We start from the raw sequence: 60948 nt of genomic DNA on the forward strand, positions 1-60948 counted from the left end.
TGGAATGGGAGATTTAGGATCCCAGAACAACGGCTTCCTTCCCGACCTGCCAGAAATGATCATCTATTCATCCACAAATGGCAAGCATGACCAGTAAAGATGTGTGGTTGGAAAAATGTCCACTTCAAAGGGATGCGTAATTTTGTATATTTTGAATCACCAAAAATGGAAAAGTATTTGCACAAACTAAATGAACTCACAGTTATTTTAACTTTTCACTGTGTCAGGGTCAGTATTGTTGGGCTTCTCTAACATGTAGGTTTGCAATTTTTTTCTCTTTACTGAGGCATATGCAGGGGTCGTACAAGTTCTCTTTTGATATTCTTCAGTTCTTCTTTGTTTAAGAAGTATTCGCATTGTTGCCCCCTGTTGGAACATATGAAACTGCAACACACACTTGGATCATGTTGAGGTTCGTTAGGATAGGTGTACTCTATACTTAGGTGGTTAGGATATGTACTCTATACTTCTGACTTAAAATATATGCTTGGTGTATAAAGTTAGGACTGTTAGGGTTTTTTGGTGAGTTTTTGTTAGATTTGCATTTGATTCTATTCACTAAGCATAAAACAACATATTTGTTTTTACAGGCCAGTGGTCTCACAGGAAATGATATCACAACAATAAAGCTCCTAAATGAAACCAGGGACATGCTTGATAGGTAAGTAGTAATAATAATAATAATAATAATAATAATATGAAGAAGGAAGATTATTATTTTTATTATTATTATTATTAAATATTAGTTATATTATTATGATGATGATGATGATGATGATGATGATAATAATGAATAATAATAATAATAGTGTTTGTAGATAAAGTAGCACACAAAGTCACAGCACTGCATTAGTATCTCGGTGACTGTGAGGTCACTCTGAGTACTGCGTTAGTGTTACAGTGACTGTGTTGTTCATTGCTAATGTCTGCTCTTCCAGCCCAGATTTCAATACTGTACTCAACACTTGCCTGAGCCGAGGTTTCAGCCGTTTCCTTGACAACATAGCAGAATTCTTCCAACCCTCCCAGGGAGACTCCACCCATTGCAGCTCACCTGATGGGTTGGTATATTTATGAATTTATATTTTTCCTCAGTAAGGTCACCTGTGGTGGTGTAATTTAATTTTTTCCTTTCGCTGTCTTGTAGTCTCTCACATGTAAGTCTACCACTTGCCAAAATAATTCCTATCGCCAACGGACAGATTCACTCAATATGCAGTGAAATACCAAGTCACTTTGTTCAGGTAAGCTGGAAGTCTCACTGATTTCATAATTTCCCTCTTTTGTTTTCACGTTTTCTTGTATGAAAGTGGGTAACTTTTGGATTTTCAGTCCGTTGGTCAAGTTTCAAGTTAAAGGTTAAAACTTGTCTAAACTACAGATCTTTTTCTGCTACACTAAGTTCAGTCATTTTGCTGGGGCACAGGCCTTTAACATGAAACCTCATCTGTAATGACTGCTATCGCTTCTGTCTTTCAGGATCTTCTGATGATAGACCAAGTGAAGGAGTTTGCCGCCAACGTTTATGAGACATTTAGCAGCCATTGCGATCTGCACAAGTAAACCTACTACTGAGTTTACTGTGGACTCCCAAGGAATCGTAAAAAGAGCGACACAGCACAACATTCCCTTCTTCACATATCATAAACCGGGGACATCTGCGTGGTAGAATGCTGGCTCATGACCGACTCCGAGCTGTTTGAAGTGAAAGTGCGCAGCTGCATGGTTTGGGGTTTACTCAACTGCAGCTGACAATGTAGACTTGTACCAGTTCTTGTCATTTTAATGCCAGATGTCTTTATAGTTATATCAGAGAATGACCTTCTGAGATGTGTTCTTGAGGACTTTAAGTATACGACACTTGTTCTCTTCCATACTCCAGCTATCCCACATGATGAGTATTCCTTGCCCTTAACTCATCTGTCTGAATCAGTGGACTGGATTAAATTAGGATTAGTACTCAGTTTAATTATTCTGGTGATGTTCTGTCATAGATGCTATACTAGCGTCTTTTTTCTTAGATGGCAGATGCAATGTACATAGTAGTACACATGTAAAACTTAATTTAGCATGTAAAATGTTTTTTAAACTAAACCTGACCTGATCAAATAAAATAATATAAATTTGTTAATATATCATTTAATTTGTTTTTGAACAAATAAAAGAAAATGAACCAAAGTCTCAGAGCCTCCTTAAGGGAAACAGAATTGAATTTGAAGGATCCCGTGTGATATTAGAGATTTATTGGTGAAATGCACCCCTATCAGAGCCAAGTCCATTAGCCACCTATGAAGGTCATGTATCATGCCTTCATAGAAAAATAAAATTAACAAAATATGTATTGTAGATCGTATAAATCACTATGTTTGGATACATGGAAAAGAGATGGTTTGTGTGTCTAATAAAAGTTGTCCTGGTAGATTCTGCTCTGTCCTGATGTGAGTGTTTGTGCATGTGTGAGACTGCGGGCCCAGTGATGGCTGGTGCTCTGTCCTGGGTGTTGTCCCCTCAACCCCCCTAGGCGGTTGAGGTTTCTGTTTGAGAGTACACTGCACAATTGGCTGCCATTTCTTACCAGTGTGTAACGATGTAAAAGCTGTGTGTGTGTGTTAACTGTAAGGCAACCTTGGGTTCCTTGAGAGGTGCTATATAAATATAAAAATTATATATACAGCTCTGGAAAAAAAGAGGCCACTCCAATTTTTTCTTAAATCAGCATCTCCACATGTGCAGCAGCCATTCCATTCAAGTGTTTGTTGAATTCCTTCACAGACACACCTCATTCTACTTAAAGGGATGCTGAATAGGTGATCACCTCAACAAAATCCTATTCTAACGAGCAACTGTATAAAACCTCTGCTGCTGTCATCACTATTCTCTTGTTATAGAACCAGCTGGATGGGAAAAGCAGTGCTAGGACTAATAAAGTAAGTGTAGTCAAACTACAGCTACAGGCCATGCCAAAAGAGTTGAAAAGAAAGGCTCTTAATGAGGAAAAGAAGGGTTCAATCGTAGCTTTACTGGCAGAGGGATACAGTGAGCGTCAGGTTGCTTCTATCTTGAAAATTTCAAAAACTACGGTTCATAAGAACAAATTCAAGCTACAAACACATAGAACAACAACAGCTACAGACTGCCAGAGGTCAGAAATGATTCTCTACTGACTGTGACGATCACCACCTCATTAAAATGTCACTTAACAACTGTAAGATGATGTCAAGTGACCTACAAACAGATTGGCATGCAGCAACTGGGGTGAATTGCGCAGCGAGGATGGTTCGAAATAGGCTTTTGGGGGCAGGGCTAAAGTCATGCAAAGCTAGAAAAAAGTCTTTCATCAATGAGAAGCAAAGAAGAGCCACACTGAAGTTTGCAAAACACCATAATGATTGGACCATAGAGGACTGGAGTAAGGTCATCTTCTCTGATGGGTGCAATTTTCAGCTTTGTCCAACCCCTGGTCATGTAATGATTAGATGGAGACCTGGAGAGGCCTACAAGCTGGAGTGTCTCGCACCCACTGTGAAATTTGGTGCAGGATCGGTGATGATCTGCGGTTGCTTCAGCAAAGCTGGAATCGGGCAGATTTGTCTTTGTGAAGGACACATGAATCAAGCCACTTACAAAACTGTGTTGGAAGAAAACTTGCTTCCTTCTGCTCTGACAATGTTCCCCAACTCTGATGATTGTTTTTTTCAACAGGACAATACTCCATGTCACACAGCCAGGTCAATCAAAGTGTGGATGAGGGACCACAAGATCAAGACACTATCATGGCCAGCTCAATATCCAGAACTGAACCCCACTGAAAACCTCTGGAATGTGATCAAGGGGAAGATAGATGGTCACAAGCCATCAAACAAAGCCGAGCTCCTGGAATTTCTGTGCTAGGAGTGGCGTAAAGCTACCCATCAGCAATGTGAAAGACTGGTGGAAAGCATGCCAAGACACATGAAAGCTGTCATTAAAAATCATGGTTATTCCGCCAAATATTGATTTCTTGACTCATCCTAAATTGAAATTAGTACTGTGTTGTTTCAAAATGAATATGAGCTTTTTTTTTCTTTGCAATATTTGTGGCATGAGATTTCTATAATTGTTTTGTTATTTTGACCATTAGTCAAAAGAGCAGAGTCATCAGAACAGAGAACTGTTGGGTCTGGACCTTAAGTCTAATGAGCATCTGTGATAACCCTGTTGAAGACTCCTAGTCTTAAATACCATTTAGAAATATACATAACTTATATAAGGGAGAATTGGGCTCATTAAATTAACATGTAAAAGTCTAGCAATACTACCTTTAAGAACTTTTAAAGGTTAGCTTTCTCTTGCTAGTTTGCTTTTGCTGGATGGATTTGCTCTGAATTGAATGCAGGTGCATAGTTCTCATAAGAGCTACCATATGTAGCATTATCAGTTTACATACACATACTGCCATAGCATTATATGTATAAGATAAGAGCATCTGTGAAATTTTGAAAAATGTAAATAGCACCAAACAAAAATGAATGTATTCCTGAAACCTCAGATAATCCAATACTGAACTCTAGCCCACGTGAACCTAGAGCAGTATAGCGAAAACTGCAGAGGCTGGAATCCTTTACCCTACTTCAGAAGACTGAATTAAACTCACTGATCTCCTCTTTACTAAGTCTAAAATCTACACATTAACACAAAGAGGTGCTAATCAGTTTTTGTTGTCACCCAACTGTATCAACCAAATCAGAAGGCAAACAGGCTCCATGAGACTGAATAGTGTGTAAAGGACTGAAGACAAAATGATGAAGAACTTTCTCTTAGTGAAATTGGAAGTGGTCAGTGCTCAATTTGAGGCAAAGCAAATCTACCTGCTAAGAAACTCACCAAGTGTCACCTCATCCATGTGAACTGCAGCTTGCCTGAAAAAAATGGAAGATGACATGTCTCACACACAAATTAAACATCTACAGTACCTAAAATCACCATGTGGAAGTGCTAAAATAGGCCTGAATGGAGCACAGGATGTGAGTTTCTCCTGATCTAATTTGAGGAGTATTAGAATGATTTGCCTGCGGTCTGAACATAGCCTTTGACTTTCCAAACTGAATAAGGAAGCCTGTCAAGTCAAATACTATGTTCAGACTATAGGCAAATCAGATTTGCTTCTCAAATCAGAACTTTTGAAATGATTATCCACACTGTGTTCTTTTCAAGTGATCAGATTGGGTTTGTACCCTGATGTAGGTTAATTTAGATTTTTTTTACTTTGGCACTGCATGCACGACCTCTGGAAACACATTTTCATACTGTGACATATTTCATGGTAAATGGCGCATAATGCTTTTGCATGAATTTTGATGCTCTTCTCGAATCCCATTTTCTGCTCACCAGGGAGACATGTACCAGAAGAAAGGGAGGCTCCTCCTGAATCAGCTGTGGTGTCCAGTGGGGGAGTTGTCTTTATAGAAATGGCTTGAAGCTCAGCAACTGGGCTTCAATCCTGATGAAATAAAAATCATATTCATATGCAAGGCTTTTGGTGCATCAATCCCAAATTCAAGTGCACTTGTGAGCCTTCAGAGCACAGCAACATGCTTGTAGACTGCTTTTTGCTAAATGGGTAGACAGACTTCTGAAATGGATACTGCTTTTTTTTTTTTTAATATAAATAGGTTGGCAGGGCCTTCATTTAACATGCTGCAGTAGTCTAATTTGAATGCTAAGAATAATACTGGTGTATGGCTAGACTTTGATATTGTACATGGCATCTCCCTGAAAAAGCTGTATCTGGTCCCTAATCTTCCTATTTCAGCTGTACAAACACAATGTGTATAAGCACCACAAGGGAGAGCTGCAACATCCAGCTCAATTCTTAAGCCCAGTTTGTTCTCCTATTTACTAAATGTAGTGCACAAGGGAATAAAATGGCCTTTAATCCTTCAATAAAAGGGCAAGTGACAGTCCTTGTAATGAAATGCCGATTTTAATTATGCCTAGTTTGAGGTAAATTGTAGACATGAGTTTTAACTCTGAGGGTTATTGAGCATGTTTGACAACTCTACACTCTCCTTTTTTGTCAAAATGGAATCATGTTCTAATAGGGCAAATGTGAATTGCAACATAATCTCCCCAGACTGAACTATGGTTACAAAGTACTTTATTACAACCCCCCCTGACCCTTGCTAAAGCCTGATCACAAAGGCTCAAATATGATTAGCTGGATGTAAAAGCAGTTTATGGATAGCATCACCAAGCTCCACCCTACTTGGCTACTACAGAGAAGCCAATGTTCTATTAGGAAACTGCATACAGCTATGGGTGCTAAGAGACTACAGGAACAAAGCTCCACTCAAGAGGAATGAGCTATGCTCTGTTACTAATAGACATAACGGTGTCTGCTTCATTACCTCGTACACTCAACACTTGCTATGCTCAATTTGAGGCAAAGCATATCTACCTGCTAAGAGACTTACCAAGTGTCACCTCATCCATGTGAACTGCAGCTTGCCTGAAAAAAATGGAAGATGACATGTCTCACACACTAATTTAACATCTACAGTACCTAAAATCACCATGTGGAAGTGCTAAAATAGGCCTGAATGGAGCACAGGATGTGAGTTTCTCCTGATCTAATTTGAGGAGTATTAGAATGATTTGCCTGCGGTCTGAACATAGCCTTTGACTTTCCAAACTGAATAAGGAAGCCTGTCAAGTCAAATACTATGTTCAGACTATAGGCAAATCAGATTTGCTTCTCAAATCAGAACTTTTGAAATGATTATCCACACTGTTCTTTTCAAGTGATCAGATTGGATTTGTACCCTGATGTAGGTTAATTTAGATTTTTTTTTACTTTGGCACTGCATGCACGACCTCTGGAAACACATTTTCATACTGTGACATATTTCATGGTAAATGGTGCATAATGCTTTTGCATGAATTTTGATGCTCTTCTCGAATCCCAGCACTTTCATCACTCTGGAAATGACATCAGTAGTGTTTGAAATATTGTAAGTGATGCAGCTTTGAAGTCTAATGTGAGTGGGCAGTGCTGGCTCAGTGGTTAAAGTACTTGACTTGTAATCAAAAGGATGCCAGTTCAAGCACCACCACTGCCAGGTTGCCACTGTTGGGCCCCTGAGCAACACCCTTAACTCACAGTTGCTCAAGATGTATTCAGCCATAATTGTAAGTTGCTTTGGATAAAAGCATCAGGTAAATGCCCTCAACATCTGAAACATTAACTTATGGTAGTATATTCCTCTCTGTTCTACCTACCTTCCCTCTCCTTGGAAGGCTCTTGGAGTCCTGTTGATGTTATACAGCCTCTGGCATTCCAGGATCCATGTATGAGGCATTGGATCATAGGCATTCTTGTAGTCAATCCAGGTAGTGCATGGGTTTTTCTACCTGGTCTTATAGTCTCAAGGGACTATTTAATCCATCATCTGTTTTCATGCTGTTACCTTGCCACCAAAAGTACACTTTGGATGCAGGATACTGTATCTTGTTTATGTTCAAGTATCACCATTGCTGTGGTGTACATTAGCGGGTTGGTGTCAGTGATGGAAACAGTAGTAATTATCCATAGTGCTACATTCACATCTTTCAGAAACCTTTCAGGTAATTCACCCAGTCTTGGTAATTTGCTATGATTGGTGGCCAGCTAAGCAAGGATCTTCAATCTCGGGTCAGCAGCTTTGATGTTGGGCTTGGTGTATTGGGTCTTCCCCCTACAATCTTGGCTAGACTGTGGCACTGTATACGAAAGGCCAGAGCTGTCTTTTCTTCCTAAAACAAACATGTATAATAAGATGATATGTTTTTATTAGTTGAATGTGCCCAGTGTCCTCTGCTATGCAGTGGTCTGCTGAGGCAGCTAAACATCTGTATAAGCTGATTGGGAAACCCAGCTCTATCAGAGGACTGACGTGGACAGTAACAGAGTGGAGGTTGGTGGACTGATTCCATCAAGGTGCTCTAGGAAGCATTACTGGAGCTCTTTTCTGCCAGCTGCTATTTGGCTCCACAACACCTCCCCCCAACACAATACTCCAAGCCTCACAGAATGAACAATACGCAGCAAACAGGCCATAAAGCATATAAACAATAAAAATCTTTAATACACACAGCACTGTTGTACCCTTGAAAAGGGAACATAATAAATGAGTAGTTTCCCATCGACATCTATATTGTGATTTATAAGAATTTCTCCTACTGGCCATTGACCCTTATAAGCAACTGAATGCACATATTTTCAACCATATCAAGGAGTACATGACATAATTTTTCAGTAAAAATGGATAAGTCTACTGAAATAAATTATACCCAATATGAATTGCAATTTATTTACCTGACAAAAATAAAAGGAGAAAAGTTGTAGGGGGAAAAGGTGCAGAGCAGGGGTAGGCTTGTTTGAAACATTAGAAACTGGGTCTCCATCTGTAGAATATCTCTTGATGCAATGCCAACCCTTTCATCAACTAGATTTAAGAAAATTTTATCTAGATATAATTGACCGTGATTATATAACTCTCTCCAATGATACTACCAACACATTACATTTCCAAAGTTAGAGGAACATGTACATGAAAAAACAACCCTCCATTCGGTATTGCTTTTATCACCTCCAGGATGGACTACTGAAATAAACCAGTTTCCAGTGCTGAGGTCCTTGATAAACAAAGGCACATGCCAGACTTTTTGAGATTCCAAACTGAATTAAGAGAACAGTCCAAACAAAGTTACTACTAATGTGTGAATGCAACAAACATGATGACACATGGCTGGAACCTAATTGATGGCTTAGCAAGTAAGAAGAGGGATTGTTCAGTGGTGGCATTTTTCCAGACAAAAAACAACTTAAAACTCTTTCATAGCTTTGGAGATAAAGAAGGCTTTTTAGAAACTCTTACAAAACTGGCATTCTTAGAGCTATAAATATTATATGTAAAGCTGAGTGTAAATCACTGAGATTAATCGGTTTTGAATAGAAGTGTGAACATGGAACGCAGTTCATGATTGCACACAGCTGGTACATTATTAACAGATAATAAAGTAGAAGGAGGGCTGTTCAGAATCAGGAGAAAAGGCACAATTAAAAAAGGTCACTGTGGAGAAAAAAAGGTTACTTGCAGGTTTCTGCAATTTTGATACCATGGCAAGAGTCTGGGTCACTATTGCACTTGTGGGGCTTTGTGTTTTCTTAACATGTTGGTGTAGTGAAGCTGCATCCACAGGGAGTTTACAAGGGTCTAAACAACTACTCCTGAATTCTCAGTTACTGCAGCTACATGTTCCTCAGGTTTATGGCCAACAGCAACAGTTGACCACAAATGGGCCTTCTCAGAAATGTAATGTAGCTGGGTCTGTCAAGATTGCTTGTGGTGAACCTGGTTTAAATGCTACCCATTGTGAAGCTATAAACTGCTGTTTTGATGGGCAGTACTGCTATTATGGAAGAACAGGTAAGGCTTTGCTTCAACTGCACCTTGCTACTTTTGAAACTGTGAACTAAGCTTGTCTGGTTTTCTCCTTGATGCCAGTGACTGTCCAGTGCACAAGGGATGGCCAGTTTGTGTTGGTGGTGGCCAAGGATGCAACACTACCCAGACTGAGCCTGGATTCAGTCAGCCTGTTGGGAGAAAATGGACCCTGTGGTCCAGTTGACTCAAATGCAGCGTTTGCCATTTACCAGTTTCCTGTAACTGCCTGTGGGACCCATGTGATGGTTGGTTGGTGCTTGAGGCTTCTATTTTGGGTTGGATATGTAATTAATGTAACATGTTAATGCTGCTTCACTACCCCCCCCCCCCCCCTCCTTCCAGGAGCTGGGTGCACATCTGGTTTATGAGAACAAGATGACCTCTTCCTATGAGGTTGGGATGGGGCCCCTTGGAGCCATCACAAGAGACAGCTACTATGAGTGAGTTGACCATGACTTACTTGCATGGCACAGGTTCATGTGGGGTTTGTGCTGATCACCTTGTATTTCTCTTGCAAGGCTCTACTTCCAGTGTAGATATTATGCCATGAGCATTGGGGCGCTGACCATTCGGCATTATGCCAACGATCCTCCTCTACCTGTAGTTGCTCCTGGACCCCTCAGGGTAGAACTAAGAATAGGAAATGGTCAGTGTGCCACAAAGGGGTGTGTGGAAGGTGAGGTATCTTGATTCTGGATACTACATTATTTTAGCTTTTGAAGGCCTTCTAAACAACTGTGCTTGTTTACCAACAGTACAGGCAGCCTACACTTCCTACTACAAGGACACAGATTACCCTGTAGTTAAGGTGCTGAGGGAGCCGGTCTATGTGGAAGTGCGCATCCTGGAGAGGTCTGACCCAAATATTGTCCTGACTCTGGGACACTGCTGGGCAACCTCTTCCCCTAACCCCTTCAGCGTTCCCCAGTGGGACCTTCTAGTGAATGGGTAGGTTCTAATATTGTCTACCGTGTGTAATCCAGTATTCCAGTACAGGCTGAGGCTGACCTGCTGTATTCCAAAGGTGCCCCTACAAGGATGACCGCTACCTGACTACTCTGGTTCCAGTTGAGAGGTCTCCTGCGGTTCCGTTCCCTACCCATTACAAGCGCTTTGTCCTCAAGATGTTCGCCTTTGTGGATACTACCTCTATGGCTCCTTTGCACAACCAGGTAATGGCTTGATGCTTCCATTTCTACAAGCCAATGATTGGCCCTTGCTTAGCTTTTACTTTGTTCCTAGGTCTACATCCACTGCAGTACAGCTGTGTGCCATCCAAGTGCAACAGAGACCTGTGAACCAAGCTGCAGCAGACAAAGTAAGTAGAATCCTCAGTGCAGGTCCCTTGTCTCCTCCTTGACATGGACTGAATGGGTTTCCTTTCTCCTTTTCTGCTCACCAGGGAGACATGTACCAGAAGAAAGGGAGGCTCCTCCTGAATCAGCTGTGGTGTCCAGTGGGGGAGTTGTCTTTATAGAAATGGCTTGAAGCTCAGCAACTGGGCTTCAATCCTGATGAAATAAAAATCATATTCATATGCAAGGCTTTTGGTGCATCAATCCCAAATTCAAGTGCACTTGTGAGCCTTCAGAGCACAGCAACATGCTTGTAGACTGCTTTTTGCTAAATGGGTAGACAGACTTCTGAAATGGATACTGCTTTTTTTTTTTTTTAAATATAAATAGGTTGGCAGGGCCTTCATTTAACATGCTGTAGTAGTCTAATTTGAATGCTAAGAATAATACTGGTGTATGGCTAGACTTTGATATTGTACATGGCATCTCCCTGAAAAAGCTGTATCTGGTCCCTAATCTTCCTATTTCAGCTGTACAAACACAATGTGTATAAGCACCACAAGGGAGAGCTGCAACATCCAGCTCAATTCTTAAGCCCAGTTTGTTCTCCTATTTACTAAATGTAGTGCACAAGGGAATAAAATGGCCTTTAATCCTTCAATAAAAGGGCAAGTGACAGTCCTTGTAATGAAATGCCGATTTTAATTATGCCTAGTTTGAGGTAAATTGTAGACATGAGTTTTAACTCTGAGGGTTATTGAGCATGTTTGACAACTCTACACTCTCCTTTTTTGTCAAAATGGAATCATGTTCTAATAGGGCAAATGTGAATTGCAACATAATCTCCCCAGACTGAACTATGGTTACAAAGTACTTTATTACAACCCCCCCTGACCCTTGCTAAAGCCTGATCACAAAGGCTCAAATATGATTAGCTGGATGTAAAAGCAGTTTATGAATAGCATCACCAAGCTCCACCCTACTTGGCTACTACAGAGAAGCCAATGTTCTATTAGGAAACTGCATACAGCTATGGGTGCTAAGAGACTACAGGAACAAAGCTCCACTCAAGAGGAATGAGCTATGCTCTGTTACTAATAGACATAACGGTGTCTGCTTCATTACCTCGTACACTCAACACTTGCTATGCTCAATTTGAGGCAAAGCATATCTACCTGCTAAGAGACTTACCAAGTGTCACCTCATCCATGTGAACTGCAGCTTGCCTGAAAAAAATGGAAGATGACATGTCTCACACACTAATTTAACATCTACAGTACCTAAAATCACCATGTGGAAGTGCTAAAATAGGCCTGAATGGAGCACAGGATGTGAGTTTCTCCTGATCTAATTTGAGGAGTATTAGAATGATTTGCCTGCGGTCTGAACATAGCCTTTGACTTTCCAAACTGAATAAGGAAGCCTGTCAAGTCAAATACTATGTTCAGACTATAGGCAAATCAGATTTGCTTCTCAAATCAGAACTTTTGAAATGATTATCCACACTGTTCTTTTCAAGTGATCAGATTGGATTTGTACCCTGATGTAGGTTAATTTAGATTTTTTTTTTACTTTGGCACTGCATGCACGACCTCTGGAAACACATTTTCATACTGTGACATATTTCATGGTAAATGGTGCATAATGCTTTTGCATGAATTTTGATGCTCTTCTCGAATCCCAGCACTTTCATCACTCTGGAAATGACATCAGTAGTGTTTGAAATATTGTAAGTGATGCAGCTTTGAAGTCTAATGTGAGTGGGCAGTGCTGGCTCAGTGGTTAAAGTACTTGACTTGTAATCAAAAGGATGCCAGTTCAAGCACCACCACTGCCAGGTTGCCACTGTTGGGCCCCTGAGCAACACCCTTAACTCACAGTTGCTCAAGATGTATTCAGCCATAATTGTAAGTTGCTTTGGATAAAAGCATCAGGTAAATGCCCTCAACATCTGAAACATTAACTTATGGTAGTATATTCCTCTCTGTTCTACCTACCTTCCCTCTCCTTGGAAGGCTCTTGGAGTCCTGTTGATGTTATACAGCCTCTGGCATTCCAGGATCCATGTATGAGGCATTGGATCATAGGCATTCTTGTAGTCAATCCAGGTAGTGCATGGGTTTTTCTACCTGGTCTTATAGTCTCAAGGGACTATTTAATCCATCATCTGTTTTCATGCTGTTACCTTGCCACCAAAAGTACACTTTGGATGCAGGATACTGTATCTTGTTTATGTTCAAGTATCACCATTGCTGTGGTGTACATTAGCGGGTTGGTGTCAGTGATGGAAACAGTAGTAATTATCCATAGTGCTACATTCACATCTTTCAGAAACCTTTCAGGTAATTCACCCAGTCTTGGTAATTTGCTATGATTGGTGGCCAGCTAAGCAAGGATCTTCAATCTCGGGTCAGCAGCTTTGATGTTGGGCTTGGTGTATTGGGTCTTCCCCCTACAATCTTGGCTAGACTGTGGCACTGTATACGAAAGGCCAGAGCTGTCTTTTCTTCCTAAAACAAACATGTATAATAAGATGATATGTTTTTATTAGTTGAATGTGCCCAGTGTCCTCTGCTATGCAGTGGTCTGCTGAGGCAGCTAAACATCTGTATAAGCTGATTGGGAAACCCAGCTCTATCAGAGGACTGACGTGGACAGTAACAGAGTGGAGATTGGTGGACTGATTCCATCAAGGTGCTCTAGGAAGCATTACTGGAGCTCTTTTCTGCCAGCTGCTATTTGGCTCCACAACACCTCCCCCCAACACAATACTCCCAGCCTCACAGAATGAACAATACGCAGCAAACAGGCCATAAAGCATATAAACAATAAAAATCTTTAATACACACAGCACTGTTGTACCCTTGAAAAGGGAACATAATAAATGAGTAGTTTCCCATCGACATCTATATTGTGATTTATAAGAATTTCTCCTACTGGCCATTGACCCTTATAAGCAACTGAATGCACATATTTTCAACCATATCAAGGAGTACATGACATAATTTTTCAGTAAAAATGGATAAGTCTACTGAAATAAATTATACCCAATATGAATTGCAATTTATTTACCTGACAAAAATAAAAGGAGAAAAGTTGTAGGGGGAAAAGGTGCAGAGCAGGGGTAGGCTTGTTTGAAACATTAGAAACTGGGTCTCCATCTGTAGAATATCTCTTGATGCAATGCCAACCCTTTCATCAACTAGATTTAAGAAAATTTTATCTAGATATAATTGACCGTGATTATATAACTCTCTCCAATGATACTACCAACACATTACATTTCCAAAGTTAGAGGAACATGTACATGAAAAAACAACCCTCCATTCGGTATTGCTTTTATCACCTCCAGGATGGACTACTGAAATAAACCAGTTTCCAGTGCTGAGGTCCTTGATAAACAAAGGCACATGCCAGACTTTTTGAGATTCCAAACTGAATTAAGAGAACAGTCCAAACAAAGTTACTACTAATGTGTGAATGCAACAAACATGATGACACATGGCTGGAACCTAATTGATGGCTTAGCAAGTAAGAAGAGGGATTGTTCAGTGGTGGCATTTTTCCAGACAAAAAACAACTTAAAACTCTTTCATAGCTTTGGAGATAAAGAAGGCTTTTTAGAAACTCTTACAAAACTGGCATTCTTAGAGCTATAAATATTATATGTAAAGCTGAGTGTAAATCACTGAGATTAATCGGTTTTGAATAGAAGTGTGAACATGGAACGCAGTTCATGATTGCACACAGCTGGTACATTATTAACAGATAATAAAGTAGAAGGAGGGCTGTTCAGAATCAGGAGAAAAGGCACAATTAAAAAAGGTCACTGTGGAGAAAAAAAAGGTTACTTGCAGGTTTCTGCAATTTTGATACCATGGCAAGAGTCTGGGTCACTATTGCACTTGTGGGGCTTTGTGTTTTCTTAACATGTTGGTGTAGTGAAGCTGCATCCACAGGGAGTTTACAAGGTTCTAAACAACTACTCCTGAATTCTCAGTTACTGCAGCTACATGTTCCTCAGGTTTATGGCCAACAGCAACAGTTGACCACAAATGGGCCTTCTCAGAAATGTAATGTAGCTGGGTCTGTCAAGATTGCTTGTGGTGAACCTGGTTTAAATGCTACCCATTGTGAAGCTATAAACTGCTGTTTTGATGGGCAGTACTGCTATTATGGAAGAACAGGTAAGGCTTTGCTTCAACTGCACCTTGCTACTTTTGAAACTGTGAACTAAGCTTGTCTGGTTTTCTCCTTGATGCCAGTGACTGTCCAGTGCACAAGGGATGGCCAGTTTGTGTTGGTGGTGGCCAAGGATGCAACACTACCCAGACTGAGCCTGGATTCAGTCAGCATGTTGGGAGAAAATGGACCCTGTGGTCCAGTTGACTCAAATGCAGCGTTTGCCATTTACCAGTTTCCTGTAACTGCCTGTGGGACCCATGTGATGGTTGGTTGGTGCTTGAGGCTTCTATTTTGGGTTGGATATGTAATTAATGTAACATGTTAATGCTGCTTCACTACCCCCCCCCCCCCTCCTTCCAGGAGCTGGGTGCACATCTGGTTTATGAGAACAAGATGACCTCTTCCTATGAGGTTGGGATGGGGCCCCTTGGAGCCATCACAAGAGACAGCTACTATGAGTGAGTTGACCATGACTTACTTGCATGGCACAGGTTCATGTGGGGTTTGTGCTGATCACCTTGTATTTCTCTTGCAAGGCTCTACTTCCAGTGTAGATATTATGCCATGAGCATTGGGGCGCTGACCATTCGGCATTATGCCAACGATCCTCCTCTACCTGTAGTTGCTCCTGGACCCCTCAGGGTAGAACTAAGAATAGGAAATGGTCAGTGTGCCACAAAGGGGTGTGTGGAAGGTGAGGTATCTTGATTCTGGATACTACATTATTTTAGCTTTTGAAGGCCTTCTAAACAACTGTGCTTGTTTACCAACAGTACAGGCAGCCTACACTTCCTACTACAAGGACACAGATTACCCTGTAGTTAAGGTGCTGAGGGAGCCGGTCTATGTGGAAGTGCGCATCCTGGAGAGGTCTGACCCAAATATTGTCCTGACTCTGGGACACTGCTGGGCAACCTCTTCCCCTAACCCCTTCAGCGTTCCCCAGTGGGACCTTCTAGTGAATGGGTAGGTTCTAATATTGTCTACCGTGTGTAATCCAGTATTCCAGTACAGGCTGAGGCTGACCTGCTGTATTCCAAAGGTGCCCCTACAAGGATGACCGCTACCTGACTACTCTGGTTCCAGTTGAGAGGTCTCCTGCGGTTCCGTTCCCTACCCATTACAAGCGCTTTGTCCTCAAGATGTTCGCCTTTGTGGATACTACCTCTATGGCTCCTTTGCACAACCAGGTAATGGCTTGATGCTTCCATTTCTACAAGCCAATGATTGGCCCTTGCTTAGCTTTTACTTTGTTCCTAGGTCTACATCCACTGCAGTACAGCTGTGTGCCATCCAAGTGCAACAGAGACCTGTGAACCAAGCTGCAGCAGACAAAGTAAGTAGAATCCTCAGTGCAGGTCCCTTGTCTCCTCCTTGACATGGACTGAATGGGTTTCCTTTCTCCTTTTCTGCTCACCAGGGAGACATGTACCAGAAGAAAGGGAGGCTCCTCCTGAATCAGCTGTGGTGTCCAGTGGGGGAGTTGTCTTTATAGAAATGGCTTGAAGCTCAGCAACTGGGCTTCAATCCTGATGAAATAAAAATCATATTCATATGCAAGGCTTTTGGTGCATCAATCCCAAATTCAAGTGCACTTGTGAGCCTTCAGAGCACAGCAACATGCTTGTAGACTGCTTTTTGCTAAATGGGTAGACAGACTTCTGAAATGGATACTGCTTTTTTTTTTTTTAAATATAAATAGGTTGGCAGGGCCTTCATTTAACATGCTGTAGTAGTCTAATTTGAATGCTAAGAATAATACTGGTGTATGGCTAGACTTTGATATTGTACATGGCATCTCCCTGAAAAAGCTGTATCTGGTCCCTAATCTTCCTATTTCAGCTGTACAAACACAATGTGTATAAGCACCACAAGGGAGAGCTACAACATCCAGCTCAATTCTTAAGCCCAGTTTGTTCTCCTATTTACTAAATGTAGTGCACAAGGGAATAAAATGGCCTTTAATCCTTCAATAAAAGGGCAAGTGACAGTCCTTGTAATGAAATGCCGATTTTAATTATGCCTAGTTTGAGGTAAATTGTAGACATGAGTTTTAACTCTGAGGGTTATTGAGCATGTTTGACAACTCTACACTCTCCTTTTTTGTCAAAATGGAATCATGTTCTAATAGGGCAAATGTGAATTGCAACATAATCTCCCCAGACTGAACTATGGTTACAAAGTACTTTATTACAACCCCCCCTGACCCTTGCTAAAGCCTGATCACAAAGGCTCAAATATGATTAGCTGGATGTAAAAGCAGTTTATGGATAGCATCACCAAGCTCCACCCTACTTGGCTACTACAGAGAAGCCAATGTTCTATTAGGAAACTGCATACAGCTATGGGTGCTAAGAGACTACAGGAACAAAGCTCCACTCAAGAGGAATGAGCTATGCTCTGTTACTAATAGACATAACGGTGTCTGCTTCATTACCTCGTACACTCAACACTTGCTATGCTCAATTTGAGGCAAAGCATATCTACCTGCTAAGAGACTTACCAAGTGTCACCTCATCCATGTGAACTGCAGCTTGCCTGAAAAAAATGGAAGATGACATGTCTCACACACTAATTTAACATCTACAGTACCTAAAATCACCATGTGGAAGTGCTAAAATAGGCCTGAATGGAGCACAGGATGTAAGTTTCTCCTGATCTAATTTGAGGAGTATTAGAATGATTTGCCTGCGGTCTGAACATAGCCTTTGACTTTCCAAACTGAATAAGGAAGCCTGTCAAGTCAAATACTATGTTCAGACTATAGGCAAATCAGATTTGCTTCTCAAATCAGAACTTTTGAAATGATTATCCACACTGTTCTTTTCAAGTGATCAGATTGGATTTGTACCCTGATGTAGGTTAATTTAGATTTTTTTTTTACTTTGGCACTGCATGCACGACCTCTGGAAACACATTTTCATACTGTGACATATTTCATGGTAAATGGTGCATAATGCTTTTGCATGAATTTTGATGCTCTTCTCGAATCCCAGCACTTTCATCACTCTGGAAATGACATCAGTAGTGTTTGAAATATTGTAAGTGATGCAGCTTTGAAGTCTAATGTGAGTGGGCAGTGCTGGCTCAGTGGTTAAAGTACTTGACTTGTAATCAAAAGGATGCCAGTTCAAGCACCACCACTGCCAGGTTGCCACTGTTGGGCCCCTGAGCAACACCCTTAACTCACAGTTGCTCAAGATGTATTCAGCCATAATTGTAAGTTGCTTTGGATAAAAGCATCAGGTAAATGCCCTCAACATCTGAAACATTAACTTATGGTAGTATATTCCTCTCTGTTCTACCTACCTTCCCTCTCCTTGGAAGGCTCTTGGAGTCCTGTTGATGTTATACAGCCTCTGGCATTCCAGGATCCATGTATGAGGCATTGGATCATAGGCATTCTTGTAGTCAATCCAGGTAGTGCATGGGTTTTTCTACCTGGTCTTATAGTCTCAAGGGACTATTTAATCCATCATCTGTTTTCATGCTGTTACCTTGCCACCAAAAGTACACTTTGGATGCAGGATACTGTATCTTGTTTATGTTCAAGTATCACCATTGCTGTGGTGTACATTAGCGGGTTGGTGTCAGTGATGGAAACAGTAGTAATTATCCATAGTGCTACATTCACATCTTTCAGAAACCTTTCAGGTAATTCACCCAGTCTTGGTAATTTGCTATGATTGGTGGCCAGCTAAGCAAGGATCTTCAATCTCGGGTCAGCAGCTTTGATGTTGGGCTTGGTGTATTGGGTCTTCCCCCTACAATCTTGGCTAGACTGTGGCACTGTATACGAAAGGCCAGAGCTGTCTTTTCTTCCTAAAACAAACATGTATAATAAGATGATATGTTTTTATTAGTTGAATGTGCCCAGTGTCCTCTGCTATGCAGTGGTCTGCTGAGGCAGCTAAACATCTGTATAAGCTGATTGGGAAACCCAGCTCTATCAGAGGACTGACGTGGACAGTAACAGAGTGGAGGTTGGTGGACTGATTCCATCAAGGTGCTCTAGGAAGCATTACTGGAGCTCTTTTCTGCCAGCTGCTATTTGGCTCCACAACACCTCCCCCCAACACAATACTCCCAGCCTCACAGAATGAACAATACGCAGCAAACAGGCCATAAAGCATATAAACAATAAAAATCTTTAATACACACAGCACTGTTGTACCCTTGAAAAGGGAACATAATAAATGAGTAGTTTCCCATCGACATCTATATTGTGATTTATAAGAATTTCTCCTACTGGCCATTGACCCTTATAAGCAACTGAATGCACATATTTTCAACCATATCAAGGAGTACATGACATAATTTTTCAGTAAAAATGGATAAGTCTACTGAAATAAATTATACCCAATATGAATTGCAATTTATTTACCTGACAAAAATAAAAGGAGAAAAGTTGTAGGGGGAAAAGGTGCAGAGCAGGGGTAGGCTTGTTTGAAACATTAGAAACTGGGTCTCCATCTGTAGAATATCTCTTGATGCAATGCCAACCCTTTCATCAACTAGATTTAAGAAAATTTTATCTAGATATAATTGACCGTGATTATATAACTCTCTCCAATGATACTACCAACACATTACATTTCCAAAGTTAGAGGAACATGTACATGAAAAAACAACCCTCCATTCGGTATTGCTTTTATCACCTCCAGGATGGACTACTGAAATAAACCAGTTTCCAGTGCTGAGGTCCTTGATAAACAAAGGCACATGCCAGACTTTTTGAGATTCCAAACTGAATTAAGAGAACAGTCCAAACAAAGTTACTACTAATGTGTGAATGCAACAAACATGATGACACATGGCTGGAACCTAATTGATGGCTTAGCAAGTAAGAAGAGGGATTGTTCAGTGGTGGCATTTTTCCAGACAAAAAACAACTTAAAACTCTTTCATAGCTTTGGAGATAAAGAAGGCTTTTTAGAAACTCTTACAAAACTGGCATTCTTAGAGCTATAAATATTATATGTAAAGCTGAGTGTAAATCACTGAGATTAATCGGTTTTGAATAGAAGTGTGAACATGGAACGCAGTTCATGATTGCACACAGCTGGTACATTATTAACAGATAATAAAGTAGAAGGAGGGCTGTTCAGAATCAGGAGAAAAGGCACAATTAAAAAAGGTCACTGTGGAGAAAAAAAAGGTTACTTGCAGGTTTCTGCAATTTTGATACCATGGCAAGAGTCTGGGTCACTATTGCACTTGTGGGGCTTTGTGTTTTCTTAACATGTTGGTGTAGTGAAGCTGCATCCACAGGGAGTTTACAAGGGTCTAAACAACTACTCCTGAATTCTCAGTTACTGCAGCTACATGTTCCTCAGGTTTATGGCCAACAGCAACAGTTGACCACAAATGGGCCTTCTCAGAAATGTAATGTAGATGGGTCTGTCAAGATTGCTTGTGGTGAACCTGGCTTAAATGCTACCCATTGTGAAGCTATAAACTGCTGTTTTGATGGGCAGTACTGCTATTATGGAAGAACAGGTAAGGCTTTGCTTCAACTGCACCTTGCTACTTTTGAAACTGTGAACTAAGCTTGTCTGGTTTTCTCCTTGATGCCAGTGACTGTCCAGTGCACAAGGGATGGCCAGTTTGTGTTGGTGGTGGCCAAGGATGCAACACTACCCAGACTGAGCCTGGATTCAGTCAGCCTGTTGGGAGAAAATGGACCCTGTGGTCCAGTTGACTCAAATGCAGCGTTTGCCATTTACCAGTTTCCTGTAACTGCCTGTGGGACCCATGTGATGGTTGGTTGGTGCTTGAGGCTTCTATTTTGGGTTGGATATGTAATTAATGTAACATGTTAATGCTGCTTCACTACCCCCCCCCCCCCTCCTTCCAGGAGCTGGGTGCACATCTGGTTTATGAGAACAAGATGACCTCTTCCTATGAGGTTGGGATGGGGCCCCTTGGAGCCATCACAAGAGACAGCTACTATGAGTGAGTTGACCATGACTTACTTGCATGGCACAGGTTCATGTGGGGTTTGTGCTGATCACCTTGTATTTCTCTTGCAAGGCTCTACTTCCAGTGTGGATATTATGCCATGAGCATTGGGGCGCTGACCATTCGGCATTATGCCAACGATCCTCCTCTACCTGTAGTTGCTCCTGGACCCCTCAGGGTAGAACTAAGAATAGGAAATGGTCAGTGTGCCACAAAGGGGTGTGTGGAAGGTGAGGTATCTTGATTCTGGATACTACATTATTTTAGCTTTTGAAGGCCTTCTAAACAACTGTGCTTGTTTACCAACAGTACAGGCAGCCTACACTTCCTACTACAAGGACACAGATTACCCTGTAGTTAAGGTGCTGAGGGAGCCGGTCTATGTGGAAGTGCGCATCCTGGAGAGGTCTGACCCAAATATTGTCCTGACTCTGGGACACTGCTGGGCAACCTCTTCCCCTAACCCCTTCAGCGTTCCCCAGTGGGACCTTCTAGTGAATGGGTAGGTTCTAATATTGTCTACCGTGTGTAATCCAGTATTCCAGTACAGGCTGAGGCTGACCTGCTGTATTCCAAAGGTGCCCCTACAAGGATGACCGCTACCTGACTACTCTGGTTCCAGTTGAGAGGTCTCCTGCGGTTCCGTTCCCTACCCATTACAAGCGCTTTGTCCTCAAGATGTTCGCCTTTGTGGATACTACCTCTATGGCTCCTTTGCACAACCAGGTAATGGCTTGATGCTTCCATTTCTACAAGCCAATGATTGGCCCTTGCTTAGCTTTTACTTTGTTCCTAGGTCTACATCCACTGCAGTACAGCTGTGTGCCATCCAAGTGCAACAGAGACCTGTGAACCAAGCTGCAGCAGACAAAGTAAGTAGAATCCTCAGTGCAGGTCCCTTGTCTCCTCCTTGACATGGACTGAATGGGTTTCCTTTCTCCTTTTCTGCTCACCAGGGAGACATGTACCAGAAGAAAGGGAGGCTCCTCCTGAATCAGCTGTGGTGTCCAGTGGGGGAGTTGTCTTTATAGAAATGGCTTGAAGCTCAGCAACTGGGCTTCAATCCTGATGAAATAAAAATCATATTCATATGCAAGGCTTTTGGTGCATCAATCCCAAATTCAAGTGCACTTGTGAGCCTTCAGAGCACAGCAACATGCTTGTAGACTGCTTTTTGCTAAATGGGTAGACAGACTTCTGAAATGGATACTGCTTTTTTTTTTTTTTAATATAAATAGGTTGGCAGGGCCTTCATTTAACATGCTGCAGTAGTCTAATTTGAATGCTAAGAATAATACTGGTGTATGGCTAGACTTTGATATTGTACATGGCATCTCCCTGAAAAAGCTGTATCTGGTCCCTAATCTTCCTATTTCAGCTGTACAAACACAATGTGTATAAGCACCACAAGGGAGAGCTGCAACATCCAGCTCAATTCTTAAGCCCAGTTTGTTCTCCTATTTACTAAATGTAGTGCACAAGGGAATAAAATGGCCTTTAATCCTTCAATAAAAGGGCAAGTGACAGTCCTTGTAATGAAATGCCGATTTTAATTATGCCTAGTTTGAGGTAAATTGTAGACATGAGTTTTAACTCTGAGGGTTATTGAGCATGTTTGACAACTCTACACTCTCCTTTTTTGTCAAAATGGAATCATGTTCTAATAGGGCAAATGTGAATTGCAACATAATCTCCCCAGACTGAACTATGGTTACAAAGTACTTTATTACAACCCCCCCTGACCCTTGCTAAAGCCTGATCACAAAGGCTCAAATATGATTAGCTGGATGTAAAAGCAGTTTATGGATAGCATCACCAAGCTCCACCCTACTTGGCTACTACAGAGAAGCCAATGTTCTATTAGGAAACTGCATACAGCTATGGGTGCTAAGAGACTACAGGAACAAAGCTCCACTCAAGAGGAATGAGCTATGCTCTGTTACTAATAGACATAACGGTGTCTGCTTCATTACCTCGTACACTCAACACTTGCTATGCTCAATTTGAGGCAAAGCATATCTACCTGCTAAGAGACTTACCAAGTGTCACCTCATCCATGTGAACTGCAGCTTGCCTGAAAAAAATGGAAGATGACATGTCTCACACACTAATTTAACATCTACAGTACCTAAAATCACCATGTGGAAGTGCTAAAATAGGCCTGAATGGAGCACAGGATGTGAGTTTCTCCTGATCTAATTTGAGGAGTATTAGAATGATTTGCCTGCGGTCTGAACATAGCCTTTGACTTTCCAAACTGAATAAGGAAGCCTGTCAAGTCAAATACTATGTTCAGACTATAGGCAAATCAGATTTGCTTCTCAAATCAGAACTTTTGAAATGATTATCCACACTGTTCTTTTCAAGTGATCAGATTGGATTTGTACCCTGATGTAGGTTAATTTAGATTTTTTTTTACTTTGGCACTGCATGCACGACCTCTGGAAACACATTTTCATACTGTGACATATTTCATGGTAAATGGTGCATAATGCTTTTGCATGAATTTTGATGCTCTTCTCGAATCCCAGCACTTTCATCACTCTGGAAATGACATCAGTAGTGTTTGAAATATTGTAAGTGATGCAGCTTTGAAGTCTAATGTGAGTGGGCAGTGCTGGCTCAGTGGTTAAAGTACTTGACTTGTAATCAAAAGGATGCCAGTTCAAGCACCACCACTGCCAGGTTGCCACTGTTGGGCCCCTGAGCAACACCCTTAACTCACAGTTGCTCAAGATGTATTCAGCCATAATTGTAAGTTGCTTTGGATAAAAGCATCAGGTAAATGCCCTCAACATCTGAAACATTAACTTATGGTAGTATATTCCTCTCTGTTCTACCTACCTTCCCTCTCCTTGGAAGGCTCTTGGAGTCCTGTTGATGTTATACAGCCTCTGGCATTCCAGGATCCATGTATGAGGCATTGGATCATAGGCATTCTTGTAGTCAATCCAGGTAGTGCATGGGTTTTTCTACCTGGTCTTATAGTCTCAAGGGACTATTTAATCCATCATCTGTTTTCATGCTGTTACCTTGCCACCAAAAGTACACTTTGGATGCAGGATACTGTATCTTGTTTATGTTCAAGTATCACCATTGCTGTGGTGTACATTAGCGGGTTGGTGTCAGTGATGGAAACAGTAGTAATTATCCATAGTGCTACATTCACATCTTTCAGAAACCTTTCAGGTAATTCACCCAGTCTTGGTAATTTGCTATGATTGGTGGCCAGCTAAGCAAGGATCTTCAATCTCGGGTCAGCAGCTTTGATGTTGGGCTTGGTGTATTGGGTCTTCCCCCTACAATCTTGGCTAGACTGTGGCACTGTATACGAAAGGCCAGAGCTGTCTTTTCTTCCTAAAACAAACATGTATAATAAGATGATATGTTTTTATTAGTTGAATGTGCCCAGTGTCCTCTGCTATGCAGTGGTCTGCTGAGGCAGCTAAACATCTGTATAAGCTGATTGGGAAACCCAGCTCTATCAGAGGACTGACGTGGACAGTAACAGAGTGGAGGTTGGTGGACTGATTCCATCAAGGTGCTCTAGGAAGCATTACTGGAGCTCTTTTCTGCCAGCTGCTATTTGGCTCCACAACACCTCCCCCCAACACAATACTCCCAGCCTCACAGAATGAACAATACGCAGCAAACAGGCCATAAAGCATATAAACAATAAAAATCTTTAATACACACAGCACTGTTGTACCCTTGAAAAGGGAACATAATAAATGAGTAGTTTCCCATCGACATCTATATTGTGATTTATAAGAATTTCTCCTACTGGCCATTGACCCTTATAAGCAACTGAATGCACATATTTTCAACCATATCAAGGAGTACATGACATAATTTTTCAGTAAAAATGGATAAGTCTACTGAAATAAATTATACCCAATATGAATTGCAATTTATTTACCTGACAAAAATAAAAGGAGAAAAGTTGTAGGGGGAAAAGGTGCAGAGCAGGGGTAGGCTTGTTTGAAACATTAGAAACTGGGTCTCCATCTGTAGAATATCTCTTGATGCAATGCCAACCCTTTCATCAACTAGATTTAAGAAAATTTTATCTAGATATAATTGACCGTGATTATATAACTCTCTCCAATGATACTACCAACACATTACATTTCCAAAGTTAGAGGAACATGTACATGAAAAAACAACCCTCCATTCGGTATTGCTTTTATCACCTCCAGGATGGACTACTGAAATAAACCAGTTTCCAGTGCTGAGGTCCTTGATAAACAAAGGCACATGCCAGACTTTTTGAGATTCCAAACTGAATTAAGAGAACAGTCCAAACAAAGTTACTACTAATGTGTGAATGCAACAAACATGATGACACATGGCTGGAACCTAATTGATGGCTTAGCAAGTAAGAAGAGGGATTGTTCAGTGGTGGCATTTTTCCAGACAAAAAACAACTTAAAACTCTTTCATAGCTTTGGAGATAAAGAAGGCTTTTTAGAAACTCTTACAAAACTGGCATTCTTAGAGCTATAAATATTATATGTAAAGCTGAGTGTAAATCACTGAGATTAATCGGTTTTGAATAGAAGTGTGAACATGGAACGCAGTTCATGATTGCACACAGCTGGTACATTATTAACAGATAATAAAGTAGAAGGAGGGCTGTTCAGAATCAGGAGAAAAGGCACAATTAAAAAAGGTCACTGTGGAGAAAAAAAAGGTTACTTGCAGGTTTCTGCAATTTTGATACCATGGCAAGAGTCTGGGTCACTATTGCACTTGTGGGGCTTTGTGTTTTCTTAACATGTTGGTGCAGTGAAGCTGCATCCACAGGGAGTTTACAAGGGTCTAAACAACTACTCCTGAATTCTCAGTAAATGCTGCTTTACTACCCCCCCCCCCCTCCTTCCAGGAGCTGGGTGCACATCTGGTTTATGAGAACAAGATGACCTCTTCCTATGAGGTTGGGATGGGGCCCCTTGGAGCCATCACAAGAGACAGCTACTATGAGTGAGTTGACCATGACTTACTTGCATGGCACAGGTTCATGTGGGGTTTGTGCTGATCACCTTGTATTTCTCTTGCAAGGCTCTACTTCCAGTGTGGATATTATGCCATGAGCATTGGGGCGCTGACCATTCGGCATTATGCCAACGATCCTCCTCTACCTGTAGTTGCTCCTGGACCCCTCAGGGTAGAACTAAGAATAGGAAATGGTCAGTGTGCCACAAAGGGGTGTGTGGAAGGTGAGGTATCTTGATTCTGGATACTACATTATTTTAGCTTTTGAAGGCCTTCTAAACAACTGTGCTTGTTTACCAACAGTACAGGCAGCCTACACTTCCTACTACAAGGACACAGATTACCCTGTAGTTAAGGTGCTGAGGGAGCCGGTCTATGTGGAAGTGCGCATCCTGGAGAGGTCTGACCCAAATATTGTCCTGACTCTGGGACACTGCTGGGCAACCTCTTCCCCTAACCCCTTCAGCGTTCCCCAGTGGGACCTTCTAGTGAATGGGTAGGTTCTAATATTGTCTACCGTGTGTAATCCAGTATTCCAGTACAGGCTGAGGCTGACCTGCTGTATTCCAAAGGTGCCCCTACAAGGATGACCGCTACCTGACTACTCTGGTTCCAGTTGAGAGGTCTCCTGCGGTTCCGTTCCCTACCCATTACAAGCGCTTTGTCCTCAAGATGTTCGCCTTTGTGGATACTACCTCTATGGCTCCTTTGCACAACCAGGTAATGGCTTGATGCTTCCATTTCTACAAGCCAATGATTGGCCCTTGCTTAGCTTTTACTTTGTTCCTAGGTCTACATCCACTGCAGTACAGCTGTGTGCCATCCAAGTGCAACAGAGACCTGTGAACCAAGCTGCAGCAGACAAAGTAAGTAGAATCCTCAGTGCAGGTCCCTTGTCTCCTCCTTGACATGGACTGAATGGGTTTCCTTTCTCCTTTTCTGCTCACCAGGGAGACATGTACCAGAAGAAAGGGAGGCTCCTCCTGAATCAGCTGTGGTGTCCAGTGGGGGAGTTGTCTTTATAGAAATGGCCTAAAGCCTAACTGGCTTCAAATCCTAATGGAATAAAAGACTTCTCAAGTGACTTGTGGAGTCTTTGCTGTACTCTGCTAGCTTCCCTACTTCCTTCTGTAGGGGGTGTGTACCTAGTTGACCCTTAATTGGCAGAATGACCAGCTCAAGGTATTCTTTCTTAGGAGTGCTTCTCATGAAAACGATGAGGTTGTTTACCTCCCAGGGACTTTGCAGTCCTGCTGTTGGGTCTCTCAGGATAAGGTTGCCTAAATGTAGGTAGCTAGCCTTGCTTACAAAAGCCTCTGGCCCTTGCCATACTGGGATGGGTTTGGCTTTTTTTTTTTTTTTTTTTTTTTTGCCCAAAGCTGAATATAAACAATCTGATCTGGAGGTGGCCAATTTATTTTTCCCTTAGTGTATTTGGCTGTAGATTATGCCTTATACAACTGGTTTCACTGTTACAGGGTGTCTTAACTTGATTTGCTGTGTTGGTAGTTCATGTCACTATTAATAGACAAGCCCCTCTCACTTTACAGTGATCTGTACAGAGATACTAATGTGTGCTACACTTGTTAAGGGTGTGATTATTTATAAATCTGAAGTGGTCAATGCTTTCCACTTTTACATGTTTATTTCTATCAATACAGATTTGAGTTAACATGGGTGCACATTTTACAGTAGGGTAAAACCTAAGCAAGCAGCAACATGTCAAAGAACAAATTCAGCTTTTCTGAAGCCAAAATTGGTCACATGCCATGCATGCTGTATGGAAGTTGCTATGGTTAAACGCTTGAAGGTAGGTAGCTCTACATGAACGCACATGTAGAGTGTAACGGTGAGCGGTAAGGAGGTGGACGCAGGTGCGGAGAAGAGCAACATTTATTCAGGGCAAAGCCAGAGTCAAACTACCAATCTGGGGATACACGATTAACAAAGAGGAAGCAGGCTCTAACAAGATGCTAGGAAACACAAAGGCACGGAGTACAAACTTTAAACACAATGATTCAAATATGCATGCACGGGGTCAATGAACAGCTCAAACTAAGGGAAAACCAGGCAACAGAGAAGGCAAAAACAATAAGGGAGCAGGCAACAACAGAGACACAGGAGGCACACGGGAGACAGGCCAGGGAAGGATGGGCAGGAAACATGAAGCCTGTGAAACAGGACGTAGATCTGCGAAAACAGGCAACATGGCATTGGCAGCCATTTGAGGCACAGAAGAACTTCAAAGAGCAACCACTGGGAGAAGTCTGGCACAAGGCACGGGGACAGGCCTGGCATGAGGCATGGGAGCTTGTGGTGTGGCTTCTTCCACTCCAGGAACAGGAACTGGCGGGTCCGGGGACGCAGCTGTGGTGTTCAGTGGCGGCCGGTCCGGAGGCGTGGTTACAGGAACAGACCTGGTAACAGAACGGTTGGCGTCTCTCACGCCGGGAACAGGACCAGGATCAGGACGAGCGGCTTGCAGGATAGCCACAGGCACAGGTGGGGTGACCCTGGAGGAAAACACAGACGCAGAACCTTCTCAGTGGCTCCCAAGGCTCACCGATAGGGAGCTCGCAGTTGTGCTTTAGTGCACATTGATTGCCGGTGCATTCACTCCGCCTACTCACATCTTGTGCTGCAGGCTGCTCGCCCCTGCAGCATTGGTCAAGACGGGCAGACTCTTGGTGCTTACTTGGGATCTCGTCATCAAAATAAACGTAATCCTGCTTTTTCCAGGAACCTCGAGATGCCCATGTACCCGCAACGCCAGAGGATTTGCTGTCTCTGGTTTGGTGACGCTGAGACATAACGAACTCTGATGGTGTGGAAACAGCCAGAGCTTCATTCCAGCGGAACAACCACCTCCCAGAGTCTCGCTCTCCTGCTGCGTGAGACCTGTGAACCAAGTTGCACCATACAAAGTAGAATCCTTAGTGCAGGTCCCTTGTCTCCACCTTGACACAGACTGACTGGGTTTCCTTTTTCCTTTTTTGGCTCACCAGGGAGACATGTAAGAGAAGAAAGGGAGGCTCATCCTGAATCAGCTGTGGTGTCCAGTGGGGAAGTTGACTTTATAGAAATGGCCTAATGACCAAGGGGCTTCAAATGCTTTTTCAGATGCTTTGTGAAGTTTTTGCTGGGTGGGAACATGTCTATGTAATTAACCAGTTGCATGCTGCGGTTAGATATGAATAAAAAATGTCTCTTACGTGCTCAGATATATTGCTCCTTTTTAGTGTTTTTATATTTATCTACATGATTGGGATTGTGGGTTATGATACAATCATAATATGGATTCACATCAAACATAGGGGTGAGTGGAAATTATTTGAATGTTTCAGCATGAGTGCAACAGGTAGCAATGCAGCAAGCAGCAATACACACATTAGTCAAAGTCCAGCAGTGCAGTCATTTAGAATTGGACATTCGTGGCCAAGTTTTGAGACTAGCACAAAACCAAACTTTCACAGGGTTTGCTGCTTCAGTTTATATGGTGGCAATTTGCATGAACTCTAGCTTGTGAAGAGTGATCAGATGAATTGCAATTCATTGCAAAGCCATTCCTTGCCATGAAAATGAACAAAAATTATTGCATTTCAGCCCTGCCACAAAATTCCCTGCTAACATCATTTCAGTGATCTTGTTGGCTATGGAGAAAATGTTAACAAGGACAAGGCAGCTGATATCACTCAGTCATGCTGATTAGAAGGGCACACTGGCTGCTTTAAAAGGGTGGTGGTGCTCAAAGTTTTCTTCTGTTAACCACGATTACCTCCAAGGTAAGACATGCAGTCTTCGTTGCATTGGATCAAAAGGGCTTCACAGGCAACGATGCTGCTGCTTGTAAGATAGCACCTAAATCAACCATTTATTGAATCATCAAGAACTTCAAGGATAGAGGTTCAGTTGCAGTGAAGAAGGCTTCAGGATGTCCAAGAAAGTGAAGCAAGTGCCAGGACCATCTCCTAAAGAGAATGCAGCTACAGGATCAGGTCACAACCAGTGCAAAGCTTGTTCAGGAATGGCAGAAGGCAGGTGTGAGTGCATCTGTACGTACAGAGAGGTGATGTTTTATCTATCTAAGAAAAACATCAAGGACAGACTGACATTCTGCAGGAAGTACAGGGATTGGACTGTAGAGGACTGGGGTAAAGGTATTTTCTCTGATGAAGCCCCCTTCAGACTGTTTATGACATCTGGACAAATGATTGTCCGGAGAAGAAAAGGTGAGCGCTACCACCAACTGTGCTATGCCAACAGTGAGGCATCCTGAGACCATTCATGTGTGGGGTTGCTTCTCATCCAAGGGAGTGAGCATTGCCATGATCAATGAAGGGTATCAAAACACTCTCCAAGAGCAACTTCTCTCAATGATCCAGGAGCAATTTGGGGATGACCAATGCTTTTTTTCTGCAAGACAGAGTACCATGTCACAAGGCAAAAGTAATAACCAAATGGCTCGGTGAAGAAAACATTGAAATTTTGGGTCCATGGCCAAGAATCTCCCCAGATCTTAATCCCACTGAGAACCTGTGGTCAATCCTTAAAAAGAGGGCAGACAAACAAAACACAGAAATTGTGATCAACTCCAAGCACTGATTAGGCAAGAATGGGTTGCCATCAGTTAAGATTTTGCCCAGAAGCGGATATCCAACATGCCAAGGCAAATTGCAGAAGTCTTAAAAAAGAAAGGTCAACACTGCAAATATCAAGTCATTGCTTAAACTGGATGTACTTGTCAAAGTTTAAAAAAAAAAACGTATAAAATGCTTATAACTGTACTTCACTATACCATATAAACATCTGACAAAAGGATCTAAAAAAAAACCCCCCTGAGTCAGTAAAATTTGTGAAAAACAAAATTTGTAAATCTCAAAACCTTTTGGCCACGACTGTAGTTAGTGAAGTTCAACCAGTTTTCAACAACAAAAGTGGAGTTTCGAATCAGCGTGGACAATAAACCAGAATCAGAAAAAAGAGGAAGACACGAAGCAAAAAGTAAAACAAAGCAGCAGCTAAAACGTGTGCACCGTACATGCGTGCCGGAAGCAGAGATTTTTGTTGATGTGCCTTTGTTCTGACTCTTTTAGTATCAGTCTATCGTTGCGTCCCAATTAAGTACTACACACTAATAATATGAGGTGTACACAATAAAATAGTACAAATTTGGAGCGTTAAAACACAAAATATTAACGTACTACTTCGTTTCGTGCTATCAGGAAGTGCTACTACTATGCCAACATACGTAATTGTAAGAGAACTTATTTACTTTCATTTAAAAAATGGAAATGAACTATACTTTTCATCCGTACTGCTTTATGACAAAGACGTGTAAGAGTGCTGCTTTATTTACTAACCTTACGTGTAAGTTCCAGTTTTCTTTTTTGACAGTTGTTTTTCTGTGAATTAAACCGCAGCAAGTTTACCACAGCAAACAGTGATGTTTCACATGGAGGGTCTACACTGACGTTACCATCTTAATACGCCCCCTCTGTGGGACTGAGCAGCAAAACATTTACAACATAGCTGCGTTTAAGGAAAACAGCGAAACCGGAATGAAAGGCAGTTGGGCTTCACAGCGACCCGTCCAAATTACCATTAGAATAAATAGTCCACGGACATCACCGTGTGGCCAGGAATCGGGTTTCCTGACGTTTACCTGTAGCCTACCTGATTATATGTAGAATGCCTGGTTTTGATACCGGGACATACGTTAGCAAAGCCTGAAGGCGCACAAAACCATGATGCTTGGTTAAACTGGATATTCGTATTTCAGTTGTCATTTTAAAAGTTTTAATTCAAATGAACAGTTATTAACACTATTAATATCACCATCATTATTATTAAACATACTTATAATTAAACCAAAAAATTCTATTGTTTTTACATTTTGTTTTAATCTCACTTAACAAATGTGTCTAAAAGCAGGAGTCTCTCTCCCTCCCCCAGATGTGAGCCGTGTGCTAGAGTACATGTTCTGCTGTATGTGTATGTACATAATTACTGATTGTAGGGAGCGGTACCTGTTGGTTTGGGATCAGGGTTATTTTCTGTTTATTGTCAGGGAGTTGGTGTAGGATTGTATTTTATTTTTGTCTTGTGGGGTGTAGTTAGTTATGTATTTGTAGTGTGGGTTTTGTTTATGTGGCATTCAAACTGCTGAAGCTCTATTCAGTGTGTGTATATATATATATATATATATATATATAAGTGTATTGACGGTTCTTATCTAACCCATCAAGTCCCATCTCACCTGCTGCCCCACTGTTTAGTCCTTCCACACACCACTCCACTACTAATCTTTCATCACTATATCGCCGTTGCTGACTCGCCGCCTAGATATTGTTGTAACAATGGATATTAAAGACATTCTTCATTTGTTTGATATATTCAGTTCAAGTTCAAGAGGTTTTATTGTCATTTCAGCTATATACAAGTACACAACAAAAATGAGAATGTTCCTCCAGGATCATGGTGCAACATAAAAACAACAGTGCAAAAGACAACATGCTACACAAGTGCAAACAGTGCAATATAGTGGAAAATGTCATTAAATAAACATTAAATAAACAATAATAAATACAGGACAGGACAAATACAAAATACAAAATGAGTAGACAGTGCAATTTAGTACAGTACACAGTACTGGGCATATGTAAAGCGAGTTGTGCATAGCAATCAGTGACATGCTACCCTTAACATAGCAGCTGCTCCCAAGTGCTGCTCCCAATCCGGACAATCCAGACAAACTGAAGTCTACCAGTCAAGAAATCCAGGATCCAGTTGCAGAGGGATGTGTTCAAGCCCAGTAAGCTCAACTTTCCAATCAGATGCTGAGGAAGAGTGGTGTTGAATGCTGAACTGAAGTCTATGAACAGCATTCTTACATAGGTGACCTTTTTATCCAGATGTGTGAGTGCCAGATGAAGTGTGGTAGAGATGGCATCATCTGTAGAGCGGTTGGGGCGGTACGCAAACTGCAGGGAGTCCAGAGAAAGGGGAAACTGGGTCTTGATGTGTCTCATGATGAGTCTCTCGAAGCACTTCATGATGGATGTGAGTGCGATGGGACAGTAGTCGTTGAGACATGACACCATGGGCTTCTTAGGCTTGGGGACGATGGTGGTGGTCTTGAAGCATGTTGGGACCACGGCACAGCTCAGAGAGATATTGAAGATGTCTGTCAGGACATCTGCAAGCTGGTCAGCACATTCTCTGAGCACACGACCTGGGATGGTGTCTGGTCCAGCAGCTTTCCGTGGTTTAACTCCACGCAGAGTACGCCTCACATCAGCCACAGCACCTGGTCATTTTGCAGAGGGAGGGACTTTTCTGCTGCAACGTTGTTCTGCGCTTCAAACCGTGCATAGAAGTCATTCAGTGCATCTGGGAGGATGGCATCACTGTCACAGGAAGGTGGTGTTTCCCTGTAGTTAGTAATGGCCCAAATGCCCTCCCATATGCACCGTGTGTCACCAGTGTCTTTGAAGTGTCCATGGATCCTCTGTGTGTGCGCACACAATTTGCTTCCCTGATTGCACGTGACAATTGGTTCTAGATTTTACAATAAAGCTCTATTTAACATAAGCTTCAGTTCACCACAAAAAGTACTTCCCTGGATAATCTGTCATGATCAATCCCTCCCAGTTGTGGTATTCCACGTTTTCCCTGTCTTGTTAGTTCCATTTTCTCCACCACTTGTTTGATTTAACACCTGTCCCTCATTTAATTGATTGGATTTAAGCTCTGCCTTGTTCCCTTAGTTTGAGCTGTTCATTGACCCCGTGCATGCATATTTGAATCATTGTGTTTAAAGTTTGTACTCCGTGCCTTTGTGTTTCCTAGCATCTTGTTAGAGCCTGCTTCCTCTTTGTTAATCGTGTATCCCCAGATTGGTAGTTTGACTCTGGCTTTGCCCTGAATAAATGTTGCTCTTCTCCGCACCTGCGTCCACCTCCTTACCGCTCACCGTTACACTCTACATGTGCGTTCATGTAGAGCTACCTACCTTCAAGCGTTTAACCATAGCAACTTCCATACAGCATGCATGGCATGTGACCAATTTTGGCTTCAGAAAAGCTGAATTTGTTCTTTGACATGTTGCTGCTTGCTTAGGTTTTACCCTACTGTAAAATGTGCACCCATGTTAACTCAAATCTGTATTGATAGAAATAAACATGTAAAAGTGGAAAGCATTGACCACTTCAGATTTATAAATAATCACACCCTTAACAAGTGTAGCACACATTAGTATCTCTGTACAGATCACTGTAAAGTGAGAGGGGCTTGTCTATTAATAGTGACATGAACTACCAACACAGCAAATCAAGTTAAGACACCCTGTAACAGTGAAACCAGTTGTATAAGGCATAATCTACAGCCAAATACACTAAGGGAAAAATAAATTGGCCACCTCCAGATCAGATTGTTTATATTCAGCTTTGGGCAAAAAAAAAAAAAAAAAAAAGCCAAACCCATCCCAGTATGGCAAGGGCCAGAGGCTTTTGTAAGCAAGGCTAGCTACCTACATTTAGGCAACCTTATCCTGAGAGACCCAACAGCAGGACTGCAAAGTCCCTGGGAGGTAAACAACCTCATCGTTTTCATGAGAAGCACTCCTAAGAAAGAATACCTTGAGCTGGTCATTCTGCCAATTAAGGGTCAACTAGGTACAAACCCACTACAGAAGGAAGTAGGGAAGCTAGCAGAGTACAGCAAAGACTCCACAAGTCACTTGAGAAGTCTTTTATTCCATTAGGATTTGAAGCCAGTTAGGCTTTAGGCCATTTCTATAAAGACAACTCCCCCACTGGACACCACAGCTGATTCAGGAGGAGCCTCCCTTTCTTCTGGTACATGTCTCCCTGGTGAGCAGAAAAGGAGAAAGGAAACCCATTCAGTCCATGTCAAGGAGGAGACAAGGGACCTGCACTGAGGATTCTACTTACTTTGTCTGCTGCAGCTTGGTTCACAGGTCTCTGTTGCACTTGGATGGCACACAGCTGTACTGCAGTGGATGTAGACCTAGGAACAAAGTAAAAGCTAAGCAAGGGCCAATCATTGGCTTGTAGAAATGGAAGCATCAAGCCATTACCTGGTTGTGCAAAGGAGCCATAGAGGTAGTATCCACAAAGGCGAACATCTTGAGGACAAAGCGCTTGTAATGGGTAGGGAACGGAACCGCAGGAGACCTCTCAACTGGAACCAGAGTAGTCAGGTAGCGGTCATCCTTGTAGGGGCACCTTTGGAATACAGCAGGTCAGCCTCAGCCTGTACTGGAATACTGGATTACACACGGTAGACAATATTAGAACCTACCCATTCACTAGAAGGTCCCACTGGGGAACGCTGAAGGGGTTAGGGGAAGAGGTTGCCCAGCAGTGTCCCAGAGTCAGGACAATATTTGGGTCAGACCTCTCCAGGATGCGCACTTCCACATAGACCGGCTCCCTCAGCACCTTAACTACAGGGTAATCTGTGTCCTTGTAGTAGGAAGTGTAGGCTGCCTGTACTGTTGGTAAACAAGCACAGTTGTTTAGAAGGCCTTCAAAAGCTAAAATAATGTAGTATCCAGAATCAAGATACCTCACCTTCCACACACCCCTTTGTGGCACACTGACCATTTCCTATTCTTAGTTCTACCCTGAGGGGTCCAGGAGCAACTACAGGTAGAGGAGGATCGTTGGCATAATGCCGAATGGTCAGCGCCCCAATGCTCATGGCATAATATCTACACTGGAAGTAGAGCCTTGCAAGAGAAATACAAGGTGATCAGCACAAACCCCACATGAACCTGTGCCATGCAAGTAAGTCATGGTCAACTCACTCATAGTAGCTGTCTCTTGTGATGGCTCCAAGGGGCCCCATCCCAACCTCATAGGAAGAGGTCATCTTGTTCTCATAAACCAGATGTGCACCCAGCTCCTGGAAGGAGGGGGGGGGGGGGGTAGTGAAGCAGCATTAACATGTTACATTAATTACATATCCAACCCAAAATAGAAGCCTCAAGCACCAACCAACCATCACATGGGTCCCACAGGCAGTTACAGGAAACTGGTAAATGGCAAACGCTGCATTTGAGTCAACTGGACCACAGGGTCCATTTTCTCCCAACAGGCTGACTGAATCCAGGCTCAGTCTGGGTAGTGTTGCATCCTTGGCCACCACCAACACAAACTGGCCATCCCTTGTGCACTGGACAGTCACTGGCATCAAGGAGAAAACCAGACAAGCTTAGTTCACAGTTTCAAAAGTAGCAAGGTGCAGTTGAAGCAAAGCCTTACCTGTTCTTCCATAATAGCAGTACTGCCCATCAAAACAGCAGTTTATAGCTTCACAATGGGTAGCATTTAAGCCAGGTTCACCACAAGCAATCTTGACAGACCCATCTACATTACATTTCTGAGAAGGCCCATTTGTGGTCAACTGTTGCTGTTGGCCATAAACCTGAGGAACATGTAGCTGCAGTAACTGAGAATTCAGGAGTAGTTGTTTAGACCCTTGTAAACTCCCTGTGGATGCAGCTTCACTACACCAACATGTTAAGAAAACACAAAGCCCCACAAGTGCAATAGTGACCCAGACTCTTGCCATGGTATCAAAATTGCAGAAACCTGCAAGTAACCTTTTTTTTCTCCACAGTGACCTTTTTTAATTGTGCCTTTTCTCCTGATTCTGAACAGCCCTCCTTCTACTTTATTATCTGTTAATAATGTACCAGCTGTGTGCAATCATGAACTGCGTTCCATGTTCACACTTCTATTCAAAACCGATTAATCTCAGTGATTTACACTCAGCTTTACATATAATATTTATAGCTCTAAGAATGCCAGTTTTGTAAGAGTTTCTAAAAAGCCTTCTTTATCTCCAAAGCTATGAAAGAGTTTTAAGTTGTTTTTTGTCTGGAAAAATGCCACCACTGAACAATCCCTCTTCTTACTTGCTAAGCCATCAATTAGGTTCCAGCCATGTGTCATCATGTTTGTTGCATTCACACATTAGTAGTAACTTTGTTTGGACTGTTCTCTTAATTCAGTTTGGAATCTCAAAAAGTCTGGCATGTGCCTTTGTTTATCAAGGACCTCAGCACTGGAAACTGGTTTATTTCAGTAGTCCATCCTGGAGGTGATAAAAGCAATACCGAATGGAGGGTTGTTTTTTCATGTACATGTTCCTCTAACTTTGGAAATGTAATGTGTTGGTAGTATCATTGGAGAGAGTTATATAATCACGGTCAATTATATCTAGATAAAATTTTCTTAAATCTAGTTGATGAAAGGGTTGGCATTGCATCAAGAGATATTCTACAGATGGAGACCCAGTTTCTAATGTTTCAAACAAGCCTACCCCTGCTCTGCACCTTTTCCCCCTACAACTTTTCTCCTTTTATTTTTGTCAGGTAAATAAATTGCAATTCATATTGGGTATAATTTATTTCAGTAGACTTATCCATTTTTACTGAAAAATTATGTCATGTACTCCTTGATATGGTTGAAAATATGTGCATTCAGTTGCTTATAAGGGTCAATGGCCAGTAGGAGAAATTCTTATAAATCACAATATAGATGTCGATGGGAAACTACTCATTTATTATGTTCCCTTTTCAAGGGTACAACAGTGCTGTGTGTATTAAAGATTTTTATTGTTTATATGCTTTATGGCCTGTTTGCTGCGTATTGTTCATTCTGTGAGGCTGGGAGTATTGTGTTGGGGGGAGGTGTTGTGGAGCCAAATAGCAGCTGGCAGAAAAGAGCTCCAGTAATGCTTCCTAGAGCACCTTGATGGAATCAGTCCACCAACCTCCACTCTGTTACTGTCCACGTCAGTCCTCTGATAGAGCTGGGTTTCCCAATCAGCTTATACAGATGTTTAGCTGCCTCAGCAGACCACTGCATAGCAGAGGACACTGGGCACATTCAACTAATAAAAACATATCATCTTATTATACATGTTTGTTTTAGGAAGAAAAGACAGCTCTGGCCTTTCGTATACAGTGCCACAGTCTAGCCAAGATTGTAGGGGGAAGACCCAATACACCAAGCCCAACATCAAAGCTGCTGACCCGAGATTGAAGATCCTTGCTTAGCTGGCCACCAATCATAGCAAATTACCAAGACTGGGTGAATTACCTGAAAGGTTTCTGAAAGATGTGAATGTAGCACTATGGATAATTACTACTGTTTCCATCACTGACACCAACCCGCTAATGTACACCACAGCAATGGTGATACTTGAACATAAACAAGATACAGTATCCTGCATCCAAAGTGTACTTTTGGTGGCAAGGTAACAGCATGAAAACAGATGATGGATTAAATAGTCCCTTGAGACTATAAGACCAGGTAGAAAAACCCATGCACTACCTGGATTGACTACAAGAATGCCTATGATCCAATGCCTCATACATGGATCCTGGAATGCCAGAGGCTGTATAACATCAACAGGACTCCAAGAGCCTTCCAAGGAGAGGGAAGGTAGGTAGAACAGAGAGGAATATACTACCATAAGTTAATGTTTCAGATGTTGAGGGCATTTACCTGATGCTTTTATCCAAAGCAACTTACAATTATGGCTGAATACATCTTGAGCAACTGTGAGTTAAGGGTGTTGCTCAGGGGCCCAACAGTGGCAACCTGGCAGTGGTGGTGCTTGAACTGGCATCCTTTTGATTACAAGTCAAGTACTTTAACCACTGAGCCAGCACTGCCCACTCACATTAGACTTCAAAGCTGCATCACTTACAATATTTCAAACACTACTGATGTCATTTCCAGAGTGATGAAAGTGCTGGGATTCGAGAAGAGCATCAAAATTCATGCAAAAGCATTATGCACCATTTACCATGAAATATGTCACAGTATGAAAATGTGTTTCCAGAGGTCGTGCATGCAGTGCCAAAGTAAAAAAAAAATCTAAATTAACCTACATCAGGGTACAAATCCAATCTGATCACTTGAAAAGAACAGTGTGGATAATCATTTCAAAAGTTCTGATTTGAGAAGCAAATCTGATTTGCCTATAGTCTGAACATAGTATTTGACTTGACAGGCTTCCTTATTCAGTTTGGAAAGTCAAAGGCTATGTTCAGACTGCAGGCAAATCATTCTAATACTCCTCAAATTAGATCAGGAGAAACTCACATCCTGTGCTCCATTCAGGCCTATTTTAGCACTTCCACATGGTGATTTTAGGTACTGTAGATGTTAAATTAGTGTGTGAGACATGTCATCTTCCATTTTTTTCAGGCAAGCTGCAGTTCACATGGATGAGGTGACACTTGGTAAGTCTCTTAGCAGGTAGATATGCTTTGCCTCAAATTGAGCATAGCAAGTGTTGAGTGTACGAGGTAATGAAGCAGACACCGTTATGTCTATTAGTAACAGAGCATAGCTCATTCCTCTTGAGTGGAGCTTTGTTCCTGTAGTCTCTTAGCACCCATAGCTGTATGCAGTTTCCTAATAGAACATTGGCTTCTCTGTAGTAGCCAAGTAGGGTGGAGCTTGGTGATGCTATCCATAAACTGCTTTTACATCCAGCTAATCATATTTGAGCCTTTGTGATCAGGCTTTAGCAAGGGTCAGGGGGGGTTGTAATAAAGTACTTTGTAACCATAGTTCAGTCTGGGGAGATTATGTTGCAATTCACCTTTGCCCTATTAGAACATGATTCCATTTTGACAAAAAAGGAGAGTGTAGAGTTGTCAAACATGCTCAATAACCCTCAGAGTTAAAACTCATGTCTACAATTTACCTCAAACTAGGCATAATTAAAATCGGCATTTCATTACAAGGACTGTCACTTGCCCTTTTATTGAAGGATTAAAGGCCATTTTATTCCCTTGTGCACTACATTTAGTAAATAGGAGAACAAACTGGGCTTAAGAATTGAGCTGGATGTTGTAGCTCTCCCTTGTGGTGCTTATACACATTGTGTTTGTACAGCTGAAATAGGAAGATTAGGGACCAGATACAGCTTTTTCAGGGAGATGCCATGTACAATATCAAAGTCTAGCCATACACCAGTATTATTCTTAGCATTCAAATTAGACTACTGCAGCATGTTAAATGAAGGCCCTGCCAACCTATTTATATTTAAAAAAAAAAAAAAAAAAAAAGCAGTATCCAATTCAGAAGTCTGTCTACCCATTTAGCAAAAAGCAGTCTACAAGCATGTTGCTGTGCTCTGAAGGCTCACAAGTGCACTTGAATTTGGGATTGATGCACCAAAAGCCTTGCATATGAATATGATTTTATTTCATCAGGATTGAAGCCCAGTTGCTGAGCTTCAAGCCATTTCTATAAAGACAACTCCCCCACTGGACACCACAGCTGATTCAGGAGGAGCCTCCCTTTCTTCTGGTACATGTCTCCCTGGTGAGCAGAAAAGGAGAAAGGAAACCCATTCAGTCCATGTCAAGGAGGAGACAAGGGACCTGCACTGAGGATTCTACTTACTTTGTCTGCTGCAGCTTGGTTCACAGGTCTCTGTTGCACTTGGATGGCACACAGCTGTACTGCAGTGGATGTAGACCTAGGAACAAAGTAAAAGCTAAGCAAGGGCCAATCATTGGCTTGTAGAAATGGAAGCATCAAGCCATTACCTGGTTGTGCAAAGGAGCCATAGAGGTAGTATCCACAAAGGCGAACATCTTGAGGACAAAGCGCTTGTAATGGGTAGGGAACGGAACCGCAGGAGACCTCTCAACTGGAACCAGAGTAGTCAGGTAGCGGTCATCCTTGTAGGGGCACCTTTGGAATACAGCAGGTCAGCCTCAGCCTGTACTGGAATACTGGATTACACACGGTAGACAATATTAGAACCTACCCATTCACTAGAAGGTCCCACTGGGGAACGCTGAAGGGGTTAGGGGAAGAGGTTGCCCAGCAGTGTCCCAGAGTCAGGACAATATTTGGGTCAGACCTCTCCAGGATGCGCACTTCCACATAGACCGGCTCCCTCAGCACCTTAACTACAGGGTAATCTGTGTCCTTGTAGTAGGAAGTGTAGGCTGCCTGTACTGTTGGTAAACAAGCACAGTTGTTTAGAAGGCCTTCAAAAGCTAAAATAATGTAGTATCCAGAATCAAGATACCTCACCTTCCACACACCCCTTTGTGGCACACTGACCATTTCCTATTCTTAGTTCTACCCTGAGGGGTCCAGGAGCAACTACAGGTAGAGGAGGATCGTTGGCATAATGCCGAATGGTCAGCGCCCCAATGCTCATGGCATAATATCTACACTGGAAGTAGAGCCTTGCAAGAGAAATACAAGGTGATCAGCACAAACCCCACATGAACCTGTGCCATGCAAGTAAGTCATGGTCAACTCACTCATAGTAGCTGTCTCTTGTGATGGCTCCAAGGGGCCCCATCCCAACCTCATAGGAAGAGGTCATCTTGTTCTCATAAACCAGATGTGCACCCAGCTCCTGGAAGGAGGGGGGGGGGGGGTAGTGAAGCAGCATTAACATGTTACATTAATTACATATCCAACCCAAAATAGAAGCCTCAAGCACCAACCAACCATCACATGGGTCCCACAGGCAGTTACAGGAAACTGGTAAATGGCAAACGCTGCATTTGAGTCAACTGGACCACAGGGTCCATTTTCTCCCAACAGGCTGACTGAATCCAGGCTCAGTCTGGGTAGTGTTGCATCCTTGGCCACCACCAACACAAACTGGCCATCCCTTGTGCACTGGACAGTCACTGGCATCAAGGAGAAAACCAGACAAGCTTAGTTCACAGTTTCAAAAGTAGCAAGGTGCAGTTGAAGCAAAGCCTTACCTGTTCTTCCATAATAGCAGTACTGCCCATCAAAACAGCAGTTTATAGCTTCACAATGGGTAGCATTTAAGCCAGGTTCACCACAAGCAATCTTGACAGACCCATCTACATTACATTTCTGAGAAGGCCCATTTGTGGTCAACTGTTGCTGTTGGCCATAAACCTGAGGAACATGTAGCTGCAGTAACTGAGAATTCAGGAGTAGTTGTTTAGACCCTTGTAAACTCCCTGTGGATGCAGCTTCACTACACCAACATGTTAAGAAAACACAAAGCCCCACAAGTGCAATAGTGACCCAGACTCTTGCCATGGTATCAAAATTGCAGAAACCTGCAAGTAACCTTTTTTTTCTCCACAGTGACCTTTTTTAATTGTGCCTTTTCTCCTGATTCTGAACAGCCCTCCTTCTACTTTATTATCTGTTAATAATGTACCAGCTGTGTGCAATCATGAACTGCGTTCCATGTTCACACTTCTATTCAAAACCGATTAATCTCAGTGATTTACACTCAGCTTTACATATAATATTTATAGCTCTAAGAATGCCAGTTTTGTAAGAGTTTCTAAAAAGCCTTCTTTATCTCCAAAGCTATGAAAGAGTTTTAAGTTGTTTTTTGTCTGGAAAAATGCCACCACTGAACAATCCCTCTTCTTACTTGCTAAGCCATCAATTAGGTTCCAGCCATGTGTCATCATGTTTGTTGCATTCACACATTAGTAGTAACTTTGTTTGGACTGTTCTCTTAATTCAGTTTGGAATCTCAAAAAGTCTGGCATGTGCCTTTGTTTATCAAGGACCTCAGCACTGGAAACTGGTTTATTTCAGTAGTCCATCCTGGAGGTGATAAAAGCAATACCGAATGGAGGGTTGTTTTTTCATGTACATGTTCCTCTAACTTTGGAAATGTAATGTGTTGGTAGTATCATTGGAGAGAGTTATATAATCACGGTCAATTATATCTAGATAAAATTTTCTTAAATCTAGTTGATGAAAGGGTTGGCATTGCATCAAGAGATATTCTACAGATGGAGACCCAGTTTCTAATGTTTCAAACAAGCCTACCCCTGCTCTGCACCTTTTCCCCCTACAACTTTTCTCCTTTTATTTTTGTCAGGTAAATAAATTGCAATTCATATTGGGTATAATTTATTTCAGTAGACTTATCCATTTTTACTGAAAAATTATGTCATGTACTCCTTGATATGGTTGAAAATATGTGCATTCAGTTGCTTATAAGGGTCAATGGCCAGTAGGAGAAATTCTTATAAATCACAATATAGATGTCGATGGGAAACTACTCATTTATTATGTTCCCTTTTCAAGGGTACAACAGTGCTGTGTGTATTAAAGATTTTTATTGTTTATATGCTTTATGGCCTGTTTGCTGCGTATTGTTCATTCTGTGAGGCTGGGAGTATTGTGTTGGGGGGAGGTGTTGTGGAGCCAAATAGCAGCTGGCAGAAAAGAGCTCCAGTAATGCTTCCTAGAGCACCTTGATGGAATCAGTCCACCAACCTCCACTCTGTTACTGTCCACGTCAGTCCTCTGATAGAGCTGGGTTTCCCAATCAGCTTATACAGATGTTTAGCTGCCTCAGCAGACCACTGCATAGCAGAGGACACTGGGCACATTCAACTAATAAAAACATATCATCTTATTATACATGTTTGTTTTAGGAAGAAAAGACAGCTCTGGCCTTTCGTATACAGTGCCACAGTCTAGCCAAGATTGTAGGGGGAAGACCCAATACACCAAGCCCAACATCAAAGCTGCTGACCCGAGATTGAAGATCCTTGCTTAGCTGGCCACCAATCATAGCAAATTACCAAGACTGGGTGAATTACCTGAAAGGTTTCTGAAAGATGTGAATGTAGCACTATGGATAATTACTACTGTTTCCATCACTGACACCAACCCGCTAATGTACACCACAGCAATGGTGATACTTGAACATAAACAAGATACAGTATCCTGCATCCAAAGTGTACTTTTGGTGGCAAGGTAACAGCATGAAAACAGATGATGGATTAAATAGTCCCTTGAGACTATAAGACCAGGTAGAAAAACCCATGCACTACCTGGATTGACTACAAGAATGCCTATGATCCAATGCCTCATACATGGATCCTGGAATGCCAGAGGCTGTATAACATCAACAGGACTCCAAGAGCCTTCCAAGGAGAGGGAAGGTAGGTAGAACAGAGAGGAATATACTACCATAAGTTAATGTTTCAGATGTTGAGGGCATTTACCTGATGCTTTTATCCAAAGCAACTTACAATTATGGCTGAATACATCTTGAGCAACTGTGAGTTAAGGGTGTTGCTCAGGGGCCCAACAGTGGCAACCTGGCAGTGGTGGTGCTTGAACTGGCATCCTTTTGATTACAAGTCAAGTACTTTAACCACTGAGCCAGCACTGCCCACTCACATTAGACTTCAAAGCTGCATCACTTACAATATTTCAAACACTACTGATGTCATTTCCAGAGTGATGAAAGTGCTGGGATTCGAGAAGAGCATCAAAATTCATGCAAAAGCATTATGCACCATTTACCATGAAATATGTCACAGTATGAAAATGTGTTTCCAGAGGTCGTGCATGCAGTGCCAAAGTAAAAAAAAAATCTAAATTAACCTACATCAGGGTACAAATCCAATCTGATCACTTGAAAAGAACAGTGTGGATAATCATTTCAAAAGTTCTGATTTGAGAAGCAAATCTGATTTGCCTATAGTCTGAACATAGTATTTGACTTGACAGGCTTCCTTATTCAGTTTGGAAAGTCAAAGGCTATGTTCAGACTGCAGGCAAATCATTCTAATACTCCTCAAATTAGATCAGGAGAAACTCACATCCTGTGCTCCATTCAGGCCTATTTTAGCACTTCCACATGGTGATTTTAGGTACTGTAGATGTTAAATTAGTGTGTGAGACATGTCATCTTCCATTTTTTTCAGGCAAGCTGCAGTTCACATGGATGAGGTGACACTTGGTAAGTCTCTTAGCAGGTAGATATGCTTTGCCTCAAATTGAGCATAGCAAGTGTTGAGTGTACGAGGTAATGAAGCAGACACCGTTATGTCTATTAGTAACAGAGCATAGCTCATTCCTCTTGAGTGGAGCTTTGTTCCTGTAGTCTCTTAGCACCCATAGCTGTATGCAGTTTCCTAATAGAACATTGGCTTCTCTGTAGTAGCCAAGTAGGGTGGAGCTTGGTGATGCTATCCATAAACTGCTTTTACATCCAGCTAATCATATTTGAGCCTTTGTGATCAGGCTTTAGCAAGGGTCAGGGGGGGTTGTAATAAAGTACTTTGTAACCATAGTTCAGTCTGGGGAGATTATGTTGCAATTCACATTTGCCCTATTAGAACATGATTCCATTTTGACAAAAAAGGAGAGTGTAGAGTTGTCAAACATGCTCAATAACCCTCAGAGTTAAAACTCATGTCTACAATTTACCTCAAACTAGGCATAATTAAAATCGGCATTTCATTACAAGGACTGTCACTTGCCCTTTTATTGAAGGATTAAAGGCCATTTTATTCCCTTGTGCACTACATTTAGTAAATAGGAGAACAAACTGGGCTTAAGAATTGAGCTGGATGTTGTAGCTCTCCCTTGTGGTGCTTATACACATTGTGTTTGTACAGCTGAAATAGGAAGATTAGGGACCAGATACAGCTTTTTCAGGGAGATGCCATGTACAATATCAAAGTCTAGCCATACACCAGTATTATTCTTAGCATTCAAATTAGACTACTGCAGCATGTTAAATGAAGGCCCTGCCAACCTATTTATATTTAAAAAAAAAAAAAAAAAAAAGCAGTATCCAATTCAGAAGTCTGTCTACCCATTTAGCAAAAAGCAGTCTACAAGCATGTTGCTGTGCTCTGAAGGCTCACAAGTGCACTTGAATTTGGGATTGATGCACCAAAAGCCTTGCATATGAATATGATTTTATTTCATCAGGATTGAAGCCCAGTTGCTGAGCTTCAAGCCATTTCTATAAAGACAACTCCCCCACTGGACACCACAGCTGATTCAGGAGGAGCCTCCCTTTCTTCTGGTACATGTCTCCCTGGTGAGCAGAAAAGGAGAAAGGAAACCCATTCAGTCCATGTCAAGGAGGAGACAAGGGACCTGCACTGAGGATTCTACTTACTTTGTCTGCTGCAGCTTGGTTCACAGGTCTCTGTTGCACTTGGATGGCACACAGCTGTACTGCAGTGGATGTAGACCTAGGAACAAAGTAAAAGCTAAGCAAGGGCCAATCATTGGCTTGTAGAAATGGAAGCATCAAGCCATTACCTGGTTGTGCAAAGGAGCCATAGAGGTAGTATCCACAAAGGCGAACATCTTGAGGACAAAGCGCTTGTAATGGGTAGGGAACGGAACCGCAGGAGACCTCTCAACTGGAACCAGAGTAGTCAGGTAGCGGTCATCCTTGTAGGGGCACCTTTGGAATACAGCAGGTCAGCCTCAGCCTGTACTGGAATACTGGATTACACACGGTAGACAATATTAGAACCTACCCATTCACTAGAAGGTCCCACTGGGGAACGCTGAAGGGGTTAGGGGAAGAGGTTGCCCAGCAGTGTCCCAGAGTCAGGACAATATTTGGGTCAGACCTCTCCAGGATGCGCACTTCCACATAGACCGGCTCCCTCAGCACCTTAACTACAGGGTAATCTGTGTCCTTGTAGTAGGAAGTGTAGGCTGCCTGTACTGTTGGTAAACAAGCACAGTTGTTTAGAAGGCCTTCAAAAGCTAAAATAATGTAGTATCCAGAATCAAGATACCTCACCTTCCACACACCCCTTTGTGGCACACTGACCATTTCCTATTCTTAGTTCTACCCTGAGGGGTCCAGGAGCAACTACAGGTAGAGGAGGATCGTTGGCATAATGCCGAATGGTCAGCGCCCCAATGCTCATGGCATAATATCCACACTGGAAGTAGAGCCTTGCAAGAGAAATACAAGGTGATCAGCACAAACCCCACATGAACCTGTGCCATGCAAGTAAGTCATGGTCAACTCACTCATAGTAGCTGTCTCTTGTGATGGCTCCAAGGGGCCCCATCCCAACCTCATAGGAAGAGGTCATCTTGTTCTCATAAACCAGATGTGCACCCAGCTCCTGGAAGGAGGGGGGGGGGGGGTAGTGAAGCAGCATTAACATGTTACATTAATTACATATCCAACCCAAAATAGAAGCCTCAAGCACCAACCAACCATCACATGGGTCCCACAGGCAGTTACAGGAAACTGGTAAATGGCAAACGCTGCATTTGAGTCAACTGGACCACAGGGTCCATTTTCTCCCAACAGGCTGACTGAATCCAGGCTCAGTCTGGGTAGTGTTGCATCCTTGGCCACCACCAACACAAACTGGCCATCCCTTGTGCACTGGACAGTCACTGGCATCAAGGAGAAAACCAGACAAGCTTAGTTCACAGTTTCAAAAGTAGCAAGGTGCAGTTGAAGCAAAGCCTTACCTGTTCTTCCATAATAGCAGTACTGCCCATCAAAACAGCAGTTTATAGCTTCACAATGGGTAGCATTTAAGCCAGGTTCACCACAAGCAATCTTGACAGACCCATCTACATTACATTTCTGAGAAGGCCCATTTGTGGTCAACTGTTGCTGTTGGCCATAAACCTGAGGAACATGTAGCTGCAGTAACTGAGAATTCAGGAGTAGTTGTTTAGACCCTTGTAAACTCCCTGTGGATGCAGCTTCACTACACCAACATGTTAAGAAAACACAAAGCCCCACAAGTGCAATAGTGACCCAGACTCTTGCCATGGTATCAAAATTGCAGAAACCTGCAAGTAACCTTTTTTTTCTCCACAGTGACCTTTTTTAATTGTGCCTTTTCTCCTGATTCTGAACAGCCCTCCTTCTACTTTATTATCTATTAATAATGTACCAGCTGTGTGCAATCATGAACTGCGTTCCATGTTCACACTTCTATTCAAAACCGATTAATCTCAGTGATTTACACTCAGCTTTACATATAATATTTATAGCTCTAAGAATGCCAGTTTTGTAAGAGTTTCTAAAAAGCCTTCTTTATCTCCAAAGCTATGAAAGAGTTTTAAGTTGTTTTTTGTCTGGAAAAATGCCACCACTGAACAATCCCTCTTCTTACTTGCTAAGCCATCAATTAGGTTCCAGCCATGTGTCATCATGTTTGTTGCATTCACACATTAGTAGTAACTTTGTTTGGACTGTTCTCTTAATTCAGTTTGGAATCTCAAAAAGTCTGGCATGTGCCTTTGTTTATCAAGGACCTCAGCACTGGAAACTGGTTTATTTCAGTAGTCCATCCTGGAGGTGATAAAAGCAATACCGAATGGAGGGTTGTTTTTTCATGTACATGTTCCTCTAACTTTGGAAATGTAATGTGTTGGTAGTAATATTGGAGAGAGTTATATAATCACGGTCAATTATATCTAGATAAAACTTTCTTAAATCTAGTTGATGAAAGGGTTGGCATTGCATCAAGAGATATTCTACAGATGGAGACCCAGTTTCTAATGTTTCAAACAAGCCTACCCCTGCTCTGCACCTTTTCCCCCTACAACTTTTCTCCTTTTATTTTTGTCAGGTAAATAAATTGCAATTCATATTGGGTATAATTTATTTCAGTAGACTTATCCATTTTTACTGAAAAATTATGTCATGTACTCCTTGATATGGTTGAAAATATGTGCATTCAGTTGCTTATAAGGGTCAATGGCCAGTAGGAGAAATTCTTATAAATCACAATATAGATGTCGATGGGAAACTACTCATTTATTATGTTCCCTTTTCAAGGGTACAACAGTGCTGTGTGTATTAAAGATTTTTATTGTTTATATGCTTTATGGCCTGTTTGCTGCGTATTGTTCATTCTGTGAGGCTGGGAGTATTGTGTTGGGGGGAGGTGTTGTGGAGCCAAATAGCAGCTGGCAGAAAAGAGCTCCAGTAATGCTTCCTAGAGCACCTTGATGGAATCAGTCCACCAACCTCCACTCTGTTACTGTCCACGTCAGTCCTCTGATAGAGCTGGGTTTCCCAATCAGCTTATACAGATGTTTAGCTGCCTCAGCAGACCACTGCATAGCAGAGGACACTGGGCACATTCAACTAATAAAAACATATCATCTTATTATACATGTTTGTTTTAGGAAGAAAAGACAGCTCTGGCCTTTCGTATACAGTGCCACAGTCTAGCCAAGATTGTAGGGGGAAGACCCAATACACCAAGCCCAACATCAAAGCTGCTGACCCGAGATTGAAGATCCTTGCTTAGCTGGCCACCAATCATAGCAAATTACCAAGACTGGGTGAATTACCTGAAAGGTTTCTGAAAGATGTGAATGTAGCACTATGGATAATTACTACTGTTTCCATCACTGACACCAACCCGCTAATGTACACCACAGCAATGGTGATACTTGAACATAAACAAGATACAGTATCCTGCATCCAAAGTGTACTTTTGGTGGCAAGGTAACAGCATGAAAACAGATGATGGATTAAATAGTCCCTTGAGACTATAAGACCAGGTAGAAAAACCCATGCACTACCTGGATTGACTACAAGAATGCCTATGATCCAATGCCTCATACATGGATCCTGGAATGCCAGAGGCTGTATAACATCAACAGGACTCCAAGAGCCTTCCAAGGAGAGGGAAGGTAGGTAGAACAGAGAGGAATATACTACCATAAGTTAATGTTTCAGATGTTGAGGGCATTTACCTGATGCTTTTATCCAAAGCAACTTACAATTATGGCTGAATACATCTTGAGCAACTGTGAGTTAAGGGTGTTGCTCAGGGGCCCAACAGTGGCAACCTGGCAGTGGTGGTGCTTGAACTGGCATCCTTTTGATTACAAGTCAAGTACTTTAACCACTGAGCCAGCACTGCCCACTCACATTAGACTTCAAAGCTGCATCACTTACAATATTTCAAACACTACTGATGTCATTTCCAGAGTGATGAAAGTGCTGGGATTCGAGAAGAGCATCAAAATTCATGCAAAAGCATTATGCACCATTTACCATGAAATATGTCACAGTATGAAAATGTGTTTCCAGAGGTCGTGCATGCAGTGCCAAAGTAAAAAAAAAATCTAAATTAACCTACATCAGGGTACAAATCCAATCTGATCACTTGAAAAGAACAGTGTGGATAATCATTTCAAAAGTTCTGATTTGAGAAGCAAATCTGATTTGCCTATAGTCTGAACATAGTATTTGACTTGACAGGCTTCCTTATTCAGTTTGGAAAGTCAAAGGCTATGTTCAGACTGCAGGCAAATCATTCTAATACTCCTCAAATTAGATCAGGAGAAACTCACATCCTGTGCTCCATTCAGGCCTATTTTAGCACTTCCACATGGTGATTTTAGGTACTGTAGATGTTAAATTAGTGTGTGAGACATGTCATCTTCCATTTTTTTCAGGCAAGCTGCAGTTCACATGGATGAGGTGACACTTGGTAAGTCTCTTAGCAGGTAGATATGCTTTGCCTCAAATTGAGCATAGCAAGTGTTGAGTGTACGAGGTAATGAAGCAGACACCGTTATGTCTATTAGTAACAGAGCATAGCTCATTCCTCTTGAGTGGAGCTTTGTTCCTGTAGTCTCTTAGCACCCATAGCTGTATGCAGTTTCCTAATAGAACATTGGCTTCTCTGTAGTAGCCAAGTAGGGTGGAGCTTGGTGATGCTATCCATAAACTGCTTTTACATCCAGCTAATCATATTTGAGCCTTTGTGATCAGGCTTTAGCAAGGGTCAGGGGGGGTTGTAATAAAGTACTTTGTAACCATAGTTCAGTCTGGGGAGATTATGTTGCAATTCACATTTGCCCTATTAGAACATGATTCCATTTTGACAAAAAAGGAGAGTGTAGAGTTGTCAAACATGCTCAATAACCCTCAGAGTTAAAACTCATGTCTACAATTTACCTCAAACTAGGCATAATTAAAATCGGCATTTCATTACAAGGACTGTCACTTGCCCTTTTATTGAAGGATTAAAGGCCATTTTATTCCCTTGTGCACTACATTTAGTAAATAGGAGAACAAACTGGGCTTAAGAATTGAGCTGGATGTTGTAGCTCTCCCTTGTGGTGCTTATACACATTGTGTTTGTACAGCTGAAATAGGAAGATTAGGGACCAGATACAGCTTTTTCAGGGAGATGCCATGTACAATATTAAAGTCTAGCCATACACCAGTATTATTCTTAGCATTCAAATTAGACTACTGCAGCATGTTAAATGAAGGCCCTGCCAACCTATTTATATTTAAAAAAAAAAAAAAAAAAAAAAAAAGCAGTATCCAATTCAGAAGTCTGTCTACCCATTTAGCAAAAAGCAGTCTACAAGCATGTTGCTGTGCTCTGAAGGCTCACAAGTGCACTTGAATTTGGGATTGATGCACCAAAAGCCTTGCATATGAATATGATTTTATTTCATCAGGATTGAAGCCCAGTTGCTGAGCTTCAAGCCATTTCTATAAAGACAACTCCCCCACTGGACACCACAGCTGATTCAGGAGGAGCCTCCCTTTCTTCTGGTACATGTCTCCCTGGTGAGCAGAAAAGGAGAAAGGAAACCCATTCAGTCCATGTCAAGGAGGAGACAAGGGACCTGCACTGAGGATTCTACTTACTTTGTCTGCTGCAGCTTGGTTCACAGGTCTCTGTTGCACTTGGATGGCACACAGCTGTACTGCAGTGGATGTAGACCTAGGAACAAAGTAAAAGCTAAGCAAGGGCCAATCATTGGCTTGTAGAAATGGAAGCATCAAGCCATTACCTGGTTGTGCAAAGGAGCCATAGAGGTAGTATCCACAAAGGCGAACATCTTGAGGACAAAGCGCTTGTAATGGGTAGGGAACGGAACCGCAGGAGACCTCTCAACTGGAACCAGAGTAGTCAGGTAGCGGTCATCCTTGTAGGGGCACCTTTGGAATACAGCAGGTCAGCCTCAGCCTGTACTGGAATACTGGATTACACACGGTAGACAATATTAGAACCTACCCATTCACTAGAAGGTCCCACTGGGGAACGCTGAAGGGGTTAGGGGAAGAGGTTGCCCAGCAGTGTCCCAGAGTCAGGACAATATTTGGGTCAGACCTCTCCAGGATGCGCACTTCCACATAGACCGGCTCCCTCAGCACCTTAACTACAGGGTAATCTGTGTCCTTGTAGTAGGAAGTGTAGGCTGCCTGTACTGTTGGTAAACAAGCACAGTTGTTTAGAAGGCCTTCAAAAGCTAAAATAATGTAGTATCCAGAATCAAGATACCTCACCTTCCACACACCCCTTTGTGGCACACTGACCATTTCCTATTCTTAGTTCTACCCTGAGGGGTCCAGGAGCAACTACAGGTAGAGGAGGATCGTTGGCATAATGCCGAATGGTCAGCGCCCCAATGCTCATGGCATAATATCTACACTGGAAGTAGAGCCTTGCAAGAGAAATACAAGGTGATCAGCACAAACCCCACATGAACCTGTGCCATGCAAGTAAGTCATGGTCAACTCACTCATAGTAGCTGTCTCTTGTGATGGCTCCAAGGGGCCCCATCCCAACCTCATAGGAAGAGGTCATCTTGTTCTCATAAACCAGATGTGCACCCAGCTCCTGGAAGGAGGGGGGGGGGGGGGGGTAGTGAAGCAGCATTAACATGTTACATTAATTACATATCCAACCCAAAATAGAAGCCTCAAGCACCAACCAACCATCACATGGGTCCCACAGGCAGTTACAGGAAACTGGTAAATGGCAAACGCTGCATTTGAGTCAACTGGACCACAGGGTCCATTTTCTCCCAACAGGCTGACTGAATCCAGGCTCAGTCTGGGTAGTGTTGCATCCTTGGCCACCACCAACACAAACTGGCCATCCCTTGTGCACTGGACAGTCACTGGCATCAAGGAGAAAACCAGACAAGCTTAGTTCACAGTTTCAAAAGTAGCAAGGTGCAGTTGAAGCAAAGCCTTACCTGTTCTTCCATAATAGCAGTACTGCCCATCAAAACAGCAGTTTATAGCTTCACAATGGGTAGCATTTAAGCCAGGTTCACCACAAGCAATCTTGACAGACCCATCTACATTACATTTCTGAGAAGGCCCATTTGTGGTCAACTGTTGCTGTTGGCCATAAACCTGAGGAACATGTAGCTGCAGTAACTGAGAATTCAGGAGTAGTTGTTTAGACCCTTGTAAACTCCCTGTGGATGCAGCTTCACTACACCAACATGTTAAGAAAACACAAAGCCCCACAAGTGCAATAGTGACCCAGACTCTTGCCATGGTATCAAAATTGCAGAAACCTGCAAGTAACCTTTTTTTTCTCCACAGTGACCTTTTTTAATTGTGCCTTTTCTCCTGATTCTGAACAGCCCTCCTTCTACTTTATTATCTGTTAATAATGTACCAGCTGTGTGCAATCATGAACTGCGTTCCATGTTCACACTTCTATTCAAAACCGATTAATCTCAGTGATTTACACTCAGCTTTACATATAATATTTATAGCTCTAAGAATGCCAGTTTTGTAAGAGTTTCTAAAAAGCCTTCTTTATCTCCAAAGCTATGAAAGAGTTTTAAGTTGTTTTTTGTCTGGAAAAATGCCACCACTGAACAATCCCTCTTCTTACTTGCTAAGCCATCAATTAGGTTCCAGCCATGTGTCATCATGTTTGTTGCATTCACACATTAGTAGTAACTTTGTTTGGACTGTTCTCTTAATTCAGTTTGGAATCTCAAAAAGTCTGGCATGTGCCTTTGTTTATCAAGGACCTCAGCACTGGAAACTGGTTTATTTCAGTAGTCCATCCTGGAGGTGATAAAAGCAATACCGAATGGAGGGTTGTTTTTTCATGTACATGTTCCTCTAACTTTGGAAATGTAATGTGTTGGTAGTATCATTGGAGAGAGTTATATAATCACGGTCAATTATATCTAGATAAAATTTTCTTAAATCTAGTTGATGAAAGGGTTGGCATTGCATCAAGAGATATTCTACAGATGGAGACCCAGTTTCTAATGTTTCAAACAAGCCTACCCCTGCTCTGCACCTTTTCCCCCTACAACTTTTCTCCTTTTATTTTTGTCAGGTAAATAAATTGCAATTCATATTGGGTATAATTTATTTCAGTAGACTTATCCATTTTTACTGAAAAATTATGTCATGTACTCCTTGATATGGTTGAAAATATGTGCATTCAGTTGCTTATAAGGGTCAATGGCCAGTAGGAGAAATTCTTATAAATCACAATATAGATGTCGATGGGAAACTACTCATTTATTATGTTCCCTTTTCAAGGGTACAACAGTGCTGTGTGTATTAAAGATTTTTATTGTTTATATGCTTTATGGCCTGTTTGCTGCGTATTGTTCATTCTGTGAGGCTGGGAGTATTGTGTTGGGGGGAGGTGTTGTGGAGCCAAATAGCAGCTGGCAGAAAAGAGCTCCAGTAATGCTTCCTAGAGCACCTTGATGGAATCAGTCCACCAACCTCCACTCTGTTACTGTCCACGTCAGTCCTCTGATAGAGCTGGGTTTCCCAATCAGCTTATACAGATGTTTAGCTGCCTCAGCAGACCACTGCATAGCAGAGGACACTGGGCACATTCAACTAATAAAAACATATCATCTTATTATACATGTTTGTTTTAGGAAGAAAAGACAGCTCTGGCCTTTCGTATACAGTGCCACAGTCTAGCCAAGATTGTAGGGGGAAGACCCAATACACCAAGCCCAACATCAAAGCTGCTGACCCGAGATTGAAGATCCTTGCTTAGCTGGCCACCAATCATAGCAAATTACCAAGACTGGGTGAATTACCTGAAAGGTTTCTGAAAGATGTGAATGTAGCACTATGGATAATTACTACTGTTTCCATCACTGACACCAACCCGCTAATGTACACCACAGCAATGGTGATACTTGAACATAAACAAGATACAGTATCCTGCATCCAAAGTGTACTTTTGGTGGCAAGGTAACAGCATGAAAACAGATGATGGATTAAATAGTCCCTTGAGACTATAAGACCAGGTAGAAAAACCCATGCACTACCTGGATTGACTACAAGAATGCCTATGATCCAATGCCTCATACATGGATCCTGGAATGCCAGAGGCTGTATAACATCAACAGGACTCCAAGAGCCTTCCAAGGAGAGGGAAGGTAGGTAGAACAGAGAGGAATATACTACCATAAGTTAATGTTTCAGATGTTGAGGGCATTTACCTGATGCTTTTATCCAAAGCAACTTACAATTATGGCTGAATACATCTTGAGCAACTGTGAGTTAAGGGTGTTGCTCAGGGGCCCAACAGTGGCAACCTGGCAGTGGTGGTGCTTGAACTGGCATCCTTTTGATTACAAGTCAAGTACTTTAACCACTGAGCCAGCACTGCCCACTCACATTAGACTTCAAAGCTGCATCACTTACAATATTTCAAACACTACTGATGTCATTTCCAGAGTGATGAAAGTGCTGGGATTCGAGAAGAGCATCAAAATTCATGCAAAAGCATTATGCACCATTTACCATGAAATATGTCACAGTATGAAAATGTGTTTCCAGAGGTCGTGCATGCAGTGCCAAAGTAAAAAAAAAATCTAAATTAACCTACATCAGGGTACAAATCCAATCTGATCACTTGAAAAGAACAGTGTGGATAATCATTTCAAAAGTTCTGATTTGAGAAGCAAATCTGATTTGCCTATAGTCTGAACATAGTATTTGACTTGACAGGCTTCCTTATTCAGTTTGGAAAGTCAAAGGCTATGTTCAGACTGCAGGCAAATCATTCTAATACTCCTCAAATTAGATCAGGAGAAACTCACATCCTGTGCTCCATTCAGGCCTATTTTAGCACTTCCACATGGTGATTTTAGGTACTGTAGATGTTAAATTAGTGTGTGAGACATGTCATCTTCCATTTTTTTCAGGCAAGCTGCAGTTCACATGGATGAGGTGACACTTGGTAAGTCTCTTAGCAGGTAGATATGCTTTGCCTCAAATTGAGCATAGCAAGTGTTGAGTGTACGAGGTAATGAAGCAGACACCGTTATGTCTATTAGTAACAGAGCATAGCTCATTCCTCTTGAGTGGAGCTTTGTTCCTGTAGTCTCTTAGCACCCATAGCTGTATGCAGTTTCCTAATAGAACATTGGCTTCTCTGTAGTAGCCAAGTAGGGTGGAGCTTGGTGATGCTATCCATAAACTGCTTTTACATCCAGCTAATCATATTTGAGCCTTTGTGATCAGGCTTTAGCAAGGGTCAGGGGGGGTTGTAATAAAGTACTTTGTAACCATAGTTCAGTCTGGGGAGATTATGTTGCAATTCACCTTTGCCCTATTAGAACATGATTCCATTTTGACAAAAAAGGAGAGTGTAGAGTTGTCAAACATGCTCAATAACCCTCAGAGTTAAAACTCATGTCTACAATTTACCTCAAACTAGGCATAATTAAAATCGGCATTTCATTACAAGGACTGTCACTTGCCCTTTTATTGAAGGATTAAAGGCCATTTTATTCCCTTGTGCACTACATTTAGTAAATAGGAGAACAAACTGGGCTTAAGAATTGAGCTGGATGTTGTAGCTCTCCCTTGTGGTGCTTATACACATTGTGTTTGTACAGCTGAAATAGGAAGATTAGGGACCAGATACAGCTTTTTCAGGGAGATGCCATGTACAATATCAAAGTCTAGCCATACACCAGTATTATTCTTAGCATTCAAATTAGACTACTGCAGCATGTTAAATGAAGGCCCTGCCAACCTATTTATATTTAAAAAAAAAAAAAAAAAAAAAGCAGTATCCAATTCAGAAGTCTGTCTACCCATTTAGCAAAAAGCAGTCTACAAGCATGTTGCTGTGCTCTGAAGGCTCACAAGTGCACTTGAATTTGGGATTGATGCACCAAAAGCCTTGCATATGAATATGATTTTATTTCATCAGGATTGAAGCCCAGTTGCTGAGCTTCAAGCCATTTCTATAAAGACAACTCCCCCACTGGACACCACAGCTGATTCAGGAGGAGCCTCCCTTTCTTCTGGTACATGTCTCCCTGGTGAGCAGAAAAGGAGAAAGGAAACCCATTCAGTCCATGTCAAGGAGGAGACAAGGGACCTGCACTGAGGATTCTACTTACTTTGTCTGCTGCAGCTTGGTTCACAGGTCTCTGTTGCACTTGGATGGCACACAGCTGTACTGCAGTGGATGTAGACCTAGGAACAAAGTAAAAGCTAAGCAAGGGCCAATCATTGGCTTGTAGAAATGGAAGCATCAAGCCATTACCTGGTTGTGCAAAGGAGCCATAGAGGTAGTATCCACAAAGGCGAACATCTTGAGGACAAAGCGCTTGTAATGGGTAGGGAACGGAACCGCAGGAGACCTCTCAACTGGAACCAGAGTAGTCAGGTAGCGGTCATCCTTGTAGGGGCACCTTTGGAATACAGCAGGTCAGCCTCAGCCTGTACTGGAATACTGGATTACACACGGTAGACAATATTAGAACCTACCCATTCACTAGAAGGTCCCACTGGGGAACGCTGAAGGGGTTAGGGGAAGAGGTTGCCCAGCAGTGTCCCAGAGTCAGGACAATATTTGGGTCAGACCTCTCCAGGATGCGCACTTCCACATAGACCGGCTCCCTCAGCACCTTAACTACAGGGTAATCTGTGTCCTTGTAGTAGGAAGTGTAGGCTGCCTGTACTGTTGGTAAACAAGCACAGTTGTTTAGAAGGCCTTCAAAAGCTAAAATAATGTAGTATCCAGAATCAAGATACCTCACCTTCCACACACCCCTTTGTGGCACACTGACCATTTCCTATTCTTAGTTCTACCCTGAGGGGTCCAGGAGCAACTACAGGTAGAGGAGGATCGTTGGCATAATGCCGAATGGTCAGCGCCCCAATGCTCATGGCATAATATCCACACTGGAAGTAGAGCCTTGCAAGAGAAATACAAGGTGATCAGCACAAACCCCACATGAACCTGTGCCATGCAAGTAAGTCATGGTCAACTCACTCATAGTAGCTGTCTCTTGTGATGGCTCCAAGGGGCCCCATCCCAACCTCATAGGAAGAGGTCATCTTGTTCTCATAAACCAGATGTGCACCCAGCTCCTGGAAGGAGGGGGGGGGGGGGGTAGTGAAGCAGCATTAACATGTTACATTAATTACATATCCAACCCAAAATAGAAGCCTCAAGCACCAACCAACCATCACATGGGTCCCACAGGCAGTTACAGGAAACTGGTAAATGGCAAACGCTGCATTTGAGTCAACTGGACCACAGGGTCCATTTTCTCCCAACAGGCTGACTGAATCCAGGCTCAGTCTGGGTAGTGTTGCATCCTTGGCCACCACCAACACAAACTGGCCATCCCTTGTGCACTGGACAGTCACTGGCATCAAGGAGAAAACCAGACAAGCTTAGTTCACAGTTTCAAAAGTAGCAAGGTGCAGTTGAAGCAAAGCCTTACCTGTTCTTCCATAATAGCAGTACTGCCCATCAAAACAGCAGTTTATAGCTTCACAATGGGTAGCATTTAAGCCAGGTTCACCACAAGCAATCTTGACAGACCCATCTACATTACATTTCTGAGAAGGCCCATTTGTGGTCAACTGTTGCTGTTGGCCATAAACCTGAGGAACATGTAGCTGCAGTAACTGAGAATTCAGGAGTAGTTGTTTAGACCCTTGTAAACTCCCTGTGGATGCAGCTTCACTACACCAACATGTTAAGAAAACACAAAGCCCCACAAGTGCAATAGTGACCCAGACTCTTGCCATGGTATCAAAATTGCAGAAACCTGCAAGTAACCTTTTTTTTCTCCACAGTGACCTTTTTTAATTGTGCCTTTTCTCCTGATTCTGAACAGCCCTCCTTCTACTTTATTATCTGTTAATAATGTACCAGCTGTGTGCAATCATGAACTGCGTTCCATGTTCACACTTCTATTCAAAACCGATTAATCTCAGTGATTTACACTCAGCTTTACATATAATATTTATAGCTCTAAGAATGCCAGTTTTGTAAGAGTTTCTAAAAAGCCTTCTTTATCTCCAAAGCTATGAAAGAGTTTTAAGTTGTTTTTTGTCTGGAAAAATGCCACCACTGAACAATCCCTCTTCTTACTTGCTAAGCCATCAATTAGGTTCCAGCCATGTGTCATCATGTTTGTTGCATTCACACATTAGTAGTAACTTTGTTTGGACTGTTCTCTTAATTCAGTTTGGAATCTCAAAAAGTCTGGCATGTGCCTTTGTTTATCAAGGACCTCAGCACTGGAAACTGGTTTATTTCAGTAGTCCATCCTGGAGGTGATAAAAGCAATACCGAATGGAGGGTTGTTTTTTCATGTACATGTTCCTCTAACTTTGGAAATGTAATGTGTTGGTAGTAATATTGGAGAGAGTTATATAATCACGGTCAATTATATCTAGATAAAATTTTCTTAAATCTAGTTGATGAAAGGGTTGGCATTGCATCAAGAGATATTCTACAGATGGAGACCCAGTTTCTAATGTTTCAAACAAGCCTACCCCTGCTCTGCACCTTTTCCCCCTACAACTTTTCTCCTTTTATTTTTGTCAGGTAAATAAATTGCAATTCATATTGGGTATAATTTATTTCAGTAGACTTATCCATTTTTACTGAAAAATTATATCATGTACTCCTTGATTTGGTTGAAAATATGTGCATTCAGTTGCTTATAAGGGTCAATGGCCAGTAGGAGAAGTTCTCATTAATCACAATTAATAATGTACCAGCTGTGTGCAATCAAGTGTCGGCTGCATTCACATTTTGTGATAAATTTGTGTGAGTTTCTCCAAAATAATTAAAATCAGTGATTTACAATTAACTTTAAAAATAACATAAGAATGCCAGTTTTGCGAATGATTCCAAAAAACCCTTAATTATCTCCAAACCTATTAATAAGTTTAAAGTTGTTCTTTCTCTGGAAAAGGATCATCAGTCAAAAACCAAACCACCAAGTTATATATATTTACATCATATTCATAATTTACATAATGCCTCTACATTGTCTCATTATTATTCCACAAAATCTTACTAGGAAAATAGTTTTTTATCAAATTTAACAATTAATATATTTGTATTGGATAAATTTTCAATTCTTTTCACATATAAATCCTACCTATAAGCACACAATTAATTGCATTAATCCAGATGCATGGCAAACTGGCAGTTTCGGACTGTAAATCAGTCTCTTACCCCAAGCTGTGAGTTTCTGAAGAATTTTACGATGATGGGTGTGACTGTGATTGAATGTTAATCAGTGAGGTAGGACACTGAAGACTTGGCTCAAACACAATAGTGCTGGCCTTGGAGCATGAAGAGACAGTGGTGCTCTTTAGGAATATGTTGATGTCTGTGTGAACCTCTGCTGGTCTTTTAATCCTCTGAGCACTAAGCCAGGAATGTTGTCTGGTCCAATAGCCTTGCGTGGGTTAACTCTACAAAGTTTTTCTCACATCAGCCAAGGTCAGACACAACACCTAAGCACCTTAGCATTTGGAGGTGGGGTGGTCTTTCTTGCCATCACATTGTTCTGTGCCTCAAACCATGCAGAGACATCATTTCGTATATCTTGAAGGGAGCCATGAGTGTCACAGGCAGGTAATGTCCCATAGCTGGTGATGTCACAGACAGGTAATTTATTGTAACTGGTAATGTCACAGGCAGGTAATGTCCTGTAGTTGATGATGTCTCAAGCAGGTAGTGTCCCATAGTAGCTGTTGGTCTAAATGCCCTTCCACATTTGCTGTCTGTTGTAGGAGTCCTTGGGTCATTCTACCAGTGTCATACTACCAGCTGTGAGTTGTTTCCTATGGAGGGGAAATACCAGTATGTGGTTACTTTGGCAAACCCTGTTCTTGGTCAAGATAAAACTGAAGGAAGTCTTGGTCATAGAGAGTTCTCTGGAAAAGAGTTGGAGTGATGCCGAGTGGAGCTGATGGAGTGAGGAGGTTTGGAGAAATCTCAATATGGGGCTTGTTCTCTATTTTTTATCTCTCATATCTACTAGTTAGCATTCAGGCAGTATTTTGAATATTGCAAAAGCAATACTAGGGTACAAGGTGTAACAATTGATACAAAACAATGTACCATATATAGTACAGTAGAACTACAGCTCACCAACCTGCTCTCGTAATAAGCTGTACCATCCCCACCCAAATGATAACAGCTGAAAGTAACA

At 42.0% G+C, this 60948-nt stretch overlaps 11 protein-coding genes across 11 annotated transcripts in view; 5 read left to right on the forward strand and 6 right to left on the reverse strand.

Annotated features, from left to right (window-relative positions):
* pex3 (peroxisomal biogenesis factor 3) overlaps positions 1 to 2426 on the forward strand; it is a 5320-nt gene extending 2894 nt beyond the window's left edge. Inside the window, exons 9-12 of the mRNA XM_027019321.2 lie at positions 591 to 661; positions 939 to 1061; positions 1148 to 1244; positions 1480 to 2426. Of these exons, the coding sequence (XP_026875122.2) occupies positions 591 to 661; positions 939 to 1061; positions 1148 to 1244; positions 1480 to 1563 (375 nt within the window). The 3' untranslated portion in view covers positions 1564 to 2426. The remainder of the gene's footprint in view (positions 1 to 590; positions 662 to 938; positions 1062 to 1147; positions 1245 to 1479) is intronic.
* A 6702-nt stretch (positions 2427 to 9128) lies between these two features.
* Positions 9129 to 11001, forward strand: LOC118241064 (zona pellucida sperm-binding protein 1-like). The gene is made up of 8 exons (XM_035524522.1): positions 9129 to 9446; positions 9525 to 9709; positions 9807 to 9904; positions 9983 to 10140; positions 10220 to 10412; positions 10489 to 10636; positions 10707 to 10782; positions 10867 to 11001. Exons 1-8 carry the CDS (start codon positions 9137 to 9139, stop codon positions 10950 to 10952), a joined length of 1254 nt encoding a protein of 417 aa, XP_035380415.1. The 5' UTR covers positions 9129 to 9136; the 3' UTR covers positions 10953 to 11001.
* Positions 11002 to 13665: 2664 nt separating this feature from the next.
* On the forward strand, positions 13666 to 16499 carry LOC118241086 (zona pellucida sperm-binding protein 1-like). The gene is made up of 8 exons (XM_035524813.1): positions 13666 to 14946; positions 15025 to 15209; positions 15305 to 15402; positions 15481 to 15638; positions 15718 to 15910; positions 15987 to 16134; positions 16205 to 16280; positions 16365 to 16499. The coding sequence occupies exons 1-8, from the start codon at positions 14637 to 14639 to the stop codon at positions 16448 to 16450; spliced, it is 1254 nt and encodes a 417-aa protein (XP_035380706.1). The 5' UTR covers positions 13666 to 14636; the 3' UTR covers positions 16451 to 16499.
* Positions 16500 to 19162: 2663 nt separating this feature from the next.
* On the forward strand, positions 19163 to 21996 carry LOC118241083 (zona pellucida sperm-binding protein 1-like). The gene is made up of 8 exons (XM_035524809.1): positions 19163 to 20443; positions 20522 to 20706; positions 20802 to 20899; positions 20978 to 21135; positions 21215 to 21407; positions 21484 to 21631; positions 21702 to 21777; positions 21862 to 21996. The coding sequence occupies exons 1-8, from the start codon at positions 20134 to 20136 to the stop codon at positions 21945 to 21947; spliced, it is 1254 nt and encodes a 417-aa protein (XP_035380702.1). The 5' UTR covers positions 19163 to 20133; the 3' UTR covers positions 21948 to 21996.
* Positions 21997 to 25629: 3633 nt separating this feature from the next.
* Positions 25630 to 27169, forward strand: LOC118241057 (zona pellucida sperm-binding protein 1-like). The gene is made up of 7 exons (XM_035524413.1): positions 25630 to 25638; positions 25791 to 25888; positions 25967 to 26124; positions 26204 to 26396; positions 26473 to 26620; positions 26691 to 26766; positions 26851 to 27169. Exons 1-7 carry the CDS (start codon positions 25630 to 25632, stop codon positions 26934 to 26936), a joined length of 768 nt encoding a protein of 255 aa, XP_035380306.1. The 3' UTR covers positions 26937 to 27169.
* A 606-nt stretch (positions 27170 to 27775) lies between these two features.
* On the reverse strand, positions 27776 to 31425 carry LOC113585376 (proline-rich receptor-like protein kinase PERK8). Its single transcript, XM_027022825.2, has 3 exons — positions 31261 to 31425; positions 28531 to 28798; positions 27776 to 28413 (listed from the first exon to the last, which is right to left on the reverse strand). Exons 2-3 carry the CDS (start codon positions 28746 to 28748, stop codon positions 28143 to 28145), a joined length of 489 nt encoding a protein of 162 aa, XP_026878626.2. The 5' UTR covers positions 28749 to 28798; positions 31261 to 31425; the 3' UTR covers positions 27776 to 28142.
* Positions 31426 to 34618: 3193 nt separating this feature from the next.
* Positions 34619 to 37467, reverse strand: LOC118241084 (zona pellucida sperm-binding protein 1-like). Its single transcript, XM_035524810.1, has 8 exons — positions 36187 to 37467; positions 35924 to 36108; positions 35730 to 35827; positions 35494 to 35651; positions 35222 to 35414; positions 34998 to 35145; positions 34852 to 34927; positions 34619 to 34767 (listed from the first exon to the last, which is right to left on the reverse strand). The coding sequence occupies exons 1-8, from the start codon at positions 36494 to 36496 to the stop codon at positions 34682 to 34684; spliced, it is 1254 nt and encodes a 417-aa protein (XP_035380703.1). The 5' UTR covers positions 36497 to 37467; the 3' UTR covers positions 34619 to 34681.
* A 2671-nt stretch (positions 37468 to 40138) lies between these two features.
* LOC113585375 (zona pellucida sperm-binding protein 1-like) lies at positions 40139 to 42971 on the reverse strand. The gene is made up of 8 exons (XM_035524811.1): positions 41691 to 42971; positions 41428 to 41612; positions 41235 to 41332; positions 40999 to 41156; positions 40727 to 40919; positions 40503 to 40650; positions 40357 to 40432; positions 40139 to 40272 (listed from the first exon to the last, which is right to left on the reverse strand). Exons 1-8 carry the CDS (start codon positions 41998 to 42000, stop codon positions 40187 to 40189), a joined length of 1254 nt encoding a protein of 417 aa, XP_035380704.1. The 5' UTR covers positions 42001 to 42971; the 3' UTR covers positions 40139 to 40186.
* Positions 42972 to 45641: 2670 nt separating this feature from the next.
* Positions 45642 to 47572, reverse strand: LOC118241048 (zona pellucida sperm-binding protein 1-like). Its single transcript, XM_035524359.1, has 8 exons — positions 47194 to 47572; positions 46931 to 47115; positions 46738 to 46835; positions 46502 to 46659; positions 46230 to 46422; positions 46006 to 46153; positions 45860 to 45935; positions 45642 to 45775 (listed from the first exon to the last, which is right to left on the reverse strand). The coding sequence occupies exons 1-8, from the start codon at positions 47501 to 47503 to the stop codon at positions 45690 to 45692; spliced, it is 1254 nt and encodes a 417-aa protein (XP_035380252.1). The 5' UTR covers positions 47504 to 47572; the 3' UTR covers positions 45642 to 45689.
* Positions 47573 to 51149: 3577 nt separating this feature from the next.
* On the reverse strand, positions 51150 to 53985 carry LOC118241085 (zona pellucida sperm-binding protein 1-like). Its single transcript, XM_035524812.1, has 8 exons — positions 52705 to 53985; positions 52442 to 52626; positions 52246 to 52343; positions 52010 to 52167; positions 51738 to 51930; positions 51514 to 51661; positions 51368 to 51443; positions 51150 to 51283 (listed from the first exon to the last, which is right to left on the reverse strand). Exons 1-8 carry the CDS (start codon positions 53012 to 53014, stop codon positions 51198 to 51200), a joined length of 1254 nt encoding a protein of 417 aa, XP_035380705.1. The 5' UTR covers positions 53015 to 53985; the 3' UTR covers positions 51150 to 51197.
* Positions 53986 to 56656: 2671 nt separating this feature from the next.
* On the reverse strand, positions 56657 to 59356 carry LOC118241087 (zona pellucida sperm-binding protein 1-like). Its single transcript, XM_035524821.1, has 8 exons — positions 58210 to 59356; positions 57947 to 58131; positions 57753 to 57850; positions 57517 to 57674; positions 57245 to 57437; positions 57021 to 57168; positions 56875 to 56950; positions 56657 to 56790 (listed from the first exon to the last, which is right to left on the reverse strand). The coding sequence occupies exons 1-8, from the start codon at positions 58517 to 58519 to the stop codon at positions 56705 to 56707; spliced, it is 1254 nt and encodes a 417-aa protein (XP_035380714.1). The 5' UTR covers positions 58520 to 59356; the 3' UTR covers positions 56657 to 56704.
* Between the last annotated feature and the right edge of the window lie 1592 nt (positions 59357 to 60948).

This window comes from Electrophorus electricus, chromosome 3 (assembly GCF_013358815.1).
Source record: "Electrophorus electricus isolate fEleEle1 chromosome 3, fEleEle1.pri, whole genome shotgun sequence".
In the NCBI taxonomy this organism is placed as follows: Eukaryota; Metazoa; Chordata; class Actinopteri; order Gymnotiformes; family Gymnotidae; genus Electrophorus; species Electrophorus electricus.

What these genes read in the sequence shown, in the direction of transcription:
- LOC118241064 (XM_035524522.1), top strand. Translation starts at nt 9,137, where the DNA reads ATGGCAAGAGTCTGGGTCACTATTGCACTTGTGGGGCTTTGTGTTTTC. An exon ending in TGGCTCCTTTGCACAACCAG is followed by an intron (nt 10,637 to 10,706) that starts GTAATGGCTTGA and finishes CTTTGTTCCTAG; the next exon opens with GTCTACATCCACTGCAGTAC. An exon ending in ACCAAGCTGCAGCAGACAAA is followed by an intron (nt 10,783 to 10,866) that starts GTAAGTAGAATC and finishes TCTGCTCACCAG; the next exon opens with GGAGACATGTACCAGAAGAA.
- LOC118241086 (XM_035524813.1), top strand. Translation starts at nt 14,637, where the DNA reads ATGGCAAGAGTCTGGGTCACTATTGCACTTGTGGGGCTTTGTGTTTTC. An exon ending in CTGCTATTATGGAAGAACAG is followed by an intron (nt 14,947 to 15,024) that starts GTAAGGCTTTGC and finishes CCTTGATGCCAG; the next exon opens with TGACTGTCCAGTGCACAAGG. An exon ending in TGGCTCCTTTGCACAACCAG is followed by an intron (nt 16,135 to 16,204) that starts GTAATGGCTTGA and finishes CTTTGTTCCTAG; the next exon opens with GTCTACATCCACTGCAGTAC.
- LOC118241083 (XM_035524809.1), top strand. Translation starts at nt 20,134, where the DNA reads ATGGCAAGAGTCTGGGTCACTATTGCACTTGTGGGGCTTTGTGTTTTC. An exon ending in TGGCTCCTTTGCACAACCAG is followed by an intron (nt 21,632 to 21,701) that starts GTAATGGCTTGA and finishes CTTTGTTCCTAG; the next exon opens with GTCTACATCCACTGCAGTAC. An exon ending in ACCAAGCTGCAGCAGACAAA is followed by an intron (nt 21,778 to 21,861) that starts GTAAGTAGAATC and finishes TCTGCTCACCAG; the next exon opens with GGAGACATGTACCAGAAGAA.
- LOC118241057 (XM_035524413.1), top strand. An exon ending in CACAAAGGGGTGTGTGGAAG is followed by an intron (nt 26,125 to 26,203) that starts GTGAGGTATCTT and finishes GTTTACCAACAG; the next exon opens with TACAGGCAGCCTACACTTCC. An exon ending in TGGCTCCTTTGCACAACCAG is followed by an intron (nt 26,621 to 26,690) that starts GTAATGGCTTGA and finishes CTTTGTTCCTAG; the next exon opens with GTCTACATCCACTGCAGTAC.
- LOC113585376 (XM_027022825.2), bottom strand. Translation starts at nt 28,748, where the DNA reads ATGAAGCTCTGGCTGTTTCCACACCATCAGAGTTCGTTATGTCTCAGC. An exon ending in AGCAGCCTGCAGCACAAGAT is followed by an intron (nt 28,414 to 28,530) that starts GTGAGTAGGCGG and finishes GTTTTCCTCCAG; the next exon opens with GGTCACCCCACCTGTGCCTG.
- LOC118241084 (XM_035524810.1), bottom strand. Translation starts at nt 36,496, where the DNA reads ATGGCAAGAGTCTGGGTCACTATTGCACTTGTGGGGCTTTGTGTTTTC. An exon ending in TGGGACCTTCTAGTGAATGG is followed by an intron (nt 35,146 to 35,221) that starts GTAGGTTCTAAT and finishes TGTATTCCAAAG; the next exon opens with GTGCCCCTACAAGGATGACC. An exon ending in ACCAAGCTGCAGCAGACAAA is followed by an intron (nt 34,768 to 34,851) that starts GTAAGTAGAATC and finishes TCTGCTCACCAG; the next exon opens with GGAGACATGTACCAGAAGAA.
- LOC113585375 (XM_035524811.1), bottom strand. Translation starts at nt 42,000, where the DNA reads ATGGCAAGAGTCTGGGTCACTATTGCACTTGTGGGGCTTTGTGTTTTC. An exon ending in CTGCTATTATGGAAGAACAG is followed by an intron (nt 41,613 to 41,690) that starts GTAAGGCTTTGC and finishes CCTTGATGCCAG; the next exon opens with TGACTGTCCAGTGCACAAGG. An exon ending in ACAAGAGACAGCTACTATGA is followed by an intron (nt 41,157 to 41,234) that starts GTGAGTTGACCA and finishes TTCTCTTGCAAG; the next exon opens with GCTCTACTTCCAGTGTAGAT.
- LOC118241048 (XM_035524359.1), bottom strand. Translation starts at nt 47,503, where the DNA reads ATGGCAAGAGTCTGGGTCACTATTGCACTTGTGGGGCTTTGTGTTTTC. An exon ending in TGGGACCTTCTAGTGAATGG is followed by an intron (nt 46,154 to 46,229) that starts GTAGGTTCTAAT and finishes TGTATTCCAAAG; the next exon opens with GTGCCCCTACAAGGATGACC. An exon ending in TGGCTCCTTTGCACAACCAG is followed by an intron (nt 45,936 to 46,005) that starts GTAATGGCTTGA and finishes CTTTGTTCCTAG; the next exon opens with GTCTACATCCACTGCAGTAC.
- LOC118241085 (XM_035524812.1), bottom strand. Translation starts at nt 53,014, where the DNA reads ATGGCAAGAGTCTGGGTCACTATTGCACTTGTGGGGCTTTGTGTTTTC. An exon ending in TGGGACCTTCTAGTGAATGG is followed by an intron (nt 51,662 to 51,737) that starts GTAGGTTCTAAT and finishes TGTATTCCAAAG; the next exon opens with GTGCCCCTACAAGGATGACC. An exon ending in ACCAAGCTGCAGCAGACAAA is followed by an intron (nt 51,284 to 51,367) that starts GTAAGTAGAATC and finishes TCTGCTCACCAG; the next exon opens with GGAGACATGTACCAGAAGAA.
- LOC118241087 (XM_035524821.1), bottom strand. Translation starts at nt 58,519, where the DNA reads ATGGCAAGAGTCTGGGTCACTATTGCACTTGTGGGGCTTTGTGTTTTC. An exon ending in TGGGACCTTCTAGTGAATGG is followed by an intron (nt 57,169 to 57,244) that starts GTAGGTTCTAAT and finishes TGTATTCCAAAG; the next exon opens with GTGCCCCTACAAGGATGACC. An exon ending in TGGCTCCTTTGCACAACCAG is followed by an intron (nt 56,951 to 57,020) that starts GTAATGGCTTGA and finishes CTTTGTTCCTAG; the next exon opens with GTCTACATCCACTGCAGTAC.